Source organism: Sinohyriopsis cumingii, chromosome 17, assembly GCF_028554795.1.
Source record: "Sinohyriopsis cumingii isolate HCF-2022 chromosome 17, ASM2855479v2, whole genome shotgun sequence".
NCBI classification, from domain to species: Eukaryota; Metazoa; Mollusca; class Bivalvia; order Unionida; family Unionidae; genus Sinohyriopsis; species Sinohyriopsis cumingii.
The window spans coordinates 63,469,377-63,541,465 of record NC_142977.1 but is presented as its reverse complement, the minus strand read 5'-3'; the positions used below and the strand labels follow the sequence as shown (position 1 = coordinate 63,541,465).

Genomic DNA, 72,089 nt, shown 5'->3' with positions numbered 1-72,089 from the left:
GATAGCTGTCGTATATGTGCACATTCTACTACCCCTTAAACGCATAATGGGATAAATGACTGAATTGTCAACCAGTCAAAGCACCTGAAATGAAACAAATCCGGTATGGTCAATGAGTGTTTGAAACGCCTTTGGGGTTTTTTTGTGTTTACTCAACCCATATACAAGTGAATCACGCTTTGATTTCAATTCAGTGAGTCAATGCAGTTAAATTAATAAATTAATAATTTATGAACTGAATCATTTTTAATTAATTTAAATCATGATATGTTTCCACTTGCAATATTCCGCTAGAAACTTATTGACTAGTTTTATTTCAAGGGCTGAACATGTTTATATTTAAACTAAAATCTGATATTTGGTGACAATAGTAGAAGTAGCAAACGAGATCATATTTACTACGTGGATAGGTTGAGCTTACTTGATTATTTATGCGACAAATGCTATACAGAATATTTAAAGAACCTTTCACGTGAAAGTGAAGAGATATACACGTAACTATGTTACTGAGTCGGAGGTAACTAGATCTCCAACGAGACATTAGCTAGACTAGGTTACAGCAAAACATGTCAGATACGACACCAATGAGACAAAGACATTTTCAGCCATATTAGTTTGATCATTATCCATGGCTTGAATCATTGAAATATGTTTTAAAGTTATTGCAAACAATATGGCAAACTGGCACAAGATGGAAATAGAACTAACAGCTCAGGATTGAACCAGTCAAGTCTTAGGAAAGCTATATATATCTTAAGGCCTGTGCAGAACCGGCAAGTGCAGAAAATCTTTGAAATTAGTGTCTGACAATCTACTAGAAAAGGATATTTTAGAAAATATTATGAAGGTATTAAAAGAATATAATAGACAGCTCTCATTATCGCAGCCTGAATGATACGTCGATTAAAAAGATAAAACATTGCTATGGAAATGTCGAGTGCAGTCTTGAAGAACGGTATTCAACCTGATGTTAATTATAATAGCAGACCTAAGTCAAGACACCTTTGTTCCATAATTTCATCAAGTCTTCAGATAAGTTAGTAAAGTCCGAATTCCTTTAAATTCCTTTTCATTCTTGCTGATGTAAGTGCGAATGCTAATGTGTTGTAACAACATAAAGTGTATATATTTTGATAATCCAAAAGTGCAAATTTAAGCCCTGTTAGGAAATACATTTGTGACATACGTCTGTTTTTTATGTTGATTGATGTGCATACATTTCACTGAATTTCGGCATGTTATTATTTTGGGAAAAATGAGAAGGTAGCTGTAATAAGTGAACTTTCTGCAACAGCTAGTCCTGGATAAGTGGATGAAATGAAAATTTCATCAGCCTTGATATAACAACGTTTGATTATACATACCGCTTTCATATCTTCATAGTAGAGCACGTGGATAGGATGAGTTGGGTTGTCATGAATTGCCTTTTCCCAGGCGTGGACATAATCGTAGAAAGAACCCCAGTCTACTGCAAGTAGTGAGGAAATTAATGCGAAAGCGTTTGCAATATATATATATATATATATATATATATATATATATATATATATATATATATATATATATATATATATATATATATATATATATATATATATATATATATTCCACAATATGAACCATCAGCCTTCATCGCACTTTGCAGATATTTATTGTAAATGTGCAAGAAGAACAAGACCAAGAAAAAGATCAATAATAATAACAACAACACCGAGAAGAGGAACAAGAATAAAACCACAACAAGATGAAAAACACAAGGCAGAAGTAAAAGACGAAGAATGAGAAGAAACGAAGTGAAGGAGCAGGATGAAGAGGACAGATAAGAAGAGTAATAAATTCTTCTTCAAATTATTGTCATGATATAGTATTATTACCTATATGAATGAAAAGGATTGTATACTTTCGTTTTTCTCTAAGGTTTCTATGCTTTCATCCATTGCTGGGATTATGGGTTCTAATTCGTGTATCGCAAATTGCATTGGTTAATTATATCAGTATTCGAAACAAAAACACATATGATAGATTAGAAGCGGTTTTGGTGCTGTTCACAAATTATTATCCTAAATGGTTAATTAATATAGAATCCCTCAATGGCATGCTTCAACGGATTCAAATATATTGATACACAAGCTTTTGGCTTGTCTGATAGACGAGGCTACATTCTAGTTCACGTAGACTTCGGTAGATATGGATTTCACCACCTGAGCTTGAGACTTCATTTAAGCTTCATTCAGAAAATTTAAGTAATGGGACTGACGCTAAAAGCATGTCAAGTAGTCTATAATAGGCACACTAATGAATCATACAGAAGCGTCGAAAATGTGACGTTGTGCTTCCCAACATCAACCAACCACTGCAACAATTTGCCACATGAAAGTCTAGCAGAAATATTCGACAACAAATATTCTTGATTTTCTTATCTGAAAATGTCCTCCTTACTGTCTATTTGAATATGCGAAAAAATTAATAAACGGAACCTGCTAAGATTTATCCTGAAAGAATCTGTCATTATCTAATCTTCAATTTCCGGTTACAATAATAGGTTTTTTCGGTGCCCAATCCAGGGGCAAGGGAATAAGGAACATTAATCTGAGTGATCAAAATACATTATCGTACCCTCAAAATAATAAACTATATTGTGTACACGAAAACTATGGTGTGCTCATCACCCTACATTCTGCTGATAAAATATATATTGTGTGCTCAAAATATTGTATTGTGCAAAATAAATATTGCGTTATTTTATATTGTCCGGGCACATTGTCTATAATGAGCGCACGACAAATTATTTGTTACATATAATATTGAATTTTGTTTCTCTTATTTCATTGCTCCTGATAGTCTATACACCAGTATAGCTGGAAAAATAAGAACCTAAGAAAGCCAAGTAAAAACCTTGGACCCACGGTAGCTACTGCAAGTTTTCTCACATAACCGCATACTGAGCCAAGACTCGAGTCCACAGGGACAGAGGTGAGATGTCAGTGATCTGTAAAGGCGAGTGCTTCAGACCGCTCGGTCACCCTCGGTCCCCGACTAATGTTGTACTGTCTGTGATCGTATCTTCTATCTTGATTGAGAGATGTCTTTACATCATAAGGACAATTTTTATATTTAACTCAAAGCGAGTTAAGGAATAAGTCGATATGCAACAGTTCCATATTTCTATTCAATGAGACCAACTTTAATATCATCGAATGAGGCTGTAGCATATGCCGACATAGCTAAGGGTCAGTTCTATTTAGAACTGGTCATGACCAATTCTCGATGATCATAGATTATAAAGAGATTAATTATGCTAAATGTGGGCAACACGTTACTACACAACACAAAAAAAACCTAACATGTTGTGCCTTACCTTTGCCATTGTTGAATAAAGACAGGTAGTTTTCCCATTTTCCATCGTATTGGTACACATTGACAATACCACTGTGATGGTGATAGAACGACACCGCTACGTCTTTTGGATTTCGGAGAATCAACACAATTTTGCACCGCTTCTCAATCATATCGCGAGGCAACTGCAAGAATTTCATATGGGTATTAAGAACTCGTGGCGATGGAATAGCTGCCAAATGATGTGCAGGAATCATTTCAATCATGTGGTTTTCCTTTAAGTCAGTGATCGTCGTAGCGCTTCCTTGTAGAATCATGCTGATCACTTCCCACATCCAATGGCAACCTATAATTACAGAAAAGTGCCGTACTGTAATATTTGTTCATCCGTCACTTATTGGCGAGAGAGAGAGAGTCAGTCTACCCATTGGTCCATGTGTAATTTATATATCCTGTTGAATTATTAAGCCTATTTTAGATTCAATATGCATAATATGCCTGACAAGTCGCTGAAGCTTTATTCAGGACTGGCTCATAGACATCTCATAGAGACTGTTGGTGTTTGTTTCATGCTGAACAATGATTCTTATATTGGCCTGTCTAACTGTCCATCATCTCTTATATTACCATCTTTGTCCAGGTAGTGTTCGCGATGTACTTCAGCATGTGTGCGGTGTGCATTTGGGAGAACATTTTAAAATGGCTCCACAACATGCAAAATACATTTATTATAATCAGTATGCATGTACATTAATGCAAGCTTTTCTTTCTTTAAGCACCTTCAGGCGAACCTGTGTACGAACGTTCTTAGATAAGCTATCTAAAATAACCCCCTCCCATTTCCACCCAGAAGGAAAAATGATCTGATGTGAGCAGTACATAAAACGCGTCTCTTGCATATTATATGCAAAATATAATATAGAACTAGGATTTTCCATTGACGTATTATTTTTGTATGATTCGAAAATGTATTATGTGTTTGCAGTGCGTCTCTCACGTTGTTTGGTATTGGCATATCTAGCTTCAATACTGCCAATATGTATATTGCTTTCGTTAAAATGCATATCATATTGTTTTCATATAATGCGAGAGTATTTACATTCTCATGTATTCCTTACTCGTTCATAAAAGATCATCATTTTTCAATTTTGATTACAGGCAGACCTGTGAACATGTACTCTATCATAGTAACACAAAAAGAAAACGAAGTGAAAATTTCTAAAGATTTACTCTTTAGAGAGGTGTGGGGTGAAATGGCAACAGTCTACAATGTGGGCAAGATGAGGTTTCTGCGGGGTTATTCCCACCGACGAGATCCAATGGGAAACTAATGCGATTTGCCCGGCCCCCCCCCCCCCATCAAATTGTTCATCACAGGAGGTTGGACATTACGTTGTTAGTTTACATCGGCGGAGGTCCTTAAAACGAGTAAGCAAAAGTCCCGAACGTTGTTTGTTTAATTCAGCAAAAAATGTGACAAGGTACCAGCGAAACATCGACGTAATTTTTTTTTATAAATATGCTGCGTTCTGCATAGCGACCTAAACAAATAATAGTGAAAGCCGTTTTAGTCCAGGTTACTTCTGTAATGCAGTGCATAATCCCGCTGTTATGGCAGCAAAGAGTCGTAACCTCATACTTAAAGCTTAGCTTGTATCTTTTAGGCGAAATAAACAATATGTTTTCTTCTATCGTATGGGTCGCATCAAATACAGGCGACTGGTTTGCAATTCTTGCAAGCGATTGAAAAACCGGAAGTTTTACAATTTGGCTTTCAATGCAGACATCGTCCAGTCAACACTAATAACTCTTCTGCCAGATTCTTTGTTTATGTTGACAGCTAACAAAGGTATGAAAATAAATTGTTGTGTTCCCTCCCATGCAACTCTACCACAAACTGTGCTGTGATCATATTCATTATGAACTAATAAGGTTTTATTTTTAACTCAACCAGGCCACATGTCGTTATATTTTGTGGTGTCTCTGAATGGCTCATTTCCATACGTATCAGAAATTAGATTGCAAAATCCAGAGTTTCCTATATGTAGTGAAATCAGAACTTACACTTTCTCCTGGTGTGGGCATATACTCAATAAAATGCTTGCCCACCGAAACCTGATTTATAACTGTGTTCATTCATTATCACAGGTCATCGCTCCTGTCATACTTGCGATATAACGAATGAAATGCTGATCTTATTGAACTTTCTCTGATAGACAAAGATCAGCCGCCAATATACAAGGCAGAATAGTTTAATCTTAAGCTGCACACATCATACATTTGACTTAATAAAATTATCGCGGAGCTGAGAGTTCACTAAATACTATATTTATTGCAAACTATTAAAATCCTTGATCACACAGCACAAATTGTAAGTTAATTATAACAGGATCACAGGCCGTTTCAAGTCGAAAAACAGCTACATCGAAGAATGTTTATGCATCAACACGTGCATTATTTAGATCAAAGTCAACGTAAAATGAGAGTGAAAAGGACACGTATTGGCCTCTGTGCAAACTTGGGCAACAGTAAAAAAGAACTGGCAGCGACGCCGATAAGGATGAATGGTCAAACAGACGCACGGTGTGTTGCCGGTTGCACTGAAGTGATAACCAATGATTCATTTTAGCTGTGGTAGTTCAGTCTTGCATATTTACTGGCTGATACTTTTCATATAAATGGAATATAGAACGTTCATGAAGCATGCCTTCACATATTCACATTACCTGCCTTCACATACTCACATTACCAGCCTTCATATATTCACATTACCTGCAGGCTACAAAACATTAGATCCTGACAGCAGATTAGGAAGGGACGAAGAAGTTATGACAACCATACCGGTAGCTACGTTGTAAACCGCAATCATAGGAATGACATTCTCAAGTGCATTTATGTTACAATGCCAGTTAGAAATGGTAATAGTTTCTGCCACTATTCTTAAAACCCAAAGCACCTGAAAGATATTGTTATCAAGCGCAGCCGAAATATTGTACCATCCTGTTTTGTATTCAATCCCCAGAATATATGAGTAAAGCATGTCGACTATTCTCAAGTCACGTGCCCAACTAGAGGGTTTAACAATAAGGCACAAAACTGCTAGAATCAGCAAATTTGTGGGGAAGGCAGTTCCACAAGTACTTACGTCGCGAAATATTGTGCCGATCGAAGCCTTTATTTATAGTAGAACAGATCCATAAAACCTTTGCCCGATCTCGACGTTTATGTACAAGGTGTAGTTTGTTCTGGTCCAATGTTTGTTATATGTTTCGTCCAATTAAAGAAAGCTGTGGAAAAATGGTTTACGGAACCACAGACAACTATACGAAATGCTTGAAAATCAAAGTATATTTTGCTTTTTGGTGTGCATTCACCGATTTTTGTATCTATCTACGTTCGCGACCAAAGCGCTGATACTTAAATTTTTTGGTTCTATATACAGTACTATGTGAATAGGACCTGTCTAGCATCCGAATGCTCTGCTGTATCGCAGGAGAGAGAGAGAGAGAAAGAGAGAGAGAAAGAAAGAAAGAAACAAACAAACAAACAAACGAACAAACAAACAAAGAAAAAGACTGGCAGACAGAGACAGAGACAGACAGACAGTAAGAGAGAGGAAGTACCTGAAACATTGAACTGAACACGCAAACAAAAAAGAATGAAAGCGATATTCACGCTCTTCCTGGGCGCCACACAAGCGTTTTTAACATGATACTCAGTACTACTGGAATGGTCTCATCGACAAGGTGCCGGTTTCCTCGACGACTGAATGCATCCTAAACGGGGTCTATTTCCTTGTGTAGGCAGGAAAATAGCAGTGGGATTAGGCCCTAACATAAAGTGGAGGGTGTCTATTAACAACGCCCAACTACTGCAAAACAACGACGTTGATTTTGCCAAACCAATTTTGCTCATGTTGTTAATATAAGATCAACATACGTTAAAAGCATCCCACGTGTCAGAAAGACGCATTAAAGCAGGAAAAAAAATGGTATAACGCTGAAAATTAAAAATAGAGCTCAGCCAGCAGCCATGTAAGGCATAGAAGCACAGCTCAGAATACAAAATGGCCAGGTTCTGTCAGCCAAATAATAGCCTTATCGTTACCCAGCCTCCAGCTCTTCGAGTTTTTATTTTTGATAACTTACAGAAACGCTGCATCAGCCTCAGCCGCTGTAGCAAACGGGTGTTTGCCTGCGAACTGTTCTAACCAGTATTAAAGGGTCATTAACTGCCCAACTATGCCTTTCAATAAGGCATACGAACGACCGTGGGTTCGTGGTGAAAAACAAAAATACACTTAGGAGCCCTTTTGGTAGACATCAAAAGACCATTAGCAGAATGCCCTGCTATGTGCGTTAGAGGACACCAACATACGTTTTATACTCGACGATTGTGCTTTTCTTTCTTTCACCGTAAAGGAGAGGGACCTTACTAAGCTCGTCTCTGGCAGCTGCCTTACTGGAATCAATGTGTTGATCATAGTATATAAGTACAATACCGTTTTGGGTATCATCCACAATCAAACCTCGTAGATATCCTAATTACTGCCAAAACAAAGACTCAGTTAACGACAAGATGAGCGAAAACTCAATCACAAAGGCCTGCCGTCGTGGAGAAGAATTAAAAACTATGACAGGAGCATTTTGAGACGCTCTTTCTGCGCATAAACCCGCCAAAGTCATATTATTTAGTTCTGTCGGGGATATAACAGTTGTTCGAGTCAGAAAATCAGTAAACCATATCCAAATGTATAAAAGAGCCAGTACAGAAGCGTGGCCGAGTGGTCTAAAGTGCTCACTGTTACGGATCACTGCCATTTCACCTCTCTTTGCGTGGTTTCGAGTCTCGGGCGCGGCCTAGGTTGGTACGTGGGAAAGCTTGCCAGTAGCATCTTGTGGGTCAGTTGTTCTTTCGGGGGTTTTCCCGGATTCTTCCTCTACCATTTATACTGGACGCCATTTATAGCCTATCTTGTACTAAAAAATGGCGTTAAACTCTACAACAACAACAACAAAAGACTTCGTACAGGCGACGATGGCTGCACGACTGCAAGGTTGTTCCCTAAGCCAGCCTGACGTTTGAGGCTCGCCTCATGTAAGTCCCATTTGACAACAAACGCCACCTACCCCTATTAGAACAAGGTTCAGCCATTTATATATAAATTAGAAGTGTGTAAGATGTATACGAATCCTTACGCCAGAATGGGGATTAGCATACAGTCATTGCCAAACTCTTATTAAGAAACAAATCGGCCTACAAAGACAGCAAATACCTTTACCATCTCAGTTCTAGCCTTTGGACACACGACATTCTAATTAAGCTATGTATTACTCATAGGTTGATAAATGGTCTCTGCTGCATCATTCTTCACCACCTTTGCATTGTATGGCTCAAACTAAGTCTTCTCACCTACAGATAATATAGAGTCCGACGAGAAAAACGTTCGTCAAAACAAGTCAATGCAAGAGCTACAAATTCCACAGTCCTGGAGCCAAAAACAGAGTATCGATCACTTCAAGTAAAAGGAACAGGACGTACAGTTTACTGAACGAACTTTTCAATACGTCAAAAGTCGGCACTTGTGTAATGACTGGAGATAGACGGGCAAATGCGGCATCTTGTTACATGCTGATAGTTTGCATAACGTAGAAAAGGCAACGGATACAAGGCATTCGGAAATCAATTACAACTCGTAGGATTACTGGAAGGAAGTGGAAGCTATCTAATCGCTAGCGAAAACCGACAGTCTCACAAAATTATTGTATGGTGTGGCTTACAAAGCGGGATGTACAGCAGATTCACCTTCCTGAGCTTTGCTACATTGCTAGCAAGGGTTTGATGTTCCAGCTCTTATTTCTGGAACATTACAATGCTGACGTCGACCGTGCGCACATCATTCTGGAAAGTTTCTGCCGCGCTCTAAGCAAGCATCTGATTGGTCACCCATATGCCGAGGTGTCGTTCTGAGTGATAAATTGCAAAGTATAGCACTAAATGGTCTCGACTGCTGCTTGCTGTTGTGTAGACCCTACAATGTGAGATAATGCAGCTCACTGGCAACATGTATTTATGTCATTTGTAATACTGTGGTTTGGGTTATGTTTTTGACACGGCCAATCTGTATGGAAGAGAAAGGCTGCCCTTAAATGCATGGGTGCAAAAACAATAGGCGCAGAGAAGAAGGAAGGAAGGACAATGTCGCTTCATCGACCTGTGTGGTCAATAAATCTATACAGGCTAGAGCGCGTTAATTAAGGTTGGATGTCTTGTGTTCCTTAGCACCAACGGTGCATAACTTAAGTGCCCGTTTTTTCACCTTTACGGGCCTATACAACTTCAAACAGCCGATGAGACCACTCATGGCTAAGTTTTGCATATCTCCCACTCAGAAAGCTGGCAGTGATCCTTACACACAACCACCACTGGATCGAGAGTACAGGCATCATGCATGCTGCTGAAATGCAAACCACAATGTTGCTGAGCTGAGCTGAGCAAAAATCCGGCAAAGTTCCTCTTTTGCAGTTGCAATCCAAACAGGATAACCTCACATTGCCCGTTGAGTGTCACTGGACGGTTGCCCAGGCGATCCACATTGCATGTCATTTGGGTCTTAGACATATATAATTAAGATGCTGTAGGCGCCATAGTGCTTTGACGTTCCTTAAGGTGGAACACGTCGTCGATCTTGAGCAGGTTTGCGCAGGATGCAACATGATTACGGGCATAATCGTTCTGCCTGTATCCAACAATCTTTCTTCTGAACAGTCTTGAGAAATTTTTACTCATTAGGTGTTCGCTTTACATTAGCCTTCATTGCCGGTTAAGACATGTACTTAATGCGGGATGCTGACAATGACGTAATATTAGTCAGCAAACAAAACATTCCTTACGTTGGTTTTTGATAGTAAGCCCCTTGGAGTTATGCGCGGTGGCGGCATAGTCAAAAACATCAGTCTGCTCTATATTATAAAGGACAGCGCCCTTACCATCTTAAAGCCACATCAATAATTCCATTTAACACAGGCCTTCGATGTTTCTGTGTACTAGGAATTCCAGCAAGATCGTTTAGGTAATGAACTTGTGGGTCTGCGAATTTCCTATTTTGCGTCTCAAACAAGGGCAACAATCTACTACCGGAAAAATACCACTTGCAAGATGAAAAAATTTCTCAGATAAAGGTATAGTACCTGACTCAGAGAAGCTCATGTTGTCCCTTTGTATTTTAATAGAGCAAAGCTTGACATGATCACTAAAACTTGGAATCGAAGATTTCGACATGAACGGTTCATAATTCTTCATAACTAAGTCCGACTGGGGTTTATTTCATCCAACCAATGTTTGCTTTTATTAAGTACCGCGACCTTGACCAGCTAGAAATAAGTGTATCTGGAATAGTTCTGTGTTTGTTCTGTTGCTAATTGTTCAATCAGTGTAATCAGAAATAACATGCATTTTTTTTAAATAAGTGCACGTAGGTAGAATAATGATTGCAGTTGATTCCTAATAGAAGTTTGATTCCTAAAAGTTGTACCAGATTGAGACTTTGAAGTACTCGCATTAGACTGAGATGTTGTTTTGCTAAAAATAAATGATGAGAGGGAGACTTCTTGGGACATAAAACTTTGTGAATCAAAGAATAATTATGAACTGGTAAAGCATTTTCTACAGTTTCGAAATTTTGCTCATCTTAGTAGGTCCTGACGGCACAATGGACGCATTTTTTTGAACTCTGTAGTTCTTTTAATCTTAATCAACCTGGCAGACTACAACCTGTCAAATAATTGTTTTTTTTTTCTTTCTCCCTTACATCTTCATCAATGGTCTGTCAAGTTTTCTTTCTACAGTTCCTAAACCGTAGCAGATATCCCTCGGTACCAATTCATAGCCCTTCCAGATCATTCCTTAACTGTGTCGCGTTATAAGTAAAAAACAAATAGCCAGATTTCAACATGTATATGCTAGACCCTGAGGCTAATTATTCGCTTCATAAATGTTGCGAGGGTCAGCCTTGTGAACAGTGAGTGTCAATGCGATGTGTACACAGCTGGCCGGCCGGCTTATGTTACGATAGTGTAAGCCGACATCAAAAGGAGGGGTGGGAAGCCAGTTAGATATAACATGGCCATAGGAACTTGTTACTGGCGCCTTATTTGGCTGCGTGCGATTCACAGGTAAGTGGCATGAATTGCCGGTGTTGGGCTCAAAGGAACATCAAGTGGGGTCGTAAATCCACCCTTGACATACCGCCGGGGAGAGGGTAATGTCTGCTAATTATGTAGACCATGGGTGAATCGACATCCACTCGGAATTGAGCAAGGCGTGGTCACCATTGGAATCGCAAGTTTAAATCTAGTGTCTTGAAACTAAACGTCAGTAGTCGCTAAACCATCTTGCGGAAATTACATAAGGAAGTTATAAGCTACTCCGACGTCATTCGAAATTTGCGGGAAATATTGTTATTCTGGGAATTACAAAGGAGTTTAGGACAGGAAGCTTTTAGGGACCGGAGGAGCTGTAGGAGACAGAGAAGAAATATACCCTGGTACAGTTGGTCCCGAGTCTCTGGGAGACAATAAAAGGAGATAACAGAAGTGGAGGAAGTAGAAGGTGAATGACGTGGTTGTTGGACTGAAGGGGTACTGGGTACCAGTCAAGAAATACTGCAGATGAGTAGAAGTACAGGACAGGAGGAAAATCTATCACACTAAGTCAGATGATGAAATAGGCCGTCACTTGGTCAAGTGAAAGACGAGTGACAGGGTTTTGAATATTTAATTTCATTTGAGGAAGGACTCTCTGTTATTGAATGACATTACATTTGTTGTTTATTTGAATATCACCTTTTGTGTATTCAGTAATTTAAATGTCGGCATCGCTGACTGGGGGCTCGGAGCTTTGCATCTCTATCACTACTTCAATTTCTAACAAAAACGAGCCAGGATGGGTATTCTGTAATAATTAAAGATAACACTGGAAGCACCCCACCCCAACCTAAGTTAGCCTACGAGACCTTTACAAACTGCATCACAATTCGCACACTGTGGTAACGGCTGTGAAGTGTAGACAATAAGACCTTTGCAAAAATGTGTACATTTAATAATAAAGTCCACTCCTCTCTTACCCATTTCAACTTTTTGGCAATTTTCTAAAAATGAGAAATGTATTGATCTACTTCATGTTTTAATAGGGAGTATTAACCTAACATTTTTGGAAACATCTTAACCTGAACCTGTATGCAAATAGGGGAGGGTGTGGCTTCCTAACGCCAGATCTAATTCATTCAATTTGAAAGGTATTTCGCTTGCTTCTGTTTCACTTCGCATTTGCATCAGCATCTCCCTCTCTCTCTCTCTCTCTCTCTTGCTTTTTTCCTCTTGTATTTCCCGTTTTCTTTCACCAACAATAAAATTTGTATTCATCGTTTCTCTTATTAAATTTATGCTATTTTGACTCTATTTCCATCTGCACTTTTTATAAATTTCAATAATTTCCTATCAGAGCCGGATAGTGTTTTCTAACTCACTTTGATCCCAAACGTTTTTATTTTCTTCCCCGCTAAGTATTAGTCCAAATATAAATGTGTATCTGCTTTTTCACAGCCCCTCTCCAGCTTCATTTAATTTTTTGCAAACCCATCTGGGTCTCGTTAACAACAACCCGGTTCCGCGGTGTCCGTAGTTAAACATCCTGAGCCGACGTGTTGAACAGGATTGAGGTTTTAGTGTTTGAACTAGTTTGGAGTTTTAAAGTCCTTTATTTTCTTTCTTCTGTTTCCATCAAAACGTGACATGACGAAAGTCTGAACTGTTTTCTTGTTATTACCCGTGGTAGTTATAATATTATAATTGTAAGTTTTGTAATTTTATCTCATCAAAAGGCCCCAAAACAAATAATGCCAAAAAGCTTTCACATAGATTTTAAATATAACACTTTCTTTCTAAATTGCATATTCCAAAGAAATTTGTAAAAGATAGGACAGAACTTTAAGTAAAAGTATTACGATTGAAATTTATTCTAAATTGTATTAAAAGTAATATTTCATTAATTTATACTGAAAATAATTTTCCACTAAAATATATGGAGATAAAATTTATATATCTGTGAAATATAACTGTATCTATTTTATAAAGATCGTACTTTACAAGCAAGTGCAGAAACCCATACAATAACACAATACATTTCGCTCGTAACGAAATATCAACAAATTGTCAGCACAAAATATACAATGCATTTCGCTCGTAACTAAATGTCAACATTTATCAGCACAAAGTACATTTTGCTCGTAACTAAAAATCAACAATCGTCAGCACAAAATACATTTCGCTCGTATCTAAATGTCATCAATTTAGATTTGGAGGAAAGCTGCAGAACATGCAAATTATTAATATATCAATATTGGATGCGTTGCGCAGATGGTACACACGATCGCCATGGAAAAGTTCAAAGGGCATGTTCTCACTAACACTGAGCAAACTAAAAACTGTATAAATAGCGTATCAGACTTACGAAGAATTACGACAGAAACCACTTGATGGAAAGTCTATTTTCGTATATGCCTCCAGTGATTTACCGTGATTTATGTGATCAGGTCGATGATGTTCTACTGATTATAATAATTGGTGGTCTAAATGATATATCAGAACGTTTAGAATTTGAGACATGGATAAATATGACCAGACTATCTACCAAGTATTTCATTAAGATGAAGGATATTATATATTCGATTCAATAGAGAACTCACACAGAATATAAGGAAAGAAATACTTGTACTGGATTGCAAAACGATTAAGAAACTAACTATTTTTCATACATATACATACATATATATATATATATATATATATATATATATATATATATATATATATATATATATATATATAGTAATGATTTTAATTTATTTATTCGTTTGCTATTGGAAATAATTCAATAAGTAACGAATCCACTATTTTTGTGATTTTTGTGATTCTACGTATTTAAATGCATTTCTTTTTTGTCTTACAATCTTCAGAAAATGGAGGAATAAAAGAATATCATATCTCTCTCTCTCTCTCTCTCTCTCTCTCTCTCCGAACATGAACAAAGACATTTCTTAACGTATGAGTAATCCCTTCTCATAGCAAGATATGAGAAGAAGGTTATGATACAACTCATGTCATAACAGATATATTCAGTGAGAAAACATTCACACATTGACATTTTGCATCGTGTATCGCACCATCATATTGAAATTTTTAGAAGAATACCAGTCACGCTTCAAAGAGACCTACATTTGCTTTTTTTTCTTGCGCCGATCTTTATTGCGTTCAAACTCAAAATCTACATTTTATTTCCATATAGAAAAGTCGGCAATTACAAAAATCTAGAAGGAATGAAAGACATACCAGACTTTGGGTAATTACAGAGAAGAATGTCATCCGGGCGTGCTTTGGCATTAACTGAAGCTCGAATCCCATTCGCTTGTTCTACACCTCCAACATTCGGATACAGTTCACCGTCAACCTCCATTAACCTTATGTGATCTCCACCAGCGTCTGGAAAGGTCACCACAGACATGTTGCTAACGTTATACTGTATACTGGTTCAAACTACTTCGATTCAAGATTCTTTAAGGTATGCTGATCATGTTCCGGAACGGATAGTTTTAAACCGGACAATACACTCCTCCCACTTAATTACTTTTGTTCCGGGTCACGAGCTATCGTGAAAATGGCGGATCAAGTTGCATCAGCAAAATATCTATGGAAATAAATTTTTGACAACATTTCTGAAACATTCCTACCTGATTGAAAGATTATTTCAGATCGTACTCACACAATTCAAGCAGTTCTTCTGCTTTTCTGAAATTTCGTTCTTAAAACTGAATCGGAAAATTGTGACCAAACTCTTCAAATTATAATACAAGACTACATTGGTTCTGCCTGGAAATTCAGGCAACCCTCTGCGTAACTTCAAGCCCTCATAAGTGAAGCAAAAGACAGATTTTCCTTCATTGTATAATTGCTCGCCGGTAGTCAACAACCAATGAGAAATAGTTATGATCTTAGTAATGCATTAAGTTTCTGTGAGGCTCGGTCATTGACATAAAATTTTAGAAGCTGTCATAAATTAGATATAATACAAATAATACTATCATACAGGTTAGAGAATTTTTAATTCGTACTCTACGGAGATTCGAACCCAGGTTCGTGGGTACACGGCACCCATCGCCTTGCCTGGACACACGAGCCCATTTTCCCTCACGACTAAGCACACATCACCAAAACATGATGTTATTCAATCGGTGTTATATATACTCGTGTGTAGCAGACACACTCGCATGATTGTTAACGTAGCTTCATGATTTTTAACGTAGCTTTAACTTTTTTTCAGTCACATCGCTACGATCTCTGCAGTGTGGCAGTTTATAGTGATGTCTAGCACTGGGGCATCATGCCGCAGACATGTAGCATGTTGTCCCACCCAGTCACATTATCCTGACACCAGGCCGACCAGTCCTAACACTAACCTCTTAATGCTGAGCGCCTAGCGAGGCAGCTGTAAGTACAATTTTTGTAAGTCTTTGGTATGACTCGGCCGGAGATCCAACCCACGGCCTCCTTCTTCTGAGGCGGACGCTCTAACCACTAGAGATCAAAGTATATATTATTAATTATAGATAAATATAAATACACACCAGACAGAACAGAAAGTGCTATCCCTGGATTATATAGAAGAATGCTTCATAAAAGTAGGCAGAATTAATATTTAATACAAATAATAATATCATATAGGTTAGAGGATTTTTAATTCGTACTCTACGGAGATTCGAACCCAGGTTCGCGAGTAAACGGTACACATCGCCTTACCTTTAGTTCATTTCAATTTTAAAAAGATGCCATACAAGCTCACCAACGCTTTTGAATAACTGTGTCTTTGGCAGCATAATACAATCGTTATTTTAGTGTAACAACAAATGTAATGTTAATTCGAGTCCCCCCAAAATAATTATATATAATACCGCAATATCAAAGGAAGACGTGACAAAACACACAAAAAACGTTTTGTTTTTCATTTGAAAAGTGAAGGTAGTAAGGTATATATTAGTCCGATAAATCAACCCCACAAATATGTATTGATACTGATGGACGATATGTGGGTCTGATGTGACCTGTTCATTAAAATGTGCAATTATGATGCATGCAGATCTTTTTGGAATAAACGTGCGCACACTTTATACACATACCGGTAATTTGTCACAGCCATATCAAACGCGAAATTCAAAATGGCCACATAACAGATGGTTGTGCTATTCTAGGTGGATTTACAAGTCGCCAAAAATATGATTTGCTCCGGAAATATAATGTACATGTCACCAAAAGAGGCTCACACCCAAGAGAAATACTGGTAAGTGTATAAAATGTGCACCAATGTGTGCAATCAAATTTGAATGCAGATAATTGCTGCTTTTCGTGATATCGGATTTGGTGCGTGCAGGCAAGGAGACAGGTGCCGAAATATGTGGACCAGGGTTTCAATCTATAAAGAGTGAGAAATTTGTTACAAAATGTCTAGCCTATAGGATAACAATCCTTGTCTATATATACAAATTCACTTCTTATTACTTATTAGCACCATCTCTCTCTCTCTCTCTCTCTCTCTCTCCGTATGTATGTGTATATATATATATATATATATATATATATATATATATATATATATATATATATATATATATATATATATATATATATATATTTATATTTATATATATACGGAGAGAGATAGAGACACAGACAGACAGAGAGAGAGAGAGAGAGAGAGAGAGAGAGAGATAATAACAAAATTAAGTTAGCAGATAATGTATATAAAAATCACTGCTGTTGCGGCCCGCACACTTGGCGGGGTCTATGGGTCAACCGATCCATTTATTCCGCATTATGTCCAACCTACAGTATCATATTACGTGCTACCTGTAGTACTAGCAACCTTCAGTCATTTTCCTTCAGATTATATGAACCAAGACGACACCCATGTATTGTCTGCTCGAAATGGGTACACACAAATAAATAAATGGGTACACCAAATAAAGAAATGGGTACACACAAATAAAGAAATGGGTACACCAAACAAACAAAAAAATGGGTACACCAAAGTAAAGAAATGCTTGCTCCCTAATAAAGAAATGAGTACACCAAAAAAAAGAAAATGGGTACACCCAAATAAAGAAATGGGTACACCCAAAGAAATAAATGGGTACACCAAACCAAACAAAAAAATGGGTACACCCAAATAAAGAAATGGGTACACCCGAATAAAGAAATGGGTACACCCAATTAAATGAATGGGTACACCTAAATAAGGAAATGGGTACACCCAAATAAATGAATGGATGCTCGCTAATAAATAATTGGGTACACCCAAATAAAGAAATGGGTACAGACAAATAAAGAAAATATTCGATTTTTTGAAAATATACAAGACTAAATATCTTAGATCTGTATCTCGACAGAAGAATTTATTGGTATCTCAGTAACGTGGGGAAAAGGGCAAGGGTTATTTTCCTCATTAGTAAACCTATGTAAGAGATATTTCGTAGTGCCTTTCTGAATAAATGTAACACAATGTGGCATATTTGGATGTATCTGTTTATGAATATTTGATTTAATTGATATTTTATTTAATTTAATTGTCGGCTTGTAAGTTTTAATTTTTTAATTTTTTATTTCATTACATGTCAATGTAATGTAATTTTGTTTACTATGAATTTGATATTTTCCAGAAAATTCAGTTTGACCTGAATCTTTTCATAAATACCTAAAAATAGAAACACTGTTTCTATTTTGACCTAGTTTCCGACCTTGATTTAGAAATCACTGAGACAAGTAAACAACTTTTTATTTTTATTTTATTCTCGTAGTAAAATGCTTGGTTTTTATCAAACTCATACTGGGAGTATGCGATTTTATATGTAAACAGCCTCCATTTCGCATTTCTGGGTTTTCCGAAATTGCGCAGTATTTAGGTTTTATACAGATGTCTATAGAGCACCCGATAGAGAAATTAATTCGTTGGGCTTTTACTTTACCATGGAAAGTGTCAGTTTGTGACACTGTGGAGTTACAGTTTTATTCGTATTCAAATTATTTGGATTCTAAAAGATTTTTTATGGAAATATTTAAGTGCTCTTACATAATTCTTAGACAAAAACATTTCTGTACATGTTATTTGGAAATTCAAACACAGGAATATTTTTTGTGGACCAGCAAAGAACTGTAGACGCAACAGCACAATACTAACTACAGTATACGTCATCGCCTCCCATTTTGGACTTTTCGTCGGGACTCGAACTCAAATTTCATGTGAACATTTCATTACTAGGACTTCTAAAATTTAATTCGTGGATTATTCTTGGATCATTTTTGGATTTGATTCTTAAAACCGTACGTTCTTATGTTTTCATTTTTACAGTGTTTTTCGAGGGAAATAAATTGTTTATTAAATTTTTCAAAACTTGTTGTTTTCACTCTTTCTTTCGTTACTGTTTACTAGAGCCTAAACATGAAACATAAGACTCTGAATCTACCAAGCCTACGTTTAAGCTGACCACTTTTAGCACGATTTATTTCTTTTTCTGCTTCCCGACGTTTCCGGTCGGTGACTCAGAATACATCACAGCTACGTTTTGTATGTGGAGATAGGAGGGATGACTCGCAAAAGTATAAGAAACTCCATTTCACGTGTGATGAGTTGTACAATAACAAAATAACGTATTCTGACAAATATGCAGCTAAAAGCTAAAAGTACAATGAACAGGCTAGTCATTTTCAAAACAGAAACTGCACACACACCGACACACATACAAACACACACGCAGACACACACACACACACACACACATATATATATATATATATATATATATATATATATATATATATATATATATATATATATATATATATATATATATATATGTATGTATCACACGAATGCTCATCTCACAAAACATACATTGCATCATTAAGGACCAATTTCGAGAGGTGGGTGTTTTCAAGGGGGAGTGGAGGAAACCTGGGATTTTTTTAAAACAGAAAGTACTATGTTGTAGATCTTGATATTCCAAAATGGATAAACGTAAGTTTTCTAGACATTACATATACATATAAATGAAATAACATGCAATGAAGAAAATCGAAAAAATAAATGCATCAAATAGGGCTATATATTCTTTAATGCCAGAATATGGCACCAGGTGATAATTATATTGACCATTAAATAAAAAACAATATGATTAAATGCCCGATTGTCTTTTCAAAATGAGAAAATAATTAGTTCCATATGGTTAAATACTGTACTGTTGTTTATACAATAACAGAGATATGTGAGCAGGAGCACACTGGAGCAAATATTTTGATGTTAAAATATAGAATTGTTTAGTTCTTTGCTGCTTAACTTCATTGTGTATAACTATTTGATATACAATAATAATAATAATAATAATAATAATAATAATAATTATTATTATTATTATGACTTTGTATAGCGCCTAATCTTTAGAAGCTCTAAGCGCTTTACAACATTAGACAACACCTATAAGATTAAAAAAACATTTAATAATATTATTACAAAAGCAAAAACCATGAAATTAGAAAAACATTAAAAAATAAGAAACATGCTGAGAATACTTCAGGTAGGAAAAATTATTAGTCTTTAAGTTTGTTCTTGCAGTCCAAAATAAGTGAGTTTTGAGAGCCCTCTTGAATGTGATCACTGTGTCTTTGTGTCTAAGTTCAGTGGGCAATTCATTCGACGTTGCTGGGCCTTGGTATGAAAAAGAACGCTGTCCATATGACTTTCTTTTCATAGTGGGAATAATGAGCATACGATTGTCAGAAGAATAAGAAAGGATCCATAAATTAAATATGCCAACAAAGGGACTGACAGGAAGGGTCTCTTCGCTTTTATCCTTCACGAAACTCGACTAAATGGCTGCAGTCTGAGATCCAAGATTCTTATATGTAGATCCTTAAACTTATGCGAAAATTCAATAGATTCAGTAATCAGATTTTGTCTGGCTATGACCGGTCTAATAAGCATACCAGGGCGGTGCAGATAGAGGAAAGAGTAGTGGGAGCAAAGAGAGGAAGGACGAAGAGAACGAGAGAGAGAGAGAGAGAGAGAGAGAGAGAGAGAGATGGAAAAATAGAATGAGTGAGATTGTTGGGAGAGAGCGAAGGAGAAGGAGAGATACACAGAGTAGAAAGATATAGAGACAGAATAGGGAGAGATGGATCGAGATTAGGGGGAGACGGAGAGCTGGGAAAGATGGAGGGAGAATGAAGAAAGAGCACAACATAGCAGTCACTCGGTGAAGCGGATATGCGAGGGTGGTAGAGAGTGTGAAATAGAGAGGGAGTAAGAAAATAAAGACAGAAGGAGAGAAGGTTGAGTAGGAGAAAGAGAGAGGATATAGAGAGTAAGAAATAATAATAAAAGAGAGGAAGAAAAACTGGAGGATAATAAGACAAAGAAAGAATTGTATTATTATTATTATTTATTATTATTATTATTATTATTATTATTAACATCCGGGGTTAAACACATGCTGAATGAAGTACACATGTCAGGATTTGATAACAATGCTTATGTCCATTACAATTACATTGTCATCTTTTGAAGGATAAAACGGAAGGGAAAAAATCTGAATTCTAGTAAAGTATACATATGAAGAATATATTACGGTATATCTGTTGGAGAAAAGGATGCTACATATGTTCAGTCATCCGGGTCAACTAAAAATGTATTACTGATGTTTATTCATTAGAGCTATAAAATAGTACTAGTTTAAACTGTTCTCGTCGAGGTTCGTTTTGTTTATTTCTTAGGGGAAAAAAAAGAGCAAAACTGAAATACATTGCGTGGAACAGTTTCACCGTTGAGTCTTAACTATATTTACTCGTAGTGATAAAAATTCTTTTATCAGATATTTACGTTACATTTTTTTAATTGATTAATTCTTCTAACGAACATATCATTTACTTTCTTCGATAGAATCTTCAGTGCTTGGGCCATAAACCTGTAGCTGTCTACATCATTTGCTATTCTTTCAACATTTATCTTTCATATCCTTATTACGAAGCTAATAACTGTTAACTTCCGGCAATCTCGCTGTTACTTAAATTATAACTATATCTCTTTACCAGTCTGAAATCCCACTGCCTCATACAAACGTTTACATTGATGAATAACAAAATACAAAAGAAAACGACCGATCAGTTTGTTTCTTTGGACAACCTAATAGGACATAGCTTGTCTAAGATAATAGTGAACAGTGTATCAATGTGTATGATTCCCAAGTCGATTGGCGAATAGCAGCTATCAATCAAAGCTTATACAGATATCAATTTGATAGTGAACCGCGAGACAGCAGAGGCGCACACTTTGTATAAATGGATGGTCCAGGCTACAACTACAGGACACACGGCACTAATTCAACTCCAATATGGAAACACCATCATATTCAAAATTCAATAACCTAAAATTTCTGGGTGCTGATGATGAGACCTATAATTCTCCATGCACATCTAACCTTGGTGCAAGTTTATGTGTGGATAACACTATATGACCCGGGAATTTTATTTACATACATGTGCATGAAACAGATGTTATTGATTCTGCACCAAATGAGTCAGGTGCTACTTTCATTACTGAGTACTCCTGAGTCAAGCCTGTAAGAATGCTAAAATTGCGTCAGTAGAAATTTGTCTATATTTTTAAAAAATTACATATAGAATAAGCTCTCAAAAGATATTTTTACTAAACATTTTAATTTTCATTATTAACCAATTATGGACCACCAAACCCGTAAATACTCTATTATTTCTTCACCCATTTCTAGACTGGTTCACAGTTCTTCCGTATAATTAGTACCGTGTGTCCTATACTCATACATATGGCAGTCATACTTTTGCCAACTAGTGTTTTCGGGTTAGAAATACACTGTTTATTGACAAATCACAAAAGTATGAACTAATATTTGCTTATACACGATCAGATGTTGGAGAAATATTTTTATTATTGAAATAAGTTCATGATATTTCTGTCACCACAAAGAGGATAATTGAACCGAAATTCGAAATATTTTAAATATCTGGCGTATAAAGCCATTAATATGAATTGTGAAAATAAAATAGACATATCTTACAAATAGAGTAAAGAGCCAGACATTTAATTGCGATGATCTACCCTGCCAGCCTGAACATGTTACATTCAGACCTATTTAAGAAAACAAATTAGTTTCTGAACATGAACATGTAGGAATAGCTTCCGGTACTACATCTGGTTCGATTTGGTAAAATACACTTTATATAAGTCTCTTCCTGTCTTTTGCAACGTGTAGAGGTAGAAGTACTGATATCAGCTGTCCTTTGTAACGTGTAGAGGTAGAAGTACTGATATCAGCTTTTCTTTGGAACGTTTAGAGATAGTAATATTGATATCAGCTGACATCGCTACACTTTTCGCTGATATTACATTTCCCTGAAAGGATGGCAACTGACAAAGGTGACCTTCAGGCATCACGGTAGCATTTGTGTTAGGAACTCAAATGTCATACATACATACATACATACATACATACATACATACATACATACATACATATAGTTGGATTAGAAGTTGCTGACTCCAACAGGCAATAGCTTACTGTGCATTCTTGTGTTGCAACATCTGGAATAATTAGAAATTCTAGTCCAATATAATGTCCTTTCATATCAAAGTAGACCGCTCCGGTGGCCTAAGTGGTTAGATCATCCGCCTCGGATGAGGGAGGTCGTGTGTTCGAAACTCTGCCGAGTCATATCAACTACTTGTATAAATGGTACTCAGCATTAAGAGGTTAGTTTTAAGACTTGTCGGCCTGGTGTCAGGATAATGTGACTGGATGGGACAGTGTGACACATGTCTGCGAAATAATACCCCCGTGCTAGACAACACTATTATCTACCACAATGCAGACATCGTAGCAACATGACTCAAAAACTGTTAAAGCTACCTTAAAAATCCAACTCTCACGCACACACCTATTCAGGTAACTTGCCTATAAGTAAAAATAAAACTTTGTATTTGAGGGAGACAAAACATATCTGATTGGCTGGTATTTAATGTATTGAAGATTGTCATGTGAATAATAGATCTCTTTGTCCGACAAATATAGTGCTAATTCGCAAATATTATGTTACCTCCCTAGCCATGCTTAAATCTTATTGCGAAAAATAGCGAATCTAGGTCACAAATGATATACGTATCTATTGTTCAAAGCAGCTGGCAGATTATGATTCCAATCAAACACGCGACATTCTAGCTGCTTTACATGATATGGGTCCACCTGCAAACTTTGAGCAGCGCTTCATTAGTTATCATGTTAGACTCGTGAACAGACGAGTGCATGTTCGAACCCTGCCATCGGATCAGTAAATGTTGGCTGCAATGGTGTGTCAACACGTGTATAAAATGCAAGACACTTTAATCTTTAATCGATGTAAACTTCACACTATCAAGCATACATCAATGCACTTTATTCTGCTTGACTCAGTGATATTTGAACTTCACACTATAAAGTACACAGGTATCATACTTCATTATTACCTGAAGAAATTAGATATTATTTCTGTTTATATTTTTGACAGTCGATATAGAATACATTAGTGTTATTCGTCTGAATGTTTAGATGAAATGTTTGATAAAGAAAGTGGAATATGAATTTTCATTTTGCAATACAATTACACACTGGCTTTATAAAACCACTTATCTAAGTTGTTCTAAAATATTAAAACGACGTATGCATACTGGATGGGGACGTTGGTGAATAGTTACGTACTGATGCTAGTAAAATATTAAAACAAGATCTGAATCACGACGACTTATCTCTTTAATTCATTTAAGGTCATGCGTGCTTTAGACATATATACATATATACATACATACATACATACATATTTGAGCGGCGACTCAGTGTACGTGTTTTCGGATTTATTACCAGAAAGGTGCTGATGAGAAGAATGGTATCTAACCAGTCGAAGAGGCTGCAGTGATGTATCCCTAGCAAATCAATTGGATAAGATTGCCTTGGAACGATATAGCATTAATGCTTGATAAGCCATAAATGTCAAATGATTAAACTACCTGTATAATAATGACTACAAGAATATATTGCTGGTATTAGATTATGTTCCTGTACCACAGAAGTAGAATAATAATTTTCTATTTTAGCTACGAAATGATTTTCTAAATTAAGTTTCATATTCGATATATTCCTTCGTTCTATAATTGCATTATCTGTTTATTTATGTTTTTAATGTAAATATTTCATTGGAGAAAAATAGCACAAGTTTTGTGTGAGATTAGACACTGCAGTAGAAAAGCAATGCCACTGTTGTTATCCGGACAGTTGCTTCCAAACAGAAACAAATACAACATCAATGAATTATATTTTATGGCGAACTACTTACTATAAATGACGACAATATTTTTTTTTAAAAAACTTGAATATGGAGCAAAAGATCTCGGATGTAAGGATGTATTTTTTTAAATGGCTGTATTCCAATAAAGTGACCCCAGTCGTCTTGCTGAAACGTCACATTAAAGACAACCTAATTATTATTTTTTAAAATGCCAGTCTTTAAAACATATATATATATTTGGTATTTAAACGAGTATATGATCACTGTATTGATCCCCTTTCAAAAACAGTCAAAATAAACAAAATGCAATAACGCAAAGAGAAAACAGGGTTGTTGGAATAAAAACATACAGAAACTGACAGAAACTCGGGAGCTGATTCATCTGGATTACAACATTTAATGCTCATAAAGCAACAATATTAGCCTTGCCGTATTTCTCAAACGTACGTTTTGTTCGAAATGCACACATCTCAGTTGAGGAACTGAGTAAAATGTTCCATGTTTTCCAGGGAGATCAGACACTACCGTGCAAGTGTCATGTGTGTTATCTAGGCAGTTGCGTGTGCGCAGTCATAAAAGTCCCAAAACTTTTATGTTTGTAAGACACTTCCTATTATCTGGCGAAACCAAGAACATATAACTAATTATCTCCAACACAAGGGTGTAATTCTATTCAACCGTTTACATTCCATAGCGGTGACCTTAGTTGTCCTTTAGAAACTTGATACAAAAGATAACCTAACGACTTTGGAGAAAATAAATAGTCCTGATTCAAATTAATATACGATCTTAGTGTTACCAAAAAATATCAAGTGAATACAGGCATCGTTCGGCCAGAATGCTAGTTTGTTTCCAAAACGCCGTGAATAAAACTCTTTATCAGAAATATGAAAATATAATTCAAATGTTCAGTACAAAGAAGAAAATGGAGAGTGGGTGGACGACAGGATGCAAAATATAAAGAAAGAAGCTTACTATTTGAAATACTATCTACTTTGGTCTGATGTTATAAAACATCAAAGAATCCACTAAATGAAAAAGACATCTCATGCACGAAATGCAGGCTGGAAAGGTTTGAGTTCTATGCTAAAACTTGTTCAAACTCCAGGTATATACATCCGTCGCGGGCTAGTAAAATGGCTTAATATAGTTTTTAAAATACAGAGAAAGGAAAGAGGCTTGGAAAAACAACTGACCTGGACGAGGCTATCCCTGTTGACATCTCGAACACTACGGCGTTAAACGAAGAGCTTGTCACGTGTATTATTCGGGCAGATGCTTTTATGCAGTTTCAAAACTCCAAAAAAGACTTATTTTTAGAGGAATCAGTTTGCCTGCCAAAACCGATAATAAGAAACTAATGGGTCTTACCATAAGATGTAATTCTATCCAGCATTCAGGCCTGAATCATGTTGTTCACAACTGATTGTAATGACAAACTCTTTATTATTATTCTTAAACGCCAGAAATTGATAATATATAGTGTTTGCGTGCCGAAAAATAATACATGGATACCGATAAATCGGGGGAAGTTGAAATTGTTTCAAGCACGCTGTGTGCAAAACATAATGAAGTGTTCTATAAAGAGAATGAACACGGTGTATAAAAACACAACATAGTGTCAATAGTCCTAACGAAAATTAACATTTAAATGACTTAAGTAGCAAAGTTCGTTGCTCATTTGGCCAAATATTAGTTTCATGTATAAAATAACATAGACTACTATGCGAGACATCGAATATTTAATACGTAAGCTTGACAGGTTCGAGTTCTACTTTTGCCAAGCCATTTTGTACCTTCCACTGAAAGTTAAAGTTCCGATCGTAATGATGTTTGCCGACTATAGATGAAAATTCATCTCGTTTCCTAGCATCTCAATGCACACGTGCCTTTAAAGCACGTTAAAAATCATTTATTTATACCCCCTTAGAGTTAGTACAGTTGTGCAACATATTAACAAACTTGGGGAAACAACTGATTTACTTTGCCACTAAGAACTGACAACTAGTTTATACAAGTGACCTCAGGAGAGAAAAGCAAATATGTCACCATTTTATCAATTGACTCTACCATAATAAGGAAAGCAATATCCGCCTTCTGTTATCAATAAATAAACCGAAAAGATTTATTTCTGTGTGAAATGTGTATATCTTAGACAAGAAACTGTGCGAAGTAGTACATGTGTTCTGGTTAGAATGGACTAATGATACGTAGCCAACAAGATTTTTATTGAGTGAAAGGTCAGGGCAAATATAGCACAGGACATAAGTATCCAAACATTGATAATCTCTAAAGTGCTTCTTAAGAAATGTTGACTAGAATGAATCGTACCTGCTCATTTCATATATTCACTGCGAGTAATTTTCTTGCCATTTATTTTCATAAAGCGATAATAGCAATGCAAGAGATTGACGAAAAGAGCTGTATTCTGATTTTTAAGTTAAAAGGGAAATTACATTCCTATTCTATAGACAGAAGAAATATTTTGGCAAAGTCCGTAGTAGTAATCAGGCCTTGTGTTGGTGTGTAATCTCCTGAAACGTTTTCGTGAAATCGATATGAACACAGAGTTTGTGGTGGTGGCTACGGTTGTGACTCAGGAACCAGATGACAACGGAGGATAGGTGGAAGTACTACCTAGTTGTCCATTGACGAGGGACGAAACCTACGTGGACGCTGTTCTTGACGAGACGTTAACGTCAGAGCAACATAAGGAAGTGGAGTCGTTACTCAAAGCTTACTAAATCCCCTTGAAAGAACGACCTGACAATACTGATTTGGAGGAGTTCAGTCTGAAGCTACTAGAGGAAAGGCCCGTGAAATTAAAACCTATCCACTGCGCACTAGAGATTAAAAACTGACATCCATGCTATGTTAGACTAGTCAGTCATCGTATAACTCTCCGCTGATACCCCGTATCAACTGTCTCTCTTGCTCTTTGTCAGTGCCATAGTTGAATGTCCCTACAACAGCGTTTTATTTGCCTCTTACATCCTTCCCAAACACTAAAAACGGTTTATATCTCGCATATTGGGAATTGCCACCTTCTCTTCGATGAAATATGCGCCATGGCTGCCATGTGATCCGGGTCCTCTTGGAGAGTTTCATGTAAACCAAGGAAAACTTAATCGTCCCTCGATAATTTGAAAAATCAACAAGTAAGTCATTTTCAAAACAGAAACTGTCTCATATATATATAAGAGTGTTTGGAAAGGCTGTAAACGAAGAGCTTATATATATATATATATATATATATATATATATATATATATATATATATATATATATATATATATATATATATATATATATACACAAACACACACACATATACATAGATACATACATACATACATACATACCACACTAGGCAAATCGCACAAAACAGATATTACAAAATTAAGGACCATTTTCGGGAAGGTGTTGGAAGGGAGGGAAGCATGTGATATTTTAAAGACAGAAATCAATATGCTGTGTGTCTTGGTATTCCATTTCACATGTGATGAGTTGCAGAATAACAAAATAACTTATTCTGACAAATACGCAGCTAAGAGCTAGCATTACAACGAACAGTTTAGTCATTTTCTAAACAGAAACTGCAAGCACACACACAGATAGATATATATCACGCAAAACATATTGCAACATTAAGGACAAATTTAGGGAGGGTGGGTTATTACAAGGGAGGGAAGTAGAGGAAACCCTGGGATTTTTAAGAGAAATAACTATTGAGAAGATCTTGATATTCTTATGGATAAACTTAGGTATTCTAGATATTAAATATACAATCAAATAAAATAATATGCAATTAAGAAAATCTTGAAAATAAATATATCAATTATGACAATAATTTCTCCAAAACCAAACTTTGGCACCAGTTGGTGATTATAGTGACCAATAAATACAGAGAAACTTTATGAATAAATACCCAACGATCTTTGTAAAATGATACAGTAATTATTTCTAATATGTTAAATACTGTACTGATGTCGATAATATAACAGATCAATGTGAGGAAAAGCTCACTGAGCATTTTTATTTTATTTTTGTATTAAAACGTCGACTGTTTTAGCTCTATGCTGCTAAACTTCACTGTGAAGAACCATTTGATATAGTATAAGAAAGGATCCATCAATTAAATCTGCCATGTTTTTGTTCTTCCCCAAACTTGTCTAAATGGCTGATTTCTGATATCCTAGATTCTTATCCAGAATGGAGAGCCTTAAGTTTATGCGAAAATTCTGTTATCATATCTGTAATGACAGTTTGAGAACATTTTTCCTATTATATGGCACTTACAGTTTCTTAATTCTGGTTATAATCATCATGGAAATGACCAGTATGTCTAACATAACCGGGCGGTGCATATAGAGGATGAAGGAGAGTAATGGGAGCAAGCGAAATACAGTAAAGGAGAGAGAGAAACTACATGAAGAAATAGAGAGAGAGAGAGAGAGAGAGAGAGAGAGAGAGAGAGAGAGAGCGGCGGAGACGAAAAGAGGGAGAGAAAGTGAGAAAGAAAGTGAAAGAGAGAAAGAGCAAGTGAGAGGAAAAATAAAGGAGAGACAGAATAGAAAGACAGGAATGTAAGAGAGAGAGAGAGAGAGAGAGAGAGAGAGAGAGAGAGAGAATTGTGTGATATAGTTAGATATGGATAGGGAAGGGTATGAGAGAGAGCGAGTGAGCGAGAAGATACAAAGGTTCCGGCGCACGTGAGAGAGTATGAGTATGACTGATATTTTGCTGCATTTTGCAATCAGTAGGGAACAACCAGGAAATTATTCAGTTGAATAGATATTGTTCCAGAATGCTGTTAAACGAAGAATAGTTAAGAATTAGAAAAGTGGACTTCAATTTATACTTCATTGCAGTTGTGGAAAATATACGTTATGTTTAGGAACACAAATAAATAAATATATCATTGCTATTTGTTATTTGTACATTATGGCTTTGTTTTGATTTTCATATATTTGTCTTCCATTTCAACGAAACGAATGGGCTGTAAAATGTTCGAGCAGCGTTATTACTCAAGACAGGCGGAGCTGATAAAAGTTCGGAGAGCGTTTATCACAGCTTATCCATCAGTGTTCTGCTCGGTTACTCGGCAAAGGGGTTGTGTTTGACAAAATAATATTGTTTGAAAAACGATGCTGATACACTGCCTGTAAATAAAACCAGTATATACCTTTGTACAACCGTATTTATCTGAGATAATTATCGATGGGGTGAACAATTCATGGGGCTTTCGTAAAGTTAAATCTATCTTAGGCATTTCTGTTTGTTTTCGGCTTCGAAAAAGGAACGAACTTCACACAGTTGTTTCATTTTTCAGGATATCGGTCATCGCTGTTACTCAAACCGTAACTACGCCTCTTTACCATTTGTAAACCCAACTGTCTCATATTAAACTTTACAATGGTTTGACACAATACAGAAGAAGACGGCCGATGCGTTTGCTTACAAATAGGGCGTAGGTTGTCTAAGGTAACAGTGGACGGTGTACCCATGCGTGGGATTCCCAATTTGACTGGCTAATAGCAGCTGTCAATCAAAGCTTACTGAGGGGTCATTTGTATAGTGAATTACCAGGTATTAGAGGCACATACTTTGTATCGATGGTCCCGGGTGCAGTTACACTTATACAGATGACCCGCCATACTTTTTGCCCAATAGTGTTTTCAGGTTTGATATAAACTGCTTGTTGACAAATCACACCAAAATATGATATAATGCTTGTTTCTGGACGATCAGATTTGGGTGGAATATTTTTATTATAGAAACAAATTCACAACATTTCTGTCACAAAAGAGGACAATTCAACATAAATTCTGAATAGTTTCAAGTGTCCTTTGTATCAAACCGATAATAAGAATTATGAAAATAAAATATTGTTGTTCTTGTGGGGTTTATCACCATTTTTTCAGCACAAGATTGGCTATGCATGGCTAGTATAAATGGTGGAGAAAGAACCTTGGAAAACACTGGAAAGAACCACCGACCCACGTGAAGCTACTGCTAAGTTTTCTCACTTACGCACACTGACCGAGCCCGAGACTCGAACCCATGCAGGCAGAGATGATCCGTAACGGTGAGCGCTTTAGACCACTCGGCCACTCGGGGTCTCCTGAAAATAAAATATAAATTGTTTATCATTTGGTTGTTGTTGTTGGTCTAGGGTTTAACGCCATTTTTCAGCACAAGATAGGCTATACATGGCGGCCAGTAAAACTGGTGGAGGAAGAACCCGGGAAAACCCACGGAAGAACCACCGACCCACGAGAAGCTACTGGCAGACTTTCCCACGTACCCATGCTAGCCGAGCCTTGGACTCGAACCCACGCAGACACAGATGAGATGGCAGTGATCCGTAATGGTGAGTGCTTTAGACTACTCGGCCACTCTGGGCCCCTTTATCATTTGATACTGATACTGGTAAGATATTAAAACAAGATCTGTTTACTGGTTTGGATGGTTGGTGTACCATTTGGTACTGATACTAGAAAAATATTAAAAAGGGATCTGTGTACTGGAGTGGACAGTTTTTGTATCATTTGGTACTAATACTAGAAAAATATTAAAACGAGAACTGTTTACTGGAGTGGATAGTTGGTGTATCATTTGGTACTGATACTAGAAAAAATATTAAAAAGGGATCTGTGTACCGGAGTGGACAGTTGGTGTATCATTTGGTACTGATACTGGTAAGATATTAAAACAAGATCTGTTTACTGGTTTGGATGGTTGGTGTATCATTTGGTAGTGGTACTAGCAAAATATTAAAACGATATATGTGTACTGGAGTGGACAGCTGGTGTATCATTTGGTATTAATACTAGTAAAATATTAAAAAGGGATCTGTGTACTGGAGTGGCCAGTTGGTATATCATTTGGTACTGATACTAGTCAAATATTAAAACGAGATATGTGTACTGGAGTGGATGGTTATGTATTATTTGGTACTGATACTAGTCAAATATTAAAACGTGGTCTGTTTACTGGAGTGGATAGTTGGTGTATCATTTGGTACTGATACTAGTAAAATATTAAAACGAGATCTGTGTATTGGAGTGGATGGTTGGTGTATCATTTGGTACTGATACTAGTAAAATATTAAAACGAGATATGTGTACTGGAGTGGATGGTTATGTATCATTTGGTACTGATACTAGTCAAATATTAAAACGTGATCTGTTTACTGGAGTGGATAGTTGGTGCATCATTTGGTAGTGATACTAGTAAAATATTAAAACGAGATCTGTGTACTGGAGTGGATGGTTATGTATCATTTGGTACTGATACTAGTAAAATATTAAAACGAGATCTGTGTACTGGAGTGGATGGTTGGTGTATCAGTTGGTACTGATACTAGTAAAATATTAAAACGAGATCAGTGTACTGGAGTGGATGGTTGGTGTATCATTTGGTACTGACACTAGTAAAATATTAAAACGAGATTTGTGTACTGGAATGGATAGTTATGTATCATTTGGTACTGATGCTAGTAAAATATTAAAACGAGATCTGTGTACTGGAGTGGATGGTTGGTGTATCGTTTGGTAGTGATACTAGTAAAATATTCAAACGATATGTGTGTACTGGTGTACAAAGTTTCGGAATCGTTTGGTACTTATCCTAGTAAGATATTAAATCTTAATGTGACAAATATGGGAAGAATAAAGTCGGTTGCTTTTACAAAACTAACATTTCAGGAAGCTATTGTATAAGCACTCATACGTTTCTCGCCTGAGGGATCACCGCTATACCTTTTAATCAGTTCCTCGGCCAATTGCTGGATGCCTCGTTTACATATAGAAATATCACGGGTAATATTTGAAACAAGTCTAGAAATTTCATATTCTTTCAGTATGCTGATAACTATATGCATAAACTGAAAAACTCTTCGAACCACCCTTGGAGAAACGTCCTTAGCATGACCTTTAGTATACGTTACGCATACAGCTGACTTCATAATAAGCTAATAGTCCTTTCTTCAAACACTCCACAGTTTCAAGAATCCGATCCAAGAACAATAAACTGTACACCATTTAACATTGCACAGAAGGAAAAGCATAAACACTCTATACTTCAAAACCCAGGAAAATCTGAATAAACTAGAAACATAATTAAAAAAAGAAAAATTAACTACTGAGTATGTTTTTTTATGAAATCTCCACGCGCTGCTTGAGTCGCTTTGCTTTATATTCATAATACCCGTTTTATTCATATAGTAAATTTTGCTTGGTTTCTTATATTCGCATAGTTTGCTGCAAACGGATTAAACTATAAGCCATGTTCATTATCATGTATTTCGGTGTTATATTTGATGAGTTTTTGCTCTTGCTAGATTTCCATCCTCTCAAAATAGCTTTCCACCATCTTCTGAGTCAATCCTCTATTATGTTAGGATTGATCGATATCAAAGTGCTATTAGGTATATAAGACAGCGTCATGCAGAAGAGCTGTACTTTGCATCAGTCATGGGTGATGCCTTCAAAATCATTGTCCTATGGACATTCAGTCTTCTGCAATTTATGACATTTTAAAAGGAATCCATTTTCTTTACACTTCTTATCGAATTTTGACCAAAAGGTACTTGACAGTGATTTCAGCGAAATTATTGAGAGCTTATGGCGTCAGCTGAAATTATATGTTCATCCATTTAGAAGAAAAACACCAGCTCAAACAAAACGCAGCTGTCTCATTAGATTTGTTTAAATTAATTCAGATTCTTAATGTAATGAAAGTAAAAAGAGCAATTTGTCATTATATTTGGGTAGATTGAACAAAATATTAATTTGTTTCCATTGTCTTGCCTTGGAAACGGGTATACAGTATATTTTGCCAAAGATAAAATATAATTAGAAAATGGAAGAGGTTGTATTGGCTTCAAATCATATGATATTATTATTTGTAATAAGATACATAAATAATGGTGTTTGTTTATTTTTTCTGGCCATTCTTGAAAATCCTGAATTAGCATAAAGAATCAAAGGACCCTTGAACTAGGTATATCTTAAATGGGCTAGCATTATTCTTTGCATATGCCGACCCTGAGGCTCGATCTGGTGACCATATCAGTATATAAACGTTTAATTATAACTGATCTTCAGGTTGTAGCTATGTGGCTTTCAACTTTAAAAATACAAAGTGTAGTTCCAATAAACAAACACTTAAAGGTACTAGGCACAGACTCTACCCAACAAGCACACATACCTAAATACACCAGGAGGAGGCCATACCTAACAAGCACACATACTTACAGGTACAAGGCACACGATCTATTCAACAATTATAGGTTACTGTTTTTTTTAGGGGAAATATGAACGAGTATTTTTTGCTTGAATACTGTACGAGCTTTTGGAGTGACGTATTCATCGGAACAAACGGGTTATATTTTCCCATACACATTTCCAATGCAGTAACCTTTTTATTATATACTCATTTTCTTATTCTACCTAAGACATAATTACAGCAAATACACTAAAAAAAAAAACAAAATAATTGAATGTATGCTGTATTCCAAAATAAATACACAACCGTGGATTCATTATTACACAATAGCAAAGGTTGATGCGTACATAGCACCACCCAGCGATCTTTGAATGTCGTCACGCTCGACAGTAGTTTCAAAAAGAAGTCTCGTTTCCGTCTACTTTTCCGTTTGGTCTCGAATGGATGACTTTTGTTTTTATGTTGATCCAACTCAATTCTGCTTGTCTAATTATGATGGACTGGATTATTGAGTCAATTTAGTGCAATAAGGAGAATGTGATTTAAGTTGGAAATATACTCGAAATGCCAGTTTGGCAGGACATGTCATTCAGTTTTACTAAACCGAGAAAGTACAATTTGAGGAAATTCAAGGCATAAATGTAAGTATTTTTGTTATAATTATTTTTACCAGCCAAATGTTTATGATCTGTCACTTTCATCTCGTTTTGTTTGTTCTCCATCTCTGATCCGTATCATACAGTGTGAGTCTTCCATCACTAGCCCAACATTGTATCAAAATAGTCACACGGGGTAAATTGCAAAGCAGCTGTTGTATGACTGTCCATTTAGCCAGTGGCAATACTGCTTTTTGTTTTTTTTTTCTCGGTTCTATAATTTTGACAGACTTGTAAACTGGTGGTCTCATAGATAGCTCTTGGCCTCAGTGTGGTTTTCTATGATATATATTTATAAACCCCAGAGAGAACTGGCCATAGTCTGAACTAATCTATTAACATTTCTCCTAAATAACTGTTTCACTGGTCAGAACGGTATTTACAATCACCGAGTCTCTCACGTTTGTTGATGACATTTGTTCGTTTCATTGTTTGAAGTTTCGTTTCTGACTCCGCCAACTCGTCCACATCATTACCATTATCATCGCTACTTTCAACGGACATAACAGCTGCTTTACTCCATTCACAGACAAATCTAATCAACAAAACATAAATAGTCTACTACACGAGTGTACGTGGTTTGTTTCCACATTAATTCCTAATACACAATACCATCTTAGGCACACGTGCAGGGAACGTGCATTCGGTATGGAGGTGTTCAGTATCTTAAAATACTGCACGAGGTTTATAATGTAAAGTTAACGATGACAACAATGAGCATATAAGCATACAGTAACTACACATATATAAAGATATTATGCACATAACCTACCAGAACCTGCCCAACAAGTACGCATACTGAGAAGCCCTACCCATCAAGAATACATGCTTACTGTCCCTACCCAACAAGCACACATACTTACAGGTCCTTCAGAACAAGTTTACATACTCCAGGCCCAACACAACAAGCACACAGAACTTACAGGCCCTACATAACAAGCTTACAGACTCCAGGCCCTACACGACAAGCACACATAATTGCAGGCCCTACACAACAAGCTCTCATACTTAAATGTAACACATATAGACCCTATCCAGCACGCACACATGGTACAAGAACCACACATACTTACAGGTATTAGGTACCGGCTCTACCAAACAATCATACATCTTTTCTATTTTTAAGACCAAGTTCAATTTCATGTTATATTCATTCATTACAATGTATGTATCTAATTGCAAAGTATACTCCATTTAGATGGCAATGGAATCACAAATTGTTCTAAATGTAATAAATTATTATAACTAAAGCTTTAAAACTATAAATACTCAGTGGAAAATTTCGAAACAATTATACTGACAAATTATTCAAAGAATGGAATACATGTTGGAATTCATAGTTATGTTAGGATATAGACAAACCCATTAAAATAAATATATAAACTTCTTCTAGAGAGAGAGAGAGAGTAAACGCTCCTGATTTACAATAAGCAACTGTTGAGATGAGAGCTACCTGTTCGATCTCATAGCCAAAACAATAATTAGGGAGTCTTATCCTTTATTAATTAAACACTTCGGGTGCAGCTCTTTCTAATAGTGATCGATGAAATAGGAATACTTATCTCCTTGTTTCGTTTAAGACCAGAAGTAATTTAGACCGCACTGATGTATTCAGGGCAAATCACTTTGCTTCCCCTTGAACAATGTAGTATTAATGTGTTGATGACTTTTGATAAATGGTAATATATGACAAATAACTAAACAACCTGTATAATTATAACTTAGTGGATATTTTTGTAGAATTAGCTTATTTTACTGTGACACCGATATAAAATAATAATTTTCTTGTTGAAGTTATGAATTGTTTTCTTAATTAAATTTCATGTTAGATGTATTCATTCTTCCTTAAAATGCTTTATATGACTTTTATGTTTCTAATGTAAATATTTCATTAGAGAAATTGTGCAACCAAGGGCAGGATTATCACCTTCTTAATTAGTCTCCGTGGGGGACAGTAATGGGCCTATGGCTGTATCGAAACAGTTATTGACTGATGAACAGGCATCTGTGAAAGTGCGCACAACATACCAGTATATTGTTGATCTCCGCAACAAGCTGAAGGAAGTATGTAATTTGCTCATGAGAATCTCCGAGACACAAGCATTGGTCAAGCCAAATAGTACCAATACAATTGAAAGAACGACGACAGTTCGAGGTGGGTGACAGCGTGTTGCATTTTTTCAGCGCTAGAACACGGGAAAAAGGGTGGACAGAAAAATCGCATCCGTGCAGGAGACAGGTAGAAATGATATCACGTAAAACCTCTGAACCGTTATCGTGAAATAGAAAGACATGTGGTGGCTTCAGCTGTCACTAAGCAACACCGACGACAGTGGAGAATATGCGGAAGTACTTCCTAACTGTCTTTTGACGAGGGAAGAAACCAATGTCGACGTTGTCCTTGACGAGACGTTAACGCCAGAGTAACTTAAAGAACGGGAGTATTTGGTGCAAGCTAATTTAAACCTCTTGAAAGAACGACCTGGCTAGACTGATTTGGAGGAATTCAGCATGAAGCTACTGATCGAAAGGCCTGTGAAAAAAAAAACATATTAAGTAACACACGCGAAATTAGAAACTGACCATATTGAAATTCAAGCTATGATCTACTTGGAAATCACAATGCCTGCCTAGTCAGCGTATACCTCTCCGCTAATAGCCCTTATCAACTGTGTCTCAGTTTATTTTTTCCCGTCGCAAACACGTGTTTTGTATCAGGGCAATAGTTCAATATGGAAACAAAGGCACCATATTGGCTTCTTACTGCCTTCCCAAACACTGAATACGGTCTATATTCATAACTGCAAATTGGGTATTGCCAACTTTTCTTCGATTAAATCATGCACCATGGTTGTCATCTGATCGGGATCATCTTAAAGGGTCTCGTTTAAATTAATGCACAATAAATTGTGCCTCTTCGGTCTTATGATCGGATTGTCGAAATCCTCTCGGAGATCTAACTGATAATGCAAGAGTTTCGTAGTATGACCTCTTATGAAGACGTCACGATTTAAATAGACTAGAGTATGTTCTTGTTCTCCACTCCAGTTCACATCTGCATTTCTCTGGTTCTGTTGGGTAACCCACACTTTGGGTGATATAACGTTCAACATCTTTTGAATATTGTCTATCTGTGTGATATTAGAGATAATATATCCTAGCCTGTTGCTGATGTCTGAAATGCGACTACAGTATTGTGTTTATTTTATTCTGGTATACAGCTGGGGAGAAGAAGAGCACTGTGGATGTAAAACATAATGAACATCCTTGATAACATTAAATATGAAAAGAGAAAGATGATAATCGTGACTGCAGAGGATTCATGATGTTATGTATTTCAGTATGTGCTTAATATTTGCCCATGTTTGTAACTTGTACTTTACAGTATATAAACGGAATACTAACATATCGAATTTTTGTCCGTGATTGTAAATTGTAAATAAAACTTGGGCATACCATTTCAGCTAGGATCATTCTAAGCCCAGTCTTGTTCACCAATGGAATTTTCCATCGGAATGATTCACATCTAGATCAAGTGATAATGTGTATTAACATGGATTCGGTAATAAAATATTTCATTCCTATTAAAGATCAGTCTGATAAAATCCACTGATCAAATTTTATATTCAATTTTTACTGGATTTTCCTTGAACAAGTTAAAGATGTTGGATATTAGTACAGTGGTTCTTTAGTGGTGCTATAACGTAAGCACGCTAATTCCTGTAAATTCATATTAATTTAAGAAATTCGATGAATTCATACCATGCTTTGAGTTAATAATAATTCTTTAACTTTCATTGGCTTTATATTATAGGGAAATAAATTTATATTTTGGATTATAGATTTCTTCTTATATATATATATATATATATATATATATATATATATATATATATATATATATATATATATATATATATATATATATGTGTGTGTGTGTGTGTGTGTGTGTGTGTGACCATATATATAATACCTGTGAATGTCCTTATTATCTCGGACAAATAGTTTCATGTGTCTGCACGGACAGCAAAACAAAATCACAAAATCTAGTCTTACACCGTTGTAACATTTATTTATATATGCTAAACGCATCATAGTTAACAAAGTATACCAGTATTCACTAGTGCATACAATCAAAAGCTATACAATTGCACATATAAAGGTCTACAAGTGCGTACAAAAATCAAAGCCGGCTGTTTTTGGTGAGAATTTTGGTTTAGTCAATGTTAATAGATTGGTCATTTATGAGACGTACACGAAGGTCGATGAACGAAAACAGAACCGTCATAATATCGAGTGAAAAATGATCGAATACAATCCGAGCATAAAACTGATCAAAAATTTCCAAGCCGTAAATTAAATCTGGCTTTTAATCATTTCGAATATATTTAAAGGAGAACAGTCATTGTTAAAAGTCACATAGTACATTATTAGTTCTGTGTATCAAACGGCTCTACAGAAGTTGATCTAACTGCTCTTCAAAAGCCATTGCAGCCACGCGTGCATGCTGTTGCAACATCATTTCTTGAAAAAATTCGGAAATAGTAAAGATAAATTTCAAAATTATTAAACTAGAGTAAGCAAATTAAGCGCTGTGTTTGTCGAGATATTTTCTTAATCAAAATGCAACGCAAAAAATAATAAAATCACTACTGGCAAAGAGGATGAGTCAAAAGTCAGTGCTATCAATAGCGTATGTTGATGACGTCACCTGTACCACGTTTTATTAAATATCTCAACATTTATCCTCAAGTTGACATTTTACATTCGACTGCTTGTTACACCAAAGATAATATGTTGTTTTCTTCAACATGTCAGGGATATGTGAAAAATGAGAAATATCTTAAAAGGTTTGAAATTGTAAACTTCTCAATCCCTTTATAATTTTGGAACTAACAAATTGACAAATTCTAATTTGTTGAGCAAATTATTCAGTTTTCATTAAATATAAATCAAAGCTCTTTTCCGGTGACTGTTGCGTTTAGCTGGCCAACATGTATGTGCATGCCGATATAATCTGATAGTTAAAAGCTGAAGAAAACGTGTATATTTGTTCTACATGACATAGAGACTACGTGCCAATCAGTTCAGAGTAGTTGTCATCAGAATTAGGATCACTATAGTGAAAACCTGAATTTTAGTTTAGAATTCGACATTCTCTCTGCATATATTTTGTCATATAACTCATTCTGTGCCACTGTGAACCAATTCTTCCAATCTCCAACCTGACCTGCAATTGAAACAACAAATGCTACTTTTATAACCTTTCCACTTTATCTACATGAACATATATATATATATATATATATATATATATATATATATATATATATATATATATATATATATATATATATATATGTGTGTGTGTGTGTGTGTGTGTGTGTGTGTGTGATGTGATGTGATTTTGATTTTTAACGTAGCTTTAACAATTTTTCAGTCATATCGCTACGATGTCTGCAATGTGGCAGTTTATAGTGATGTCTAGCACTGGGGCATCATACCTCAGACATGTAGCATGATGTCCCACCCAGTCACATTATCCTGACACCAGGCCGACCAGTCCTAACACTAACCTCTTAATGCTGAACGCCAAGCGAGGCAGCTGTTAGTACCATTTCTAAAGTCTCTGGTATGACTCGGTCGGGGATCGAACCCACAACCTCCCGCATCCGAGGCGGACGCTCTAACCACTAGGCCACCGGAGCGGTATATATATATCTATATATATATATATATATATATATATATATATATATATATATATATATATATATATATATATATATATATATATATATATATATATATATTTATTTATTTATTTATTAAGTAATGCATTAATTAATAAAGGCAACTGACTAAAGCTCTTGGCTCGACGAACTACCTGAAATGTATGTCATTTAATGTAAGATACGCCTTGATGCACACTCGTGAATGCTGTAGACATTGACAAATTCATTGAGAACCGGGCTTTCATATAACTACCGATACAAGCGTATGCACCCCACCAAAGATGTGGTGTATATCCACCAGACGTACAATATGCAGAATAAATCAACTTATTTTCGTAAACTATTGTTAATAATAGGTGTGTAGTTTCATTTTAACAATATTGAATAATGTCCCTTGTAATTTGTCTTCAAAATGGTTTTGTATATCGAATCAGTTTTAAGCTGTACATATGCACAGGTATATAAATATGATGTATGTAAGTCTTCTCTTAACATTATCTTTGCTTCAGACGTATACCTATAGTTACCTTTACGATATGTTTGCGGTTTCTCGTCCCGCCAAAGTTTTCTCCATTTTTCGCCTTCAAGCCCCATTTTGTCATTCACCATGTTATGAAAGTGACATTTCTCGGTTATGGCCTTGATTAAGTCATCACTGTGAAAAACTCCCATGAATTTCGTCAGTTTCCTCAATTCCGCAACACTATCCTAATCGAGAATCGTAATGGTTTTGTTTTAGATAATATTGTAACTTCCAATGCAGAGAGAGAGAGAAAGAGAGAGAGATAGAGACAGACAGAGATAATGGAATGTGTTAATAAGAGCTGATGTGTTTGCTGTGCTTTATTGTTTTATATAACACTACGTTAACATAATATTCGAAATATCATGCTGAAGAAGCTGGAGCTATGTGTCTTTCCCAAGAAGATACCAATGCAAACGTCACTTGCGATCCTTGCATTACAATTCTGAACTAATATGACCCCATAAGATGAAGTGGACCGCACAAAGAAATAAAACAATTATATTAAATGCTGGATATGAAAACAATACTGTCATATGAATCATAATCACTACATCGAATACTTAGAAAAAAAAGTTGGGTTGGTGTTTCTGACCATTCAACTGCTCCTCTGGAATTTATGTAATTAACCAGAAATGCAATCTTGTCAACATTTACCCATTGATCTAAATAAGCTGTAAAACATACTTGAAAACAGGACCAGTAATTTTCAGGTTTGATTATTGTTCTACTCCCGAAAGAATTTTTTGGCTTGAGAGCAATAGGGTAGAGCATACTTGTTTCATATCTTTCCGTTAAAAAATGGTTATGTCAGAATCTAAACTACTACATTCCATGTAATGTAAATGGCCCTTTAAAACTCACAGAACATGTGTACATTGCTTGCTATTTGTCAAAACATATGCTGCCTTCCATTTTTAAAAACACATTTCATCAGGATCACATGAACACATTTTTTTATCAAAACCACATAGAGAATTTAACTCAACCTACAGCAATCGGAATAAAATGCGAGGTGACTCAACGTTCTCAACGAATAAAATATCTTGGCATGCACGTTATTGAGAAACAGCTTACGTCCTTTAAATTCTTCACAGAGGAAGTGAATGAAGGACCGACGCAAAGAAAAACATTGTGAACCTCAGGATCTCCAACTCCTCAGATGTACTGGTTTGATGCGATGTTATCCGGTTGCTGGCTGTGGGATGACGGCAACTTCGTATTCTTGTACCTTTAAACGTAAACTAGCATCTGACATGTCATTAAAATTCAAAATACTCGTAAACATACCACGGACCAGTAAATAGTGCTTTTTATAAATTGTGTCAATGACATTTTAGAGTTTTAAAAAATATATTTTTATTATTATATTATGATTTTTTCATCGAACGTTGTGCTCATAATGTTAGGAGAATACTAGCCTTGAAATCCTTGACATATTACTCAGTGCATAGCAACATTTGTCTGACTCCGTGCACATCTTCAATTGATTCGAGTATTACATTTTGTTAACTGATTTTACGAAAAATTACCTACGCGATATATAAAACGATTGACAAAGGAAAAGAAATATCATTTTTTTACAGACCTCAATGTCAGAATGTAGATAGATTTCTTGTTTTGCGCGGTATACCAGTGCAATTTATGACAATGAAACCTATGACTATAATACACCCTTCACTCAAAATAAAGCTCCAGTTTTATAAAGTTCACCTGTTATTACAGTCCTATCAACTCATTAGTCCAACGTGTTTTGAAACACAGAAAATGTGTCGTTAATTGTGATATTTTTCTACTGCCAGTCACCATCAAACCACATTAGTGGATAATGCTTCTATTAGAAACGAAACGAAAGAAACTACCTATATCAGAAATGTAAGTTTTCTCACCTGGAACAAGAACAAACAACACGTGCATATATGTTCCTGTCAGAGAATAGTTAGCATAGCTATAAGGATCACCTGTGTGAAAAGACTAAGTACAAAAATTCCAATTTATACATTCTTGACTCGGCTTGTAGATAGAGACATTCTCATAAATATTTTGAGCTCTTCAAGCTGAGTATTGAGTGATCATTGAAATAAGGTATCTTGTCTCATGTGTTATGTCTATTTTATTTACTTGTATGTGATTTGATATAAATTTATTTCAATTTATTTCTTTGTAAGTCTTAAATTTTGTCTTACATTATATTGTAATGTTCGTTTATTCACTAGAGATGATACTTTTTTCAGAAAATAGTTTAAACTTCACTGTTAGTTTATAAACACCAGGTGTTGATCTAAATCCTGACCTTGTTTCAAAAGTTGTTGTTTTCGAGGTCATGATGGGACTTTGTCTTTAAAATGTAAACAATTTTTTGTATTCTTACAGTAAACGGATTGGTTTTCGTCAGGGTCCCACTTGGTAAACGTAATCTGTAACAAGTATATGCCTTCTATACTTTTCGAGAAGATGATCACGTGACCCCTTGTTTATATTAAGAATACTATACTGCTAAGAGAATTAATTTCAGTAGAAGATGGGTTGTTAAATCGTTAGTTTTATGTTGTGTTATCTTTAATTATTTCAAATTACTTGGTTTGGAGTTATTTCAAATAACTTGGATTCAAAAGGATTATCTATCTATGTTGTTTGTCTGGAAAATAGTATGCTCGTGTAATATTTTGGAACACGAACAGTTTTTTTTATAAAAATATATTCAGCTATCAGAAACCTGGGTGATAATTCTTGTTTCTACAAGAAACTGTAGACATTAACACTACATATTGCAGCATACGTCATCGTCTTCCATCGTGGATTCTTCATCAGGATTCGAACGTGAAATCAGAAGAATATTTTGATATTAGGACTACTGAAATTTTATTCTTGGATTATTCTTGGATTATTTTTTTATTTGATTCTATAAAACCGTAAGTTCATATTTTTTCATTTTACAGACTTTTTCCAGGGAAATAATTTATTGTATTTTTTCAACGCTTGTTGTTTTCACTCCTTCTTGTGTTATTGTTTATTCGAGCCTAAACAAGTGACATAAGACATCTTTCATATCATGCCTTGAGACAATGATCTTTTCATTGGCTAAACTTTTTTGACTGCAACATCATTATAAGTACAATTGATGAAAATATCTCATAGCTAAAGCATATGAAGGACTTATCAAATCCCATATCTCGACGTCCCATACTATTCATTTTCGAGGTCGGACAAGTAAAGATTTGCAAGACGCTAGCCTGGGACAAGTGCTTACTTCCTATTTAAAACAAGTCGGCACACGCTATCTTTCCGCGTATAATAACCTTATCTTTCTCTGGCCATTCGTGTCCCATGACATTCTGAATCTGTAAATATATTTCCATGTATTTACTAGAATCCTAGCACTACAATAATTGAAAATTTATAAATATCGCATCTGTTCTGATACTTTTTAATTACATAGTGGAATAAACGACTGAATTATTAGCCAGTCAAAGAACTTGAAACAATACAAATGCGGTATGGTCAATGATCAGTGTTTGAAACAGCTTTGGTTCGTTTTGCTTACTCAACCAACATACAAAGAATCACACCGAGTCAGTGCAGTTAAATTAATGAAAGTGTTCCTTTACTAACTGAATCTTTAAATTGTATTTTAATTTAACACATAATCAGGTTCTACTTACGATATTCTGTTAGAAGCAAATCGAGTACTTAATTCGTGAGCTGTTGTATTTATATTTAAACCGCAAAATATATGTGCTGAAAACATTAGAAAATAGCAAACGAGCGAGAAAATATTTTATATGCCTATAAAATATGCTTACGTGATTTTTGTTTGCGCAGAAGGTTATGAAGAAACTTTCGATAATAAACCTTCAAGTGAAAGTGGAGAGAAAACACGTTACGATGCTACTGAGTCGGAAGAAACTAGTTCTTCAATGCGACATTATCTAAAACGTGTCACATATATGACATCAATGAGACGGGGACATTTTTAGTCACATTGGTTTGATCATCATCTATGGCTTGAATTCTTTGAAATATGTTTTGCAGTTATTGCAAACAATATCATAAACTGGCACAAGATGGAAATCAACCGGTGCGTTTGTCAATAGAACTATCAATTTGGATCGAATCAATCAAGTCACAGTACAGCTCAAGACATTTTAAGCCTGAGCAGCACAGTATGTTCCGAAAATCTCTTTGCGGAAACATATGCTATATGAGTAAACTTTTTGGGTTTCTATTGTGGATTGTTGTGCATACATCTCATTGAATCTTGGCATCTGAATGATATTTTGGGAGAAACGGAAAGATAAGTGTGATAAATTTATTTTCTGCTACCGCCTACTCCTGGATAAGTGGAGGAAATTAACATTTGATCAGCCGTGATTTGACAACGTTTAATTATACATACTGATTTCATATCCTCAAAGTACACCACCTGATGGGATGGGTTGGGTTTTCGTGAGTTGCCTGCTCCCATTCGAGGACATAATCGTAGAAAGACCCAAAATCTACTGTAAAGAGTGAGGAAAATAATGTAATAGCGTTAGCGATTTATTATTATTATTATTATTATTATTATTATTATATACAATTTCGACCACAATAAGAAGCAACAGCCTTCATAAAATTTGCAGATGTTTTCTGTAACTGTATCAGAATAAGAAGAAGAAATAGAGAATGGTGAAAAAGAAGAACAAGACAAATTAAGAAGATCAGAAGGAGTGATAAGAATATAAGTAAATTATAATTAGTATCATAGTATAATAATAGTATTACTTCAATGAGTGATTAGAATATAAGTAAATTATAATTAGTTTCATAGTATAATAATATTATTACTTCAATGAGTAATAAGAATATAAGTAAATTATAATTAGTATCATAGTATAATAATAGCATTACTTCAATGAGTGATAAGAATATAAGTAAATTATAATTAGTTTCATAGTATAATAATATTATTACTTCAATGAATGATAAGAATTTGATACCTTCATTTTTAAAATGTTTCCAAGTCTTTATTCATTGCATGAATTATAAGTTTAACTTCATATATCACAGATGGCATTGGTTAATGATATTGAAATAAATTAGCATATGATAGATTTTAAAAAAAAAACGTTTCAGGTACAGCTCACAACTTATCGTCGTAGATGGTTAAGTAATATAGAATAAATCGACAATATATTTCAAATACATTGATATACAAGCTTGTGTCTAGTCAGATAGACGCCGCTAAATTCGAGTACATATAGACTTCGGTAGAAACGGATTTCACCACCTTAGTGTGAGCCTAGACTAAAGGTTTGATTCAGAAAATGTAAGGTCTAAGACCGATGCTGTCAAACATGTCAACCAGTCTATAATAGGCAAATACGACATTGTCCGTCATACGTCACCAAACCATTACAACCATGTGCCACATGAAAGTCTCTTAATAACATTATAAAAAGAATTTTCATGATTTTGTTATCTGTAAAGTCTATTTGAATACGTGGAAAATTGTTAAACACACACTGCAGAAGTGTATTTTTCAAAAGGGATATGTCATGATCTAGTTTAAATCTCCGGTCACAGCTATAGGAGTTAGTGGGGAACCAATTTCAGGGTTAAGTTAAGAATAAACATTAAACTGAGGGAACTAAATATTTTATCATGCCGTCATAATCGTACAATGTACGCAGAATAAATACAATATTATGCACACTAAACTTGATCTGATGTACCCATAAACTTTCATTGTGGACATGAAATAATGTATACACAAAATACTGTGCTGTGCAAATTCGCACTATTTTGTATTGTCTGCGCAAGTTGACTAGTATGAGCAAATTATATAGTATCTGATGCACATAATTCTGTTCATATTATTCCAATGCCCATTGTAGTCTATCTTTACAAGACGGCCAGCATACCTGAAACAGATAGAACTTTAGAAAGCCAGTAAGAACCTTATACCGAAGGAAAACTACAAGCAAGCTTTCGCACATACCAACGTTAGGCGAGCAGAGGCTCGAGCCCACTTGGACAGAGTGAGATGTCAGTGATATGTTAAGACGAGTGTCAATGATTCCAACTTTAATATCTTTGAAAGACATTACAACATATACTGATATAAGTAACTGGTGATTCTATATAAACCTGATCACGACCAATTATCAATGATACAGAGATTAAATACTCATACACAGGTTACTCCACATCAGAATCAAAAGTTATTTTTGTGCTCTTTACCTTTGCCATTGTTGAATAAAGACAGGTAGTTTTCCCATTTTCCCTCGTATTGGTACACATTGACAATACTACTGTAATGGTGATAGAACGACACCGCTACGTCTTTTGGATTTCGGAGAATCAACACTATTTTGCACCGCTTCTCAGTCATGTCGCAAGGCAACTTCGAGAATTTCATATGGGTATTAAGAACTCATGGCGATGGAATGGTTGGCAAATGATTTGCAGGAATCATTTCAATCATGTGGTTTTCTTTCAAATCTGGGATCGTCGTAACGCTTCCTTGTAGAATCATCTTGATCACTTCCCACATCCAATGACATCCTATAATTACAGATAATTGACACACCGTATTACGTATATATACATATACATATATATATATATATATATATATATATATATATATATATATATATATATATATATAATTGTGGTTGTTGAAGCTTTTATCCGGCATGTATTGCCATAGACAAATCGTAGAAACTGTGGTGTTTGTTTTATAAAAAGAAATGGCCTTACTTACTCGCCATCATTTGTTATCTTGCCATCTAAGTCCAGGTAGTGTCCTCGATATGCTTCAGAATCAGTGCGGTGTGCGTTTGAAGATTATGTAAAAATGACTCCACAACATGCAAAATTCATGTATTATCGGTATTCATGCACGTTAATGCAAACATTTGTTTTGTTCTAAGCAACTTCAGGGGAATCCCAGTACGAGCGTCCTCGGAAGAGCTTTCAAATATACTCCTCCCATCAAGTATGAAAATTGATATGATATGAGCAGTATATAAAACGCGTCTTTTGCATAATATGTGTCAAATATAGCATACAAATGGACTGTGTACTGAGATATTAGTTTGTATGGTTACAAAAGACGTATTTCACGGGTTTATAGAGTTTCTTGCACGTTGTTTGGTATTGGCATATCAAGTGTAATACCTCAATATGTACGTTGCTTCTATTAATATTATAATGCTTTCATTAGTTTCTTATTGGATTCTTTATTCATGCGTAAAAAGAGCCTCTTTTCTTAATTTATATTATAGGCAGACTTGTGAACATGTACGCTACTGTAGTAACATTCCATAAGAAGAAAATGGAGAGATACGTTCTAAACATTTCCTCTCTAGAAGGGGCGTGGATTGAGATGGCAACAATCTACGATGAGAGCAAGATGGGGCTTTAGCAGGGGTATTCCCATCGAAGAGGTCCATTGAGTGGATTGCATGGTCAACTATCAAACTGTTTATAGAAGGGGGTGGGACCTTACGTTATTAGTTTACATCAGCTGGGCATCCAAACAGGACGCTGTTTAATGAAATTCAGCGGTAACTGCAATAAGGTACCTGGGCAAACATCAATGTAATAATTTGTTAAAGAAATATGTTGCATTCCACATAGAAGCCAACACAAATAATAGAGATAGCCGTTTTTATCAGGGTTACAGTTGTGATGCGGTAAATAATCCCTGTCGTCATGCGCTTCCGCTGTTATCGGACAGCTAAGAGTTTTAACCTTGCGTATTAAGCTTAGTTTGAATCTTTTGGGCGAAAAATACAATATTATTTCTCCCATCGCAATGTTCGTGCCAAATACAGGCGACTGGTTAGCAATCCCTGCAAGCGAGTGCAGATCCGAAACGTTTACAATTTGGCAGACATCGTGCAGTCAGCTATACAACTCTTCTGCCAGATTCTTTGTTTAATTGGACTGCTCTCAAATGCATGAAAAACATTTGTATATTCCCTCCCATGCAGTAATGCCACAAACGTTACTATAATCATATTCATTAAAAACTAATCAAATGTTATTTTTAACTCAGGACACAGTATTGCAACGTTATCAATGGTTAAATGCCATCCTGCTCGCCTGACTCCGTGTATTAAGTCCACAGTTTGAGGGTTTTATGCTGTCTGCTAAATAATTAGATCTACATAAATATAAAGACCTTGTTTGTGTTCAGTCATACAACAAATTTTATGGATTTTTATTATTATTTCAAAACAGATTATTCAAATTGCTTAAAGCTAGTTACACTAGTTGGTTATTAAAATCAATTCATGAAGAAGGTTTGACCCATTTACAGTTATGTCATTATAATTTAGTCGTGCCTCTGAATAGCTCATTTCAATACATGTCAGAAACTAAAGTACACAAACAAAACTTTACCATACGTAGTGAAATGAACTGTCCAGAACTTTTGACTTTTTCATTGTCTGGGCATATACTCAATAAAAACAATGCCTGTCATATACCAAACATAAACTGACTTATAACTGTGTTGGCATTCAGTATCACACGTCATCGCTCTTGTCATTCTTGCAAAACAACGAATAAATTGCTGATCTTCTTGAACTTTATCGCAGATAAGGAAAGACCAGCCAATATATCAATGCAGAATACTTAAATCATTTACAGCCCACATTTAAGCTAATTAACTTCTCACATACTTAAGAATTCAAAAGATATGCATTATTTAACGACAACTGTTTACATTTTTGATCACACAGCACACATTTTAAACAAGTAAACACATGCTTTAGTTAGAATAAATAAAGTTAACGCAAAAATGAAAATGACTGAGACAGTTATTGGAATCTGTTGAAAACGGGGTCGAATGTCCAGACACCCTGACAGCGACGCAGCCAAATAAGAAAAGAACAAATAGACGCATAGTATGCTTGTCGGTTGCACGCAGACGATAGCCAATGAATTTGTGATAGTACACCTCAGCAACTTAACTCGCTGGTATTTTGCATATAAAATGAGTTTAGAGAAGTGCATGGAGCCCGTCTTCATATAACCTGCACCAATGGAGTTTCCATAGGAGAGAGTACGCATATACCTGTGGGACTCACCCACGGGAAGAATAATGTGTTTTCAATCAAGAATACATCCAGGTATGTAGAACTTATCGAGGTGTACAGATAGTCGACGTGCGTTCATGAGTACAGAGGGATTAGGTGCTGCGCATGTTTTGAGTGATATGAAAACCTCGTTCTCATGGAACCCAAAGCTGCGGGCCATAGAAAATTAGAGCCGATCAGCCGAGAGACAGACAGACAAACAGACAAACTGAGCGAGTACGTGGAACATTAAACTGATTCCACTGACAAAGAAAGCTGAAGGAGATATTCACGCTCTTCCTGGACACAACACAAAACAATTTCAATATAATACTCAATACTTCTACAACAGCTTTATCGTCAAGGTGTCAGTATCCTCGACTGTTGAGGGTATCCTAAACCGGATCTATGTCCATGGGCAATAACAACGGGATCGGGGCCTAAAAAAATGTGGAGGGGATAAATCAACGACACGCAACTACTGGAGAATAGCGACGATCATTTAACCACAACAGGTTTTCCCTAGCTGTCGATATAAGACCAACATACGTTCGTGCGTTTAATGTGACACAAAGACTCTTCCAAACAAGGAGAGAAGGCAAAACGCTGAATATTGAAAATACGAGTAGAGCCAGCGCGCGTGCAATACATGGACGCACACTTCGAAATACAAAATGGCCAGTTTCTTTCAGCCCTCTACTAGCAACGCCTCCACCCCATATTCCAACCCAGTTGCCAGCTCTTCGGGATTTCTTGTTAATATATCCCTACACTGCGTCATGGTCGTCAGCCTCTACTGCTGATAATGTGTTTCCTTACGAACCGCTCGAATCGCCATTTAATGGTCATTAACTGTACTAATATATGCCTCTCAACAAGACGTACGAAAGACCGTGCGCGTGGTACAAATAAAGGACTCCTTAGCTGTTTTCGGTAATTATTGACGGCCATTAGCAGTATACCCTGCTGTGTGCGCTCGACTTATTGTACTCGACGATTGAGTTTTTCTTTCCGAGGTTCAGCGTAAAGGACAGGTCCTTTACTAAGCCTGCCTATGGCAGCTGCCTTACTGGAATCAGTATGAGGATCATTGCACATAAGTACGACACCGACACTAGACCTCGTGAGTAACCCTACTTTACCGGGGAGAAAACACAATCACGGCGTTTTCGCTCATGATGAAACTTGCAAAATACCATTAAATTAACATGTTCAGATATTCCTTCTGAGCATAGAACCGTCAAGGCCATACTTTTATTTCTGTCGGTGATGTCACGTAATGTGACAGTTTATATTTTTTGCTTCACCTGCATACACACAAAACTGTTGTTCGCATCAGAGATTCAGTGAACCATATCTTAAATTTGTATAATACCCACGACACAAGCTATGCTTTCCTTGATATTGAGTAGGCGCTGAAGGTGCTGACGGCATAGCAGGAAGTCACAACATAGGCAGCTAATGAATCAATAGCACTTTAGCGTGACCGTTAGTGGCTTCTGGAATGACAAGGAATACATAGGCCGGCTTGAGAATTGACTATTAAGAGGCTACAAAAGCCTGTGCCTTTTACGAGGCTAACCATGGGGACAAAATAATTGCTTCGATGGGGTAGTCTTTGCTTCACTGTGCACATTCATATTATGCATATAGACAACAGCATGCACCTAGGACGATTTGAAAGATGATCCACTCACCCGCGCTTGCATAACGAGCATCAGGAACCTCAAATACTCCATGTACGGCTCAGTACTGCCGCAATTTTCAGTTGGTCTGAAAAAAATGCATGCATTTTGAGAAAAGGCAATCATACAATTACAATCGATGAGTGCGACAGCATAACATAATTCATAACCATCAGCCAGAGCCGTTAGTGGTACCAAAGTCTAATCTACCCTTGAAAGTGGCATATTTATTAAGGTTAAAATCCATAGTAGGAACGCTTCCAACGAAAGACTTGCTGAGATCATGAAACAGTCCCGATCTTAGAACAAAGCCTATACACACGCTCCAGTACAGGCAGCAATAGCTTCGCGAGTGCAAGATTGTTTCCATGTCAACCTAGCTTTTGCAAGTCACCTGCCAAAGTCTAATTCTGCGGTTAACTATACAAGAGGCAGCACTAAATGATGCCCTCAAATACCTTGGTGCGGACTCATATGCCGCGGGAAAAAAATAAAAGGAGGACAATGTCGTGACAAAAACCAGTGTGGTCAATAACTATATAAAGACTAGAGCGCGTGGTGCTTAATGTTGGATGTCTTGTGCTTCTTAGAATATTATCTTTTCTTTGCGGGTATATGCAACTTCAGGCAGCCAAAGAAACCGCTCAGGGCTACACTTTGCAATCTCGCGCTCAGAAGGCTGGCAGTGGCCCTTATACACAACCATCACTGGACCGAGCGTTTGAAGAGATGCAAAGCACAACGTTTCTAAATTAAGGAAATAAACTAGCCCAGTCCATCCTTGCAGTTGCACTCCAAAATGTTAACCTCACATTGTCCGCAATGTCCCTGAACGATTGTACAAGCGATCCACATAACGTGTCTTTTGGATCTTAGGCACATAGCATTGCAATGCTGAACGCTTCATTGTGATTGGATGGTCCTTGGGTAGAACATGTCTCCGACCTTGTACATGTTTACACTAGACGTACCATGACCAGTGGCCTAATCTTACTGCCTGTATCAAACAAAACATTTCTGAAAAGTCTTGCTCATTTCCTGCTCATTCAGTGTTCGCTTTACCCCAGCCCCCATAGCCCGATAAGAAAGATACTTCACGCGAGATAATGACCAATACGCAATATTAGACGATCCGAAATAGTCATCAAACAACTCATTCCTTGCACGGGCTTTTGATAGTAGCCAACTTGGAGCTATGCGCGTTACGGCATAGTCAAAATGCCGGTCTGTTATATTTTAGAAATCACAACTCTCTTACCATCTTGAAGCCTAATCAAAACTACCATTTAACACAATCTCTATTTTCCTTCGTGCTATGAATTCCAGCGAGATCGTTTTGGCGAGGATTTTGTGGTTCCACGAATTTCTTTTTGTGCGGATCGAAAACGTGATGATGGACCTCATTCCTCACGGCAATACGAGAGACAACAAGCATGTTAGCAGAATTAAACAGTTCCTAAAAGTGTCCCACCAGTGGCGGATTAGAAGAGTATGTTGTATCTTTAGACACTGCATTTTGTTACATTTTAGATGCATAATCCTTCTTGGGTAGTTGAGGGTATCGTCCTCGGCGAGGTAGTCTTTCTCTACCTATTAACCACAACATTATATCCGTATATTCCCGGGAAGTAAGTAAATATTCACAGTTGGTAAAGACACTGACGCCCTGACTGTCACGATTCCCGATTTTTAGTCTGTTGACAAATACAAGCAACTGATAACATGAACAACGCCACATTATATTACTTGAATAAAAACAATTTTACTAGAAAAAGAATTCTCAAATAAAGGCACAGTACATGATAATTAAAAGACGCAAAGAAACTCTTGAGTCCCTTTATTTTGTAATAAGGATAGGCTTGACATATCTCTAAAAAGTGAAATCGAACATTTGGACATAAATTATTCATAATTATCCATCACTGAATCAGACTGGGGTTTATTAGACCCAACCAATGTATTGCCTTCCATACATGATCGTGAAAGAAGAGCATATATATTGATTCTTTCCTTATTTTACTCCTAAGTTTTCAATCTTTGCAATCAGAAGAAACCAGCCTTTTCTTCTTAAAATAAGTGCACATAGGAAGAGATAAAAATTTCCGTTCAGACTTACCTAAAAGTAGTGCCAGATTGTAATTTGGAAGTACTTTTATGAAAATGAGATGACCGTTTATCAATAATAAACTGATCAGAGGAAGACTTCGTGAAACTTTGTGAGTCAAGGAAAAATTATCATTCGTTCGAGCAATTTCTAAGGTTTTGAAGGTTTGTGCATCAATGTAGGTCCTGACAGCACTATGAACGCAAGTATTGAACTCATCAACTAACAATAGTTGTCTGAAGTTTTTGTAATCTTAACCAACTTTCTTCGCTGAACACCACCTATCAGATAATTGTTCTTTTCCCGTTGCAAAGTCAGCATGGGCCTGTCCAGTATGTTTTCTACAGGTTCTAAACCGTAGTAGATATGTCTCATTACCAACTCATAGCCCTTATATACAATGCCTTAACTGTATCATAATTGGCACGTTGTGGTAGCGACAGTGAGGTCGTGACTTCACGAAACATGCCAAGGAATATATCTTTTTCATAATAACCTCCAATCCTCTTTTAGCCGTCTCGAATTTTCGGCAACTTTCTGAAATGTGAAACGTATTTATCTGCGTTTTCTTTAAATGGGTGTACTAAACGAGTATTTCTGGTAACATCTTAATATGACTATGTATGCTGCGTTTTCCGAATGACAGATCTAACATTGCATTTTCCTTTGCTTCTATCTCTCTCTCTCTCTCTCTCTCTCAAGTAACTCCTTTATTCTCAGAACTCTAAACCTTCCTGGTTAGGATTTTAAACAAAGTTATCCACCTTAGATGACAATGTGAAAGCTTCTTGGCTAGACCTAATGTCACAAGATGAAGCCGGGTTGGGACTGGATTAGGGAAGACACCAAAAGCAACTGCGTTTACAAGATGTTTATTTATAAACGCAATTTAAATATAACAAATCTGACACCATTATAATCAAAAGATAAGGAAAATTATAAAGTTCCTAACATGGAACTATCAACAATTAACTCAACGAAGAAAACAAAACTCCACATTAATTTAACGAATGGAATTTCAAAACAAACGTGAATTCCTATCACTGATCAACAAAATAAAAGTGACCTACACCTCAATATAAAAAGTCTTGAAGGTATCGTTCAAATAACGATTTACCAAAGAATGTAATTATGCATCGTTCAAATAACGATTTAGAAAAAGAATGTAATTATGTATCGTTCAAATAACGAATTAGAAAAGCAGTGTAAATTACTAACCTATCGTTCATAAAACGATATTGAAAAGCAGAGCAAATTACGAACCTATCGATAGTAAAACTATATTGAAATAGAAATGAATGAAATGATGAAACCTATCAATCGTTCACACAACGGCATTGCAATACGAATGAACAACATTATAAACCCATCTATCTTTCACACAACGACATTGCAATAGGAATGAACAACATCATAAACCTATCGATCGTTCACATAACGATATAGCAATACGTGTAATTATTCGCCTATCGATCGTTCACATAATGATACAGCAATACGTGTAATTACTCGCCTATCGATCGTTCACATAACGATATAGCAATACGTGTAATTACTCGCCTATCGATCGTCCACATAACGATATAGCAATACGTGTAATTACTCGCCTATCGATCGTTCACATAACGATATAGCAATATGTGTAATTATGAACGCATCGATCTTTCATATAACAATTTAATAGGGATGAATGACATGAACCTATCGATCGTTCATATAACGACATAGCAATAGGGATGAATGACATTATGAACCTATCGATCGTTCACACAACGATATAACAATAGGAATGAATGACATGATGAAATGATGAACCTATCGATCGTTCATATAACGACATAACAATAGGAATGAATGACATGAACCTATCGATCGTTCACATAACGATATAACAATAGGAATGAATGACATGATCCTATCGATCGTTCATATAACGACATAGCAATAGGGATGAATGACAAATGCAATTGTGGAAATAACGTGGAACACTACAACTATCTTGGCGCCCATTTGACGACCAAGATGTTAACTCCGGCTCCACGCGCTCTAGTAATGGTCAGAGAAGCACCCACGCATGGTCCGCTCCTCTCGGTCTGCTGAAGGATCCCTCACCTCACAGACCCGTTGGTCGCTAAGACCTGGTCCCACGCACCGAGAAAACCAGTCCCCTCTTCCGATCCAACGTCACCAAACACAGCGCATACGTCACAGTAACCCCCACAGAGTTCTGTGACTCCACATCAAACGATGTACAAGGCATGGTAGGCATGTGTAAAGCAGCTCTACAGCTAGTGACTCCACTTCAAACGATGTACACGGCATGGCATTTAGGCAGCTCTACAGCTGGAGATTTGCTCCCGTAAAGGGGTGAGCGTCCTGACAAGACTTGGCGTAATGTGATGTTTTTCGAGAATTTGCTCTATAAGTACACTAGCTGTGACAGATGCGCAGCTAGGTACTTAGTTTTCCCGCTGCAAGCCATTTGTTCGTGCAGCATGGTCTGAGTTTCGCTCAGGATTTAGAAATAACTAAGCCGAAAAAAATATACCACCCTCTGATGACGCTGTACGCGGCAACGAAACCAGAGTACATTTTTGACAACATATACATATTGATATTACTCCTACCCAATTCCGTGACACCTAAGATTTCTAACATATGTGAAAATACCAAGGCGTGACAAAATTCGGAAATGTAATGAATATCAATTTCAAGAACAAAATGAAATCTGTATCTTTGACGATCCTTTAATTTGAAGTTACCACCCTATCATCTTAAACTAAGTGATAGAAAAGATATAAAAACCAACAAATTTGGTAACATTCAACAAATGATTAATTTCCTTTGAATAAAAATTGAAAATGTAAAATGGTTATACAGTATTTAATATCTAATTCCAAATGGTACTTATAGTAATTTGATAAAGACCACAAAGTAAACAGTTATTTCGAGAATGTATAGTAATATGTATAGCATCTTGAACTTGGACAACTTGAACAGTTGGATTTAGCTGAAAGCAATGAAGTGCAGCTCTTTTTGGCTTGGAGGTATCCTAATTCCTGTATGCATATGGCTTTTGTATCCAGTTTTATTTAATGTATGGTTTTACGAAAATTAGTTTCAATATAGGGATCCAATGGCCTTTTGGATTAGAGTTATATGTTAAAGGGGGCAAGTTAAATTTAGGCAAATGATTATCTCCCTTGTGCGTGTTTCACTGACTTTGATAGAAACACTTGAAATGATAGTAGAAAACGCTTTAAACAAATCACTGTAACAGTAAACTAATGATTTGCAAAATAATATTTCAAATGTCAGTATAACACATTATTATTGAGACGTATCAGTTAAACAACATTTATAAAAATATTACGAATATTAATGAGAGCAAAAGGTTTATGATAGGTAAGAGAGACTTTAATAGCAACATATGTGGATTTATGTTGTTCCAATTGATCTTATGCGAATTTGTATCACTTCAACCTTAAAAAAAAACATCAATATTCTTAGTACTTTGATTTACTAAAACCAGTAAGTTAGTAAACAAAATTCATAATTTCAAGAAGTAGAAAATATACCATGCAATGAGGATGGGCGGGGCTTAGGGCAAACATAGTGAGCTACTCTATTATTCATGTGTCCATAATTCGTAGTTTTGGAATATACATCTGATGCATGCATGCATTGGTGATTGTAACTTACATTTATACTGCTGTCTTGTCTACAGATAATAATGAAACCGGTTGACTATCGTCTATCTAACCAAGCGCTGACAGAAGTTCCTGAAAGGAATCTAAGGATAGTGGCCTCCACACATCCTTACTTATTACCAAGAGTCTCCTCTTCAAAGAGCAGGGACATGATGATAATTTTAATTCATTTTTGTATGTGCCTAGTCTAGAAGCTGCAGACTTAGGTTTGGGAGGTACAGTGGTGTACAGTGGTTCACAGAATTAATGCATTCATTGTTTTTGTCAGTTTCCAAACGTTGCACCTAAAATATCATCACTGTGATTTTTCTGTAGTAAAACATTATACACTCTTTGAAAGCTCTGCTGCTTTTTTCTTTATACACTGTTATGGACATGGATCTATCTTCATCATGCACAGCTTCAAGTTTTAAACTTATATTTTTTGTTTTAACCCTATATATTTTCATGAGGTATATTAACACGAAGTACATTTTCACGAGGTATATTTTCACGAGGTATATTTTAATCAAGCACATTTTCATGATGTATATTTACATTATGCATTTTACATGACATATATTTTAAAACCTTTTCATGGATCAGATTACAGTTGAGTTCGGTAGAAAATATGACACAGCAATATTAATGGTGAGGAAGGTGTTAGTGTGATTAATGAGGTGCAATTACCTACAATCTTTTAACTTTAGGTGTGTTCAACATAATAGCTTGCCCGTAAATTACATTAGAGCAGACAAGCTCTCCTGATTTACTGAAGTCCTTCAAATGCAGTCTTGCGGATGAAAGAGTTTTGAATGTAAAGGGATTTTATGAAAGTTGTGGCATGTATTGAAACGATAAAGGTATAAAGAAATGCTGTTTCCCTTGATGCAATGAAACTGGCGTGGTAGAAGCAACAAGTACTAAACGAATATTTCTGGTAACATCTGAATATGAATATGTGTGGAAATGGGGTGGGTGGGTTTTCCAAATGACAGATCTAGCTTTGCGTTTGCATCTCTCTCTCTCTCTCTCGTAATTCTTTCTTTCTCAGAACTCTAAAACTTCCTGGTTAGGATTTTAAACACAGTTCTCCACTTTAAATGACCATGTGAATGTATATTGGCTAGACTCGAGATTTCTAACATATGGGAAACTAAAATACCAAGGAGTGACAAAATTCGGAAACATAATGAATATCAATTTCAAGAAGAAAATGAGATTTTCTGAATAATGTTAAAGAAATCTGTATCTTTGACGAGCCCCTAATCTGATGTTACCACCCTATAATCTTAAACTAAATGATATAAAAGAAAGACAAACCAATAAATTTGGTAACATTCAAAAAATGATTAATTTCCCTTGAATAGAAAGGGGAAATGGGAAAAGATTATACAGTATTGAATATTTAATTCCAAATGGTACTGATAGTATTTTTATAACATCACAAAGTAGACTATATTGTAGAGAATGTATAGTAATATGTACAGCATCTTGAACTTGGACAACTTGAACAGTTGGATTTAGCTGAAAGCAATTAAGTGAAGCTGTTTATGTTAAAGGGGGCAAGTTAAATTTAGGCAAATGATTATTTCCCTTGTGAGTGTTTCACTGATTTTGATAGAAACAGTTGAATGATAGTAGAAAATGCTTTAAAGAAAATCAATGTGACAGTAAACTAATTAATTGCCAAATAATATTTCAGACATGCTCTCCTGATTTACTGAAGCTAAATATTTTCATATTGTTTCTCCTTTTGGTTTGATTTGTCTGATTTACTCTTTCTCTCTCTTCTTTGCCTTGTTTGACCGATGTCTGCTTTTTTATTTTTTATTTCAAATTCACGTCCTTCGTCCTCGTATTTTCTAATAGCTTTTTTTAAAATTGTTGGTTTTCAAACTCTAATGATTATGTCCTCTCTTGCAAGTCTTTCTTTATATCTTTTATTTATTGCCCCGTCCACTTTTCAAATCTATTTTCATGTTGGTAAACAGTTTCAAGTTGGTAAACACAATATCTGACACCATCCCAATTAATTCCTCTCCTGTAACCGGTAACTTTATTTTTTGCATTTGTAACAGCCCTCTCTCGGACTTCATAAAATTCACCCAACTAGATCTGGTTACTAGCAAGCCTGCTCCTCGATGTCAGTAATTAAATCTCCTGGGCCCTGTGTTGCACTGGATTGAGAGTTCGTGCTTGACCTAGTTTGGAGCCTAGAGTTCCTTTCTTTTCTCTTTTCTGTGTCCATGCAAACTTTAGTTGAGGGTAGTCTGAAATGTCTTCTTATTACTGCCCATGGTGGTTCTAATATTAGAATTGCAATTCGTGTACTGTCTAGGCTGCTAGTAAGCTGAAATTATGATTGTTTGCATGTAACCACAGAAGAAAATATATGAAGGCGATTGCGTATCACTGTAGCTCCCAATATATCATATAAATAATGCCAACAACCTTTCTCATGAAATATAAACATCACGTTTTCCTTCTAAATGTTGTATTCTAAAGTTATATGCAGCGAGGAAACATTCACTCATTGATATCTGCAACCTGTAACACACCATAATTTTGAAACTTTTAGAAGAATAAAAACCACACTTTAGATCGACTTACACTAGCTTTTCGGCTCTTGCGCTTATCTTCATTGCAATCAATATCTACATCTTATTTTCATATAGAAAATTTTAATGCAAATAACATTAGTAGATTTGAACTGATTTTCATAACTACGTGCGTGTGTAAACATTCATGCACTTACAAAAATCTAGAAAGAAACAAAGACATACTAGACTTTGGGTAACTGCAGAGAAGAATATCATCCGGGCGTGCTTTGGCATTAACTGAAGCTCGAATCCAATTCGCTTGTTCTACACCTCCAAGATTCGGATATAGTGTACCGTCTACTTCCAGAAACCTTAAGAGATCTCCACCAGCGTCCGCAAAGGTCACCACAGACATATTGCCAACGTTATACTGTATAATGATTCAAACTACTTCGAGTCAAGATTAAGTGAGGTAAGCTTCGACTGGCTCTGCTGATCGTGTTCTGGAATGGATAGTACAAATAAGCTCCGCCCATTTAGTTACTGTTGCTCCGACTCACAAGCTATACTGCATATGGTGTATCCAATAGCATCAATGTTTTAGATAACATATCAGAAAAGCTCCTACCTGATTGCAAGATTTTTTTACAGTACGCTTACACCTTCGAGCAGATCTTCTACGTTACTTTACTCGTATTTAATTGTTAGAACTGAATCGGAGAATCGTGACCAAATGTTTTACTTTATAAAGCAAGAATACGTCACCTATCTCTCTGGAAAGATAAATTGATAAGGGAAGCAAACGGTAGCTTTTCGTTCAGTGTATAACTGCCCTCTTTCATGCAACACCGATATTAAATCATCCCAAAGATGTTGCGGATGATTTGTTGTATGACTATACAGACAGTCCATTGTGGCTAATCTCATATTTGGTACCCGACTTGTAGCAAGAGAGAGAGAGAGAGAGAGAGAGAGCTATCCCTGGATTTTGCAGGAACATCATGATAATTTAAAGTTAGATAGATATATGTGTACCTGGCTATATATGTATATATAAAACCAAATCTTTGTAATGACTTCATGTGGAAATCAAACATGCAAATCTCGTAGTCAGTATATGTAAAATAATAAGAATAGAACTACCGCTAGTAGTAATAATAATAATGAGGACTTTGTATAGCGCATAATCTTTAGAAGCTCTAAGCGCTCTATAACATTAGACAACACCTATAAGATACAATAAAATAAAATAAAAAAACATATAACGATATGATTACAAAAACAAACACCATGAAGTTAGAAAACATTTTTAAAAAAAAAACATGCTGAGAATATTTAAGGTAGGAAACATTATTAGGTCTTTTAAGTTTGTTCTTGCAGTCGAAATAAGTGAGTCTTGAGAGCTCTCTTGAATGTGATCACTGTGTCTTTGTGTCTAGGTTCAGTGGGCAATTCATTCCACGTTGATGGGCCTCGGTACGCAAAAAAACGCTGTCCATATGACTTTGTTTTCATAGCGGGAATAATGAGTATACGATTGTCAGAAGAGGAGCGTAAGTATCTTGCTGGTTGTATACACATGGGTGAGGTCAGATAGGTATGTTGGACTACAGTCCGACAGTGAATATTAATCTTGTCACCTGTGACAGTGATGGAAAATGTGTTTATTTCCTTCACGTCTCGGTACGTCTTGCATCGTTTGTTTCCACAAGGCTTCGAATTCCCATTTATTATTTGATTTGAGAGTGGCTTTAAATTTGCCATGACTAGCATGTCTCACATGTTGAGGTCTACGAAATAATATAAGTCTGGAAAGATCAATTTAACGAAACGAAAGCTTTTCATCATCACTTTCCACCCGGATAATCCACAAGCAAGTTGCATCATTCACAAACAATAGTCAGTCATTGAATCGTGAAAATTGCTGACAGGACCAAAATATGTAGATGTAGCAGGGTCTAATCTGCCGGAATACATTATATTTCTTGTCCAACATATGATGCAATTTGAGAATATGCTCGACAAAATACCTTTAATATTATGCCGACAAGAATATTTATTTGCATTTTAATAACTTGAACATAATGGTAGCGGCAATTTTCCTGTTGGCATACAGATCAAAGGTATTTTGTTTAATGCATTCTTGAAACATATCACATATTGATATGCTTGGTTAGATATTAACCTATGGAGGTGGGGATACCGCCATAACTCTATGCGGGTATTTTCTAATCTTCATTGATGCCTTATTGTAAATGGCTGTTTGCATGTGCTACTTTCATAATTCTATCAGCGTATATTGTATTTTCATTGATGCAAATTGTACGTGGCAGTTTGCAAGTGATACTTTCTCTCTGCGTTATTGTAAATGATAGCTTGCAAGTGCTACATTCATAATTCTAGTTATGAATTTTCTATTCTTCATTGATGCAAGCTGTAAATGGCTGCTTGCAAGTGTTTCGATCTACGTTCCTTCTGCGTCACTGAATCTTGCAGTTTGGTAACGTAGTTTGTCGTATGACAAACGTTATGTCGGTTATTACAAGTTTTGTATATTCTGTTTATAAACTTTACAATTACATCATTAAAACTGATGTTTTCATACAGATTTGGCCATGCAACAATGTAAATACTAAGTTTTATCTGTATGGTCTTTGTTGTCCAACTGATGTCGCCATCTGTTATCAAGGTGGCATGCTAGAGGTTATCATGGCATTATGACAACAGACGGCGCTCTAAATTTCTAAAGTTTTTCCATTAACAAAAAAAATTCATACTCCTCACAGAACTTTATGGCCTTCATTTTGTGTCGACAAACATTGTAGCTCTTTCAGTCCCTTTCTTTAAAGGAGACCAGAAACCAATGGAAATATTGGATAATAATAAAGGTACTATAGCAGTAAACCTTATTCTGAAGTATCATTTGCGACCGAAATACCAATATTAAAATATTGGCCTATCTTCTAGGAGCTGAATTTCCGTGACCTCGTATGCAAAATTTCCGCGCCTATTCGGTTACTTTCATAGTCATAGTAGCGACTCCAGCAGCCCAAGTGGGAGTTGCCAGAGTAAAAGACAATACCGTTTTGCGTTGCTTACCGGTGTAATAAAACATTAAGAAAAGCCAGTGGACAACATTTTTTTTTTCTTTTCCGAAAGATAAAGGCATACTGAAAGAATGGATACATTATTACAAACGAGTCGATTTCAAAGCAACACCATACAGCCCTATGTGCTCGTTACATTTCTCAAAGAACTGTTACGAGAGGGATTCTGAAAAAATGGCAGCTCAAGGATACGCAAATGCTAGGCTTAGACAAAAAGTTGGCTCTGTTCCAGACATAACGTTGAATATTTTAAATCCTGGGGAAAGTGTTAAATGTGTGAGTTACGAAAATAGGCAGAAGGCCGAGTAAGTGACCACAAAATGCAACAATCAATTCACAGATCTTTTATTTACACCAGCAGTGCTAAAAATAAATCGGATAGCCCGACACCCTGGGTCCCTCTGGTTTTAGTTCCGGCCCATCCTGTATTCAAAATGAGGTGCCCGTCAGGCTTGTCGAAACAAAAATTGCCTGAGGAAACTTTGATCGCGCTGGTGAAATTAGTAAATGTATTTTCAAGATGTTGACATGCATGCCTTAACACGGCACAATCTAAATCAAATCACTACTGTCCAAGGTGAAATTTAGATTTGATTTTAATCAAATGGAGGCTTTGCCAGAAATAATATTCTAAACCTGTCGTGTTTCGAGAAAACAAAATTTTCAGTAATCTTATAAAAATTACAAATTTAAAAAAAAAATCATCGTATACATGTAGTATGTATAAATGGTAATCTGTAATGATTGGAACTGATATAAAATTATTTCTTGGGCAGTTTAAATAACAGCGATTAAAAGAAAAGAGGTCAAAGTTTCACATTAAATGGCTGACAATAGAAACTGGGGGGGGGGACTATTGACCCAACCCCTTGCCCCAATGTGCGAGCGCCCATGGGACGTACCTTTTCTCCATGTGATACGCCTTATTATTCCCCCAGGACAAGCCCATTTTCCATATTCTGGTCAGCTCTGGCTAAATTGCAAAATAGCTAAAGTTTTGATTTAAGTACGCAAACAATAAAGCCGATGTGACCGTTCCGGTGGCCTAGTGGTTAGAGCGTCCGCCTCGGATGCGGGAGATCGTGGGTTCGATCCCCGGCCGAGTCATACGAAAGACTTTAAAAATGGTACTAACAGCTGCCTCGCTTGGCGTTCAGCATTAAGAGGTTAGTGTTAGGACTGGTCGGCCTGGTGTCAGGATAATGTGACTGGGTGGGACATCATGCTACATGTCTGCGACATGATGCCCCAGTGCTAGACATCACTATAAACTGCCACATTGCAGACATCGTAGCGACATGACTGAAAAATTGTTAAAGCTACGTTAAAAATCAAAATCACATCACATCACAATAAAGCCGATGTGACTGATGAACATACTCCATCCTTGCATTGATCTTGTGAAAAGGACTGCCCTTCGGACATACTTCAAAGAAACCCTGTTCGACAGTGTGTGTGTGTATAAGCACCAGCAATTGATTGCCAAAATAAACGATGCCTATTTGGCTGTTACTTACGATGTCATGGACTTCAGGTTTAAGTCTTAATGCATGTAACACTGTTTGCTGAACAAAATATTTATTCAGAATTAGTTCCTTAGGGCCACATATACTGCATGGTATATTTTGTTTTATTCCTTTTAATTTAATTATGATAATTAAACTTTACATATACGGTCGAGGAATGTCAGGTGTTAACTGGCCGAGTTTCTTTGGCGGAAATGGAGATGCGATTTTTGTTTGCAGAGAAAATTTCACAGTGATCATTCATTTAAGCTAATTGGTGACAATTGTATTCTTTTAATTTTGTTATACTATAGTACTGTTGTAGTTGTTTAAAAACATCTGAAATTTACTTTAATAATGTTTAATTTTCACGTTCTATTTACTGAAGAAGAAAAAAAAAGAAGAAAAAAACTGTTGTGTGATATTAATTATTTCGTCCAGTGCCGGATTTAGACGTGTGTGCGTGTGATTTAAATTTTTAACGTAGCTTTAACAATTTTTCAGTCATATCACTACGATGTCTGCAGTGTGGCAGCTTAGACTGTGGATTGCGTACGTTATATCTATTTATAAACGGTTTGGGGTTGGTTTTTTCTTCTTCTGACAAATGAAAATTGACAGACATAATGTAATTATCGGGACTTCGCTGCGAAAAATTTAGAGATATTACGAGATCGGGATGTAGATGAGGAAATACCCCCAAAATCGGGAGGTTTTTCTCCCGGCTTGAGAGTTGACAGGTATGAACTGTCCGGGCTTGTGGAATTTCAGTCAGGGCTTGAGTTTATTTAAGTCACCAGCCCGGGGCCTGTGCCTAAAAAAATTCTTTTAACACTGACCAGTACAGTACATAAACTATTATATCAGACTGCAGATTCAAGTTTTGAATGTGCAACCCTAATGTGGTCTCCTTCCGTCTGCCTCGCTCGTCAATGTTTATGTTTGTATTCGAGGACTGGCTAGTATTGCGTCACGGTACCACGTGATCTGTCGTCTCATTAAAACTCGGAAAAACTCGGCAATTTACGGAATCGTGGTATCTTCCATGCAATAAAATCACTACCCGCTTACGATATTTAATTTATAAACATGTCAGTCGAATTAAAATCTGTAGAGAATTACATACGTAGAAGGAAAATTTTGATTTCTAGTCTCCTATAAGGTATACGCTAGCAATGAAGTGTTAATCGTCTCTAAAACCACGTGATTTCTCGAAGATCTAAGTGGTTTATAGCACCTTACGAAAACAAAAACGCATACACTACAGCAGGGTGATCCATCTTCTTCAACCCCAGTTTTGACGTACTTAAGTATTTACTTTCACTGTTTAAGAAATCTACTTCTTAGTGATATATCTCATTACTTTGAAAACATTCATTATTTTAGCAAAGTAAGGATCAGAAATGACAATGATATAAATATTCCCTCGTACTCTTCTTAACGAGCTTTCATTAGACAACCACTGGTTGTAAGGATCTTTTTGTATGTCACCCATTTTGACGCACCTCACTGACATCCATTTTTACCTGTGATAATAGTGTACATAAGCTCCCGCGAAAATAAAATATTTCAGAACAACATCAATAGCACATAAAAACGTTTATAGGTAAAATGACATTACAAAATTTAGCATTCTTTAAAGGTGTTCTTATTCTTATTACGTCTTCATTTTGGAAGATCTTTTGTCGCAAAAGCCGAAATAATCAAGTTGTGGAAAATCATGTTCCTATCATGATAAAAACGTTTACTTGCGATTAGAAGTATTAGATTTAGTGTACGATCGTTGTCCGATACTTAATTAGCATTGTTAATGTACAGAAGCTCAACATTTGAATGTATTATTTTTAAACACACACACACACACACACACACACACACACACACACACCTCAGCTTTAAAACTGGTTTGCATCCTTTATAACTTTTGCTTCGTGAAAATAATCACAGACAAAAGATGTTACAGGAGATTTTACTTTTATTTATTGTAATTTTTACCATTATTAAACCAATTAAAAATAATAAATTGGTTCAAGAATTCTAAACATATAAACATACCAACATTAGGTTCTAATTATTCAGCAGCTCTTTGTCACATTAAAGATTAAAGAAGAAACTTTAAAGAATTTTTGAAATATTAATGTAGCGACCCATGATTCTGACTTATTAAGTGTGCTGCTCTTTGCAATATAAAAGTAGCTTAGTGAATTATATATGTTCAGAGACAGACAGAGAGAATGCACCAAGACTGCATATTTCATTAAGTTATTGTAATTGTATATATGCATCCTGGATCGATGAGCGTGTTTCGGAACAATCTTGGGGTCTTAGGGTCTTTCCTTCAGCAAGAATCAACAAGAGAAAAAGCTCTACTGATCTTACACGATAATTATACAGGGTAGAATTTTACTGATCACTGTCTTTTTATCTGGTTTTATTCTATTTAATTGCCTACATGTATCATGGGTGGTTGAGGGTGTTTTGGGACAGTCTTTTGCTGTTTTACGGTAGTCATGGGGTCTTTCATTTGGTGATAATTACCAGCATGGGAATAAAACTCTCCTGATCTTACTCGATAATTTTACAATTCATGATTTTACTGATCACCGTCTTTTTTAAGGTTTGATTCAGTATAATTTCATACTTGTATCCTGGTGAAAGCCCCATTACTTTCAGGGTGAGAGACAAACAAATTTAAACTGTTGGATGTCTAATTCATGCATACGTTGTTGTAAATAATCAAGCATAAAATTGCTGGACAGATTTGGAGAGGAGTAAAAATTATTTAATGTTGAATGAGAATATATTAACAAATTAGTACCTTCCCCAGTAGATATATTAAAAAAAACTCTGAACAATTGTTTTTTTATTCTTTATTATCCGATAGAGCAACATCCGTCTTGCACTAGCCCGATTCCATTTCTAAGGCAATAATGGCAGATAAATCTGAATTGCTACAGAGCCCTCGATTTATGTAGCAATACCCTTTTTCACGTTTCGCGCTACGATATCGTGAAACTAATCGTTGAGCCAAGCTCTTCAATCAACGTTCACACGTTTGAGGGCGAAATGTTGCTGCTTAAGGGACTGTGGATGCAACAGATTGTGCATATATGACCCGTTCTGTATCATACGGATTTTTTATCATAGTGGCTGATAAAAGGACCGATCATACAGAAGTGCGTATTTCTGTTTATAGGGAACGCCGGAGGATCTCTGAATAGACGTCACAATTAAGCGTGTGCAGACCCTGGTTTGGCAGAACCAGGAAGGAACGAGACGAAATCTGATGAAAATGTATTACCAACTGAAGCGCGTGATCGCTATATGCAAATGTTAAATGCATTAACGATTATCAAGATGATTAAAATTTCTCCTACTCCTTTGGTTATTGCCATGTATATGTTTGGGTTAGTGGTATGTTCTGCGTGCTTTTTGACATTTAGTTTCAATTCATGTTATTATTATTATTATTATTATTACAAATAAGATTGATATTATTTATTAAAAAACATTCTGAAGCAGTGTCATTAAATAATGACAATAGTGATAATATTCTAATATATTTATTATATACGATCATGTGCATCCGGAGTTTTCTTCATTATCCCTTCTATCTTACCGGTATGAATATTTTTAATTAAATCCGCCTGTTTATTTTCTTACCATCTCGGGTTTTATGATAATGTATTGTTATCAAGAGGTAAAACTTTTCTCAGTTTTGTACTTTGAAATTAAAACTAGTAATTAACAAGGAATGATCAACTGTAGAATGTCGGTCAAGTCCATGTATGCAGAAAGTATTATCATAGTTTAGAGAGTTACTAGAAACAAAAGAATAATCGTTTAGCATAAGATTATTATTTCTACATATGTCTATCAGTATTTTCACAGTGGTATTAATTTCCTGATTAGATCTTACTCGGTTTTTAGGCAATTAACACTAGTCGAGAATTTTAACGGTATCAATTAAAGGAAAAACTTAAAATAATCGGCACCAATACCGACGTGTTTGAGAAGGAACTTTTATCAAATAATTATTGGTTTTATGAGTTATGGAATTAAATTTTCCCATTAAAAACACGTTTTTTTTTCGAGGTACACATAACAGTAATTCAGGATCCAAAGGTATCAATTTCTTCTTTAGCATAACACTTTGAATCTGATGGAGAAACATTGAAGACTCCAAAATAAACGTCATCGTCAGTTTCAGAAACAGTTCTATCGACTTTAAACTAAAGTACGGAGTCACTAATCACTAAATGGTGCTTACATGAATAGAGATATAATTGTTTCAACAACATAGCAGTTTGTAGGCAAATATTGAGCAAACGTACTGCTTCCTACCTACCAGACCAGGAAACCCCCACGTGACCATGCCCGTTGACTTCACGGAGACTATCGCTATAATCAAAATGGCATTACCAAACACAACATCTTTCTCGAATTTCTGCACGTAATGCCCATTTTTCTTCAATATTTCTCTATAAACGAAAATATTGCACGACGAGGATTTTTCCTCTTTTATTTCCAACATTTAATGTAACTACAAACTGAAAGAAAAGATCGGTGCCAAATCGGAATTTGTTAAAACGGAAGAAAATAAAAACGTGTTGTGTTTACTAACCTTTAAAGTCCAGTAGACTTGACTTCCTACCACCAGAAGTATATAAAACGAACATGTTAACTGCCATAAACATTTCTTTAGATTTATTCCAGAAAACAAAATCTCCAGTTAAGGAAACTAAATGCGTCTAAAATATGATTGGTATGCCAGAACAGGATGAAAACAGGGATTGTGTAATTTCATGCTCATTATTACATAATATTTTGAGGTGAATATTTTCTGCGTGCACATCTAAATAATAGACACATAGAAAAGAAAGAAAGCCATGTTCTGATGACCTTTGAACTAGCCAATGCAAATGCAGCTTTCAAAGATCTGAAAGCCTATCAAATCGTTCAACACATTAATGCTCTTCAGTCACAATGTTCAGATTCCAAAACGCGAAGATATAAGACTTCATCTGATTCGCTGATAAGAAAATATGGTAATAGCATAGGTCTCCAAAACATGTGCCCTAAGACGTTGTTTTCAGATGTACACGCAGGACAGTGGAAATATGATCTTAATCAGATTAAAATGGTATTCCAATTTTGTATTTATTAACTTATCTTTAATTTATAAGCATGATAACCAAGCATTTGTAAATATAGTAAGAACTTTTTATATGATTTAACTGTTTTCCAGTTTTCTAGTCTTGTACAAAGTCATGTTGATTAGAATCCACATTTCAAGAAATGTTCTGCTTCTGCAGTCCAAAACAATACGAGCAGAATCTTTACAGCACACTCATCCCATTGCCTTATGGACATTAATCATTTGGTTTAACCGGTCTAGCTCTATAGTCTATGTAGTGAGAACAACAGGCAGTTGAGTTTATGCAAATTAATTAAATGTTTATTTACAGAACTTATAATTAATTTTAGATTTTGAAAATGCTGATGAAATTAGAGACAAGATAGTAGATTAAGTTTCTCTAATTAGCAGGAGTATCTTACACATCGATTTTAAAGAAAAAGATATTTTATACTTGAACTCTGACAATCTTTGCCATCCCTTACAAATAAACTATTGCCAACCCTTACACATAAACTACATTTAACATTTATATTTTGAGGTAGAGGTTGAAAGTGAGTGTGAGTCTGATCAGATATATTATAATATGTTTTCAAATCAACTTCTAGACAACTCATTAGTGAGATATCAAATGTTTAGTTTAATGTAGCAAACACAGATCTTTGTACCAGAAACAATCAAGCCAGTTATAGAAATATGATATCAGCACGTCTCCTGTGAAGTCCGCTATATAGACTCACAGAGGTAGAAATGGTTAGATTGAGCTTTTGAATTTGAATTTGGTTGTTGTTGTTGTTGTTGTAGGGTTAACGCCATTTTTCAGCACACGATAGGATATACATGGCGGCCAGTATTAATGGTGGAGGAAGAACCCGGAACACCCCCGGAAAGAACCACCGACCCACGAGAAGCTACTGGCAAGCTTTCTCACATACCCACATTAGCCGAATCCGAGACTCGAACCCACGCAGACAGAGGTGAGATGGCAGTGATCCGTAACGGTGAGCGCTTTAGACCACTCGGCCACTCGGGGCCCCTTGAATTTGGTACAGTGAAAAGAAACCATTAAAGAAATACGTAGCCTAGACATTTGTTTTTTTACTAGCTAATTCCACAATGTAGCTGCCGCCTACCCCACACAGCTACAACACATTACTGACATCTGTTGACATTACAAACGTGTTCGTTATTATTATTATGTTTTTAATGTCGCTGTAGTAAGTCAATGCACAAATAATGAATATTCGGTGCAGATACTGGACCAATATTTATTTTACAGCCAGGGAACAGTCTATCGCGGGAAAGAGTGGGAGGGGTATAGAGTACTATCAGTTATTTAATAAATGTGCTATAATCAATGTTTAAACACAAACAAAATTAACGATGTGTAAGGCTAAGTACAAAGAAGGATATTAGCTGAATGTCGTTTTAAGTAGAATTTAATGGCACAATTAACTAAATCCTTCTGTAAATTAAACGATTTCTATCTATATTATTTCAAATAGGTACCTAGACCAGAAAAGAGAGCACTGAGGTGCAGTCTGCAGTTTGCCCAGAAAATACGCGAACATGATAAATTCTAACTCTTGTATTTCTGTACTCCACCTGGTATTTAGACATAAAACATAAAGTTTACACGGTTTCATTTAGACTACCGCCACGACAATCGTTAACACAGTATGAATAATAATAATAATAATAATAATATAATAATAATAATAATAATAATAATAATATCAGAAAAGCAGCGTCAATTGAATTATTTTTGATTATGACAACTTCTATTAGCATTTGTATATCTTATTAAATCCCCTTCCTCTTTTGTCGCGAATAATCTTTATCTGCAGATGGAAGCTCTCCACTTTGAGAGGCGGTTAATGCTCTTCCAATGCCGCTATGCGTATGTATAAATATGAATCTGCAAATTTATATTGCTGAAATCTTTCATCTGTTTTCGTGTTATCTGTATTCCTTGCCTTTCTATTTCAGACCTGGTCCGGATTGGAGAGGGGGGGTCTAAGTTTTCCGGAAATCCCACCCCTGGCTATAAAATACACACACACACACACACACACACACACACACACACACACACACGTACAGTCACATCGTTTTATTCTTGCGCACGTCCATCGTGTATTATGCGTACATGAGTAAATAGACACATGGACTTTTCTTTAGTGCCCTTGCGAGGAAAGTCAGTGCCTTTTTGAAATTTTGGAAACCATAACAACAACAACAACAGCAGCACTTCACCTGATCCAGCTTATGAAGATCGTTCAAATTCTTCACCACCTCCAGCCATGTATTGCGTATTTGAA

At 36.0% G+C, this 72,089-nt stretch overlaps 2 protein-coding genes across 2 annotated transcripts in view; both read right to left on the bottom strand.

Annotated features, from left to right (window-relative positions):
- LOC149779098 (sulfotransferase 1A2-like) overlaps positions 1-14,895 on the bottom strand; it is an 18,518-nt gene extending 3,623 nt beyond the window's left edge. Inside the window, exons 1-3 of the mRNA XM_089938561.1 lie at positions 14,724-14,895; positions 3,359-3,682; positions 1,365-1,468 (exon numbers count right to left, since the gene is read on the bottom strand). Of these exons, the coding sequence (XP_089794687.1) occupies positions 1,365-1,468; positions 3,359-3,682; positions 14,724-14,895 (600 nt within the window). The remainder of the gene's footprint in view (positions 1-1,364; positions 1,469-3,358; positions 3,683-14,723) is intronic.
- A 23,930-nt stretch (positions 14,896-38,825) lies between these two features.
- LOC149779097 (sulfotransferase 1A2-like) lies at positions 38,826-60,519 on the bottom strand. The gene is made up of 7 exons (XM_089938393.1): positions 60,263-60,519; positions 47,150-47,473; positions 45,346-45,426; positions 42,817-42,888; positions 41,585-41,601; positions 40,932-41,112; positions 38,826-39,899 (listed from the first exon to the last, which is right to left on the bottom strand). The coding sequence occupies exons 2-7, from the start codon at positions 47,325-47,327 to the stop codon at positions 39,787-39,789; spliced, it is 642 nt and encodes a 213-aa protein (XP_089794519.1). The 5' UTR covers positions 47,328-47,473; positions 60,263-60,519; the 3' UTR covers positions 38,826-39,786.
- Between the last annotated feature and the right edge of the window lie 11,570 nt (positions 60,520-72,089).

Excerpts from the sequence above, each read along its gene's own strand:
- LOC149779097 (XM_089938393.1), bottom strand. The coding sequence starts at position 47,327 with ATGAAATTCTCGAAGTTGCCTTGCGACATGACTGAGAAGCGGTGCAAA. Across the intron at positions 45,427-47,149 it reads TTTATTCAACAATGGCAAAG|TAGATTTTGGGTCTTTCTAC; the intron begins GTAAAGAGCACA and ends CACTCTTTACAG. Across the intron at positions 39,900-40,931 it reads ACCGCAAACATATCGTAAAG|GTCAGGTTGGAGATTGGAAG; the intron begins GTAACTATAGGT and ends TTTCAATTGCAG.